Raw genomic sequence first — 72,089 nt, 5'->3', positions numbered from 1 at the left:
TTATTCCCTGAATTAAAGAATTGGCTTCCTTGTGAGGAGCGCACCAGTTCTACAAGTTTCAACTCAGTGCTTACTTAGACATACTTGCAAACCTTCCCTTCCCCGTTTTTCTTTTCTGTCTTTAATTTGGCAAAAGGCTGTTCATTGATATGGTAGCCCTGTACAAGAAGCAGAACAAAGAGGCTCTGAGTGACCTCTGTGAGCAGAGAGGAATAGAGACGGCTGACAACTCCAAGGAACTGCTGATATGCGCCTTGGTCGAGCAGGACATACAGCAAAATACTGAAGCTTCTGGGCAAGGAGGGAATCCACCTTAGAGAGACCCAGCAATGCCAGCTCTTGCACCAGAGATACCTGATAGGGAGAAATGCCCAACTACAACTTCAAAGCCGTCTGGGCCTCACCTTCTGTCCTGTTTGTGGCTGGCTCTGATGCGAGGACCAATGAGAACTGTCAATCTGTCACTGTAGGCAATAAAGTCACGATTGGTCCCAGAGACACTGGGGCAGAGGTGACTCTGGTGTGCCCAGCAATGGTAAACCCTGCCGATATCATACCAGGAAAGACCATGTCTATAACCGGGATTAGAAGTGTCAGCCCTGCCATGCCCATTGCCTGTGTGTACCTGGACTGGGGAGCAGGGAAAGGACTAAGAAGTGGGGGTATCAGAAACTATTCCCACCAATGTGCTGCTAGGCACAGACCTTGGGAGGATGGTGTCCCACTATGTCCTTCCATTGCAAGTAAATGCTACAGAGAAGGTGGAAGCAAGTGACCCACCTGAGATCCCGTGCGAGGAGGGAAAATTTACCAATGCATAGGAATGTACATATGTGGTCGCTGTGACCCGGAGGCAGGCTGCCGCTCAGACTCAACCCCAGAGATTAGTGGATGAGCCTCAAGTAGAACCGCCAAATAAGGAGGGCCATACTATGGCCCGGGAGCCTCCTCACATGGCAGACCCACCAAGGTCCCTGATAACCGACACTGAAGACTCAGCTTCAGGTCAGAGACTGGCACACTAGGCCAGAGAAAGCAGACGGACAGTCAGAGCTTCCAGGAGGCATTGCGGACAGATGTCAGTCTGGAGAAGCTCAGATGTCTTACAGACCAACCCCCTGCTGCTTCTGTTAAAGAGAGAATATGCTGGGATCAGGGCAGACTGTATAAAAGACTCTGCCTATGGATACTACAGAACCTTGGGACTGTGAAAAGCAACTGCACATTCCTTATCTTTTTAGGGAACAATTATTGAGAATTGCTCATGAGATTCCGCTGGCCGGACACCTTGGAATACAAGAGACTAAAGGTACCGTCACACTTAGCGACGCTGCAGCGATACCGACAACGATCCAGATCGCTGCAGCGTCGCTGTTTGGTCGCTGGAGAGCTGTCACACAGACCGCTCTCCAGTGACCAACAATGCCGGTAACCAGGGTAAACATCGGGTTACTAAGCGCAGGGCCGCGCTTAGTAACCCGATGTTTACCCTGGTTACCATCCTAAAAGTAAAAAAAAACAAACAACACATACTTACCTACAGCCGTCTGTCCTCCAGCGCTGTGCTCTGCACTCCTCCTGTACTGGCTGTGTGAGCACAGCGGCCGGAAAGCAGAGCGGTGAGGTCACCGCTCTGCTTTCCGGCTGACCGACGCTCACAGACAGTACAGGAGGAGAGCAGAGCGCAGCGCTGGAGGACAGACGGCTGTAGGTAAGTATGTAGTGTTTGTTTTTTTTTACTTTTAGGATGGTAACCAGGGTAAACATCGGGTTACTAAGCGCGGCCCTGCGCTTAGTTACCCGATGTTTACCCTGGTTACCAGCGAAGACATCGCTGAATCGGTGTCACACACGCCGATTCAGCGATGTCTACGGGGAGTCCAGCGACCAAATAAAGTTCTGGACTTTCTTCCCCGACCAGCGACAGCACAGCACGGGCCTGATCGCTGCTGTCTGTCACATTGAACGATATCGCTAGCGAGGACGCTGCAACGTCACGGATCGCTAGCGATATCGTCTAGTGTGACGGTACCTTAAAGCTCGCCTGACACATATCTTTTATTGGCCCAAGATGGGGACAGATATAGTCAATTACTGTCGCTCCTGTGTAGTTTGTGAGAGAGTTGGAAAGTCCGGGAATATACAGAAAGCCCCATTGATACCACAGCCAGTAATCGATAAGCCTTTCCAATGAGTAGCCATGGATATCATAGGGCCACTCGCAATACCTAGCAGCTCTGGCAAAAAGTTCATCTTCACAGTGGTGGACTATGCAACACGATATCCGGAAGCTATGGCACTCTCCTCCATCCGAGCAGACAAAGTGGCGGATGCTTTACTGACTATCATCCCCAAAACAACAGACTCTGCATGCATTTTAACAGGACATTAAAACAAATGCTCAAAATGCGGGTGGAGACAGAAGGAAGAGACTGGGAGCGGTACCTCCCCCATCTGTTGTTTGCATACAGAGAGGGACCCCAGGCGTCTACAGGATTCTCCCCCTTTGAACTGGTATATGGGAGGAGGGTCAGGTGGCCACTTGATTTGATTAAGGACTGTTGGGAGGGCGACCCCAAAACTACGGGAGCCTCGGTGGTTGAGTATGTACTGCGACTCAGAGAAAGAATGCAAAAACACAGCAATCTGGCCCATGAGAACGTGACCCAGGCCCAAATCAGGGTACAGGTTATTTGGGACAGTGGGAAATGGCTTAGATAGAGTCTGATATTACAGCAATATGATTTTACAATTCAGCATAAGAATGGAATCGATCACGGCAATGCTGATGGCTTATTTTGCCAAGGCGGGGGCAGAACCAGATACGCGCTTGGGAGCTCAGCTGTAAGTCAACCCCCATGCACGTTCATAAGAAGGGAGGTGTAATGAAATATGTATTGGTATGGATGTATGACCAGTAGTAAATTAACATCTGTTCTTAGACTTCAGCTCTCACAAAGGACATGACCTATGTTATTCTGAGCAGCAAATAATTGTAATTATTTATGGGTAACCTAATTCAAAGAATATGGTTATTAATCTAAACACAGCACCCATAGTAACAATATGTACCAAATCCAGACTAACTGTAATATATAAATTATAAGAAAGCAGAAGAAAAGCACAGTCATAAGGTCCAAAGTGATGTATGAAACTTACAAAAATCTTTATTAATATACAAAAAGGTAAAAGGGGCAAAAATGTGCACACAGAACCAGCATTCATGCAAGGAGCTGGTAGACCACATTTAGAATACCCTAGATAATACAGCCTGATAAGGTCCATCTAATGATGCACATGCATATGGTAAATAGCACTACAGGTAAGAGTCGCAGGTTCATAAGCAATATCCCAAAGTATCACAAATTCACATGAAAAACTTTCAATCTGCGGTGACAGGGACCCACGTGGGCTGGTGGGCCACGTGGGTTCCTGTCACCGCAGATTGTAATATATTCATTGGTAAAATAGCCAGAATCCAGTCACGTGCTGAGAAGCAAGTACCTGACATTGTGGATAAATCATTTCTTACCACTTTATGTAAATTGCCTCTTCCAGGCTCTGGGGAGGATGTTGCTTGGAAGATAACACTGCCACCAGAGCTTATTTTACATGAAGACGGAGTTACCAGTGATATCTAATGGCTACTCTCTGCTCCTCTGATCTCACTGCAGAGCTGTGTGTGATTATACCTGAATAGTGATATAAACAACAAAATGAAGGCAGGCACAACCGCCAGGGGATCACCTAAACCATGCTACAGAAAGACACAATGAGCAACCAAAGAGAAAGGGTAGCATGTATATGGAAGGGATCACCACAGAGATATATCCAAACTATAACAATTTTATTGCAAACCACACATGTAATGAACACTACACAATACAATTAAAAACAATTAAAAATGCATAGACAAAGCAGCATAATACGAACCAGACCGATGATAAGGTCAAACCTGAGCGTCACCCTAGAGACTACCTAAGGGATAAGGAAATGAAAAGATACACCGCCCCCCTATGGCTAGAAACAGCCAGATATGGGTGTCCTATATTACCTGACACAATGTACCAGGTTCCCCAGGTAGAGTCTCCATGTAAGAGGTATAAGCAATAGAAGGTGGTAAAATAAGAGGGTGACGCCAGGCAAAAATGCCCAACGCGTGTCGCCAGTAAACTGGCTTCCTAAGGGGCAATGTGGGTCTGTTGTGTGTACTTCCGGTCCAGTGATTGTGGCTCACCGTGCGGATCACGCCCGAACCCCTCCTGATCTCAGCTGTCTCTATTCTGCTAATCACTTCATAAGGTATTTAACCATCCGTTATGGACACTACTGGCATTGCCCCTGAGGAAGCCAGTTTACTGGCGACACGCGTTGGGCATTTTTGCCTGGCGTCACCCTCTTGCTTTGTCTATACATTTTTAATTGTTTTTAACTGTATTGTGTAGTGTTCATTACATGTGTGGTTTGCAATAAAATTGTTATAGTTTGGATATATCTCTGTGGTGATCCCTTCCATATACATGCTACCCTTTCTCTTTGGTTGCTCATTATACCTGAACAGTGATGGGCGAACCCGAATGGTAAAGTTCAGAGTCCGTATCGGACACCTAGTGTCCGAGCACAGACCCCAAACATGGACTTCTCCTTGAAGTCCGTGTTATTGTTTGGATTCGGCAACGTGAACAAAGCTTGTTGAAAGGCTGTAATGCAGAAAATCAACAAGCCTTTCCTGTGTGGGCACTTCCGGCCCCATCACAGCCATGTCAAGTAATGGCATGGCTGTGATTAGCTGCTGAACCATGTAAAAAAATAATAATAATAAAAAAAAGATATGGGGTCCTCTCTATTTTTTATAACCAGTGGAGTTTAGGCAGACAGCTGTGGACTGCAGCACTCAGCTATCTGCTTTATCATGGATGGTTATCAAAAATAGAGGGGCCCCATTCTGTTTTTTTTTTTTTTAATTATTTAAATAAATAAAAAACAAACGGCTTGTGGCTCCCCCCATTTTTGATTACCAGCCAAGCTAAAGCAGACAGTTGGGGGCTGATATTCTCAGACTGGGAAAGCCTACAGTTATTGGTCTCTTTCCTGCCTAAAAATAGGAGGTCACAGCCACCCAATAAAAGGCGCATCCTTTAGATGCCCCAATTCTGACTACTTGCACTGCTCTTCCCGCTTGCCCAGATGCGCTGGAAAGGGTAATTTTGTGAGTTGATGTGAGCTGTGTAATGTCTGCTGACATCAAGCCCAGAGGTTAGTAATGGTCCACATCTATCAGACATGAGAACCAGCTGTTGTCAACTGTGGTAACCTTAATGACATCACCGCAGTTCACAGCAGCTGGGTTCTCGCGGAGCAAAGCGTGAGATACGGCAGTAGCTTCTGCTCCAGTCTATGGAGCGGAGTTCTCTGAATGGCTCTTCATTGACTGGATGATTTTGTCATGTAACCTTCATTTCGGCTACAGTGGACTAGTGTTGGTGGTGAAATTTCTCATGCTACGAGTGCTTGCGTCAGTAAGGTTATCATAGTTCATAGCCGATGAACTGCAGTATCCTTACTGACTAATGATGTCACCACTTGCAATGTGAGAAATTTATCATGCTGTGAGTGGTGACATCAGGAAGGTTACCGCTGTTCATCGACTATGAACTGCGATAATCTTAGTGACATCAGCGCACTTTGTTGCAGCCAGATTCCCACGCTACTGTTATTGTTTTCTTGCTGCCATGCTGAGCGATCACATTACTGATGTCAACACTCAACACTGCATCTGGATGTGGCAGAGTTAGGGATTGTCGTGGGATTGATTTACAGCTAAGTACTTTGGATTATTTTATTTTTGAAAGGTAAAAAGTTAGTAAAACAGGGACGGGAGTGTTTTGTACATTTATAGGACATTTCTCTGTGTGTGTTTATTACATTTGACTCTGGGGTTAGTAATGGGGGTGTCTTATAAAGGCCTCTCCATTACTAACCCTTGAGCTTGATATCAGCGGACATTACACAGCTGACATCAACCCCAAAATCATTACCCCACTTGCCAATGCACTAGGGCAAATGGGAAGAGATGACACTAAGCGTTAGAATTGGAGCATCTAACAGATATGCCATTTCTGGGGCAACTGATTGCTGGTGTTATTAGTCTGTGAGGGGACCAATATCAATTGCCCCTTTACAGCCTATTAATATCAGCACACAACTGTCTGTTTGGCCTTCACTGGTTATTAATAATGGGGTCCCTCCTTTTTAATAACTAATAAAGGCTATGTAGACAGCTGTGAGCTCAATAGCCTGGGATATCAATAACCTGGGAAGCTCCATGCTTACTCTGCCCTTCCCAGAATAATAAAACCAGTTCCCAGCTGCCTGATGTCCCTCATCTGGTTATTAAATATAAGGGGGACCCCACAATATTTTTTGTTTTATTTCTTTATTAGCTAAATACATGTTGTTGTGCAGCGAGGTTCGTTTAGTATGACAGACAGTGAAAATCATGATGTAACCACAAGGCACTCCAGCAAGTCTAATATGCTTCTGAGGGCATCCTGGGGGACACATAGTGACCTTCACAAATAACACTGGTCGCTGCCTCACATACCCCCCTCTGTTCAAACTTGTGGGGGTGAACATTTGTCACCACTTAGGGGGCTCGTGACAGAGCATCTGCATTTCCCTGTGACTTCCCCACCCGATATTCCACGGTAAAATTGAAATTTTGCAAAGACAGGAACCATCAGGTACATATAAGAAAAACCTGTCACTCAACTTTATATAGGTGATATTTTATTATTCCAAGCGGAGGTGCAGTAACAGCAAACGCCCTTTAAGGGAAGGCTCTGGTTAGAATACTTGGGTATGGGCGCAGCCCTGCTGTGGGGCTGCAGACGCGGAGTAATTAGCACTATAGTCTGTTAAACAGAGCTAACACTTACTTCACCAGCAATCACTTTACGTAACTGATGAAGGTCATGTGTTTATGACCGAAACGTTTGCTGTTACAGCACCTCCGCTTGGAATAATAAAATATCACCTATATAAAGTTGAGTGCCAGGTTTTTCTTATATGTATCACTACGGTTTTGGAACCTACCTAGGCACCTTCATATAGAGCTGTGCACACGTTTTTTGTTGATACTGAGGAACCATCGGGTGACCCGCGCATTTCTCTTCTTGGCATTCCTCATCCAGACAAAGCAAAACAGTCGACTGAGCTAATAGCGTAGGGACATCGAGGCCAACTTAATGGCCAGGCACTCCTTTTCCACTACGCTATAATTTTTCTCAGCTGGGGTGAGTTTCCTACTTAGGTAGGTGACCAGATGCTTCTCTCAGTCCACCTCCGGTGACAGGACCGCTCTCAGGCCCACATTAGAGACATCTGTCTGCACAATGAAGCATTTCTGAAAGTTGGGGCTAATGAGGACAGGCTGTCCACACAGCGCCACCTTCATGGATTGGTACACTTTCTCAACCTAGGGGTTCCACCGAACCATGACTGACTTCTTTCCCTTGAGGAAATCGGTAAGGGGGTTGTTCTCCCCAAACAATTAGGTATAAACCTCCCGTAATACCCAATGATACCGAGAAACGCTCTCACCTGTTTGGTGGTCACAGGTTGGGGCCAGTTCGGAATGGCCTTGATTTTATTTATTAGGGGTTTGATAACCCCATGGCTGATCACATAACCCAAGTACCGGGCTTCCTTGAGCCCTACGCACATTTCTTGGCATTCGCCGTTAAGCCCGCGGCTCTGAGCGAATCTACTACCGTTTGTACTTGAGACAAGTGGGTATGCCATTCAGTAGTAAAGATGATAATGTCATCTAAGTACACTGACGCATACTTCCGATGGGGTTCCAGCACTATGTCCATTAGCCTCTGGAACATGACAGGAGCCCCATGTAGTCCATGGGGCAAGACTACATAGTCGTAAAGACCCTCTGGTGTTATGAAGGCGGTCTTTTCCTTTGCAGACTCCAAAAGATGCACCTGCCAATAACCCTTGTTCAGATCGAGCGTGGTAAAGTACTGGGTCTGACCTAGTCGCTTGATCAACTCAACTACCCGGGGCTTTGGGTACAGGTCAAACTTCGACACCTCATTTAATTTGTGGAAGTCATTACAGAATCATAATAATCCATCCGGCACCGGGATTAGCACAATTGGGCTAGCCCAGTCACTCGGGATTCCTCAATTACTCCCAGTTGGAGCATTTATTTTACCTCACTCATGATGGCTTGTCTCCGGCCGTCCGGCGCATGATGCGGTTTCATTCGTACCCTTACATGAGGCTCAGAGACAATTTCATGCTGAATGACAGGGGTGCGACCGGGTAATCCCGAGAATACATCCATTGTTCTGTCCTCACTAGCTGAGGCAGGCTCATACGTAGCTATACAGTCAGCTAAACCGCTATACCGGGGTCCAATAAGGAGACTGTGGTTGAGTCTGTGCTTTATTAAACGTAGTGGTATATTGATGCGGTGAAACTGTGAACAATGATATACATAGAATCAGTGCATGGCATAGAACAGATACATAATACACATGATATACATTATGCATAACATTTAGAAAGCTAGTGACTAAACTGGGAGTACAACTGGTTAAACTAAGCTAATATAGAGCAGGAATATCTATATGAAGCATAAAGACATACCGGCAATGCAATCGCAAGGGGGATGAAGTGAAGCGTCTTTCCTTGAAGGCAAACTGAAGAAAGTGAAAGGAAAAATGGAGGGAAATGGAGGCTGAGCTACTATAATGCATTGCAAAGGAGGAGGAGAATCAGACATGGATAATACAAAAACAAGATTGAACTGCCAACATAACTCTGACCGCTAGAGGGAGCCAAAGCATCACAGATGAATAAAGGCATGAATATATCAATACTGTATACTGAGGAAACTGCAATTATGCAAGCAAATAATCAGGGTAACAATATTAGATGGCGGAGACAGAACATCCATATTCTCCTGTACCAAGCTGGACAGAAAAATAGCAAACAAGAGAAAAACAAGCAGGAATTTAGCTTCTGCTGGGAAGACAGGTCACAAGAACGATCCAGGAGCAAACTAGACCAATACTGGAACATTGACAGGTGGCATGGAGCAATGATCTAAGTGGAGTTAAATAGAGCAGCCAGCTAACGAATTAACCTCGTCACCTGTGGAAGGAAACTCAGAAGCCGCAGCCCCACTCACAACCACCAGAGGAAGCCCATGGACAGAACCAGCCGAAGTACCATTCATGACCACAGGAGGGAGCTTGACAACAGAATTCACAACAGGAAAGCATAAAATTACACAGATCCCAGCCCATAGTAGAGCTAAACATATGGAAAAGGTATGGAAAAAATCAGAAAAAGAGCAGGATACATTACCGTAAGGTGCAAGCAAATGCTGGCTAGTGGAGGGCACCGGGACCCTCCACTAGCCAGCACTTGCTTGCACCTTACGGTAATGTATCCTGCTCTTTTTCTGAATTTTTCCATACCTTTTCCATATGTTTAGCTCTACTATGGGCTGGGATCTGTGTAATGTTATGCTTTCCCTCTAATTACATATCTATACTCATGCCAGGATGCCTCCCGCATATGTTTTTGGATCTGTGTACCTTTCCTATCCTCTGTCTGTTCAGTAAATCGTGCCTCTCTTTGCTATATCTATTTCATCTCTGTGTTTGTAATTTTCATCTTAACTCACAGTCATTATATGTGGGGGGCTGCCTTTTCCTTTGGGGAATTTCTCTGAGGCAAGGTAGGCTTTATTTTTCTATCTTTAGGGCTAGCTAGTTCCTTAGGCTGTGACGAGTTGCATAGGGAGCGTTAGGAGCAATCCATGGCTATTTCTAGTGTGTGTGATAGGATTAGGGATTGCGGTCAGCAGAGGTCCCACGTCCCAGAGCTTGTCCTGTATTATTAGTAACTATCAGGTCATTCCGTGTGCTCTTAACCACCAGGTCCATTATTGTCCTAACCACCAGGTCATAACACTTTCCCTCTAATTACATATCTATACTCATGCCAGGATGCCTCCCGCATATGTTTTTGGATCTGTTTATTTATGAGATACCCTATGTGGCTTGTGTGGGTACCGAGCGCCCCTTGTTTTCTTTTTTGGTGGCTATTCTCTGCTGCCACTATTTCTATATTTTCCTGAATAAAGCATTTTGTACTTTAACCCCTCTGTGACCTTAGACGTACTATCCCGTCCAGATGCCCTGGGCCTATCTGACCCTGGACGGGATAGTACATCATAGCGATCGGCAGCGCTCACGGGGGGAGCGCCGCCGATCGCGGCCGGGTGTCAGCTGCTTATCGCAGCTGACATCCGTTACTATGTGCCAGGAGCGGTCACGGACCGCCCCCGGCACATTAACCCCCGGCACACCGCGATCAAAGATGATCGCGATGTGCCGGCGGTGCAGGGAAGCTTCCCGCAGGGAGGGGGCTCCCTGCGGGCTTCCCTGAGCCCCCCGCAGCAACGCGATGTGATCGCGTTGCTGCGAGGGTCTTACCTCCCTCCCTCCCTGCTCGAGCCCCGGATCCAAGATGGCCGCGGATCCGGGTCCTGCAGGGAGGGAGGTGGCTTCACAGAGCTTGCTCAGAGCAGGCACTGTGAAGGCTGCAGCGCTGCATGTCAGATCAGTGATCTGACAGAGTGCTGTGCACACTGTCAGATCACTGATCTGTGATGTCCCCCCCTGGGACAAAGTAAAAAAGTTTAAAAAAAAAAAATTCCAAATGTGTAAAAAAAAATTAAAAAAAATATTCCTAAATAATGAAAAAAAAAAAAATATTATTCCCATAAATACATTTCTTCATCTAAATAAAAAAAACAAAACAATAAAAGTACACATATTTAGTATCGCCGCGTCCGTAACGACCCGACCTATAAAACTGGCCCACTAGTTAACCCCTTCAGTAAACACCATAAGAAAAAAAAAAAAAAAACGAGGCAAAAAACAACGCTTTATTATCATACCGCCGAACAAAAAGTGGAATAACACGCGATCAAAAAGACAGATATAAATAACCATGGTACCGCTGAAAACGTCATCTTGTCCCGCAAAAAACGAACTGCCATACAGCATCATCAGCAAAAAAATTAAAAAGTTATAGTCCTGAGAATAAAGCGATGCAAAAATAATTAGTTTTTCTGTAAAATAGTTTTTATCTTATAAAAGCGCCAAAACATAAAAAAATGATATAAATGAGGTGTCGCTGTAATCGTACTGACCCGAAGAATAAAACTGCTTCATCAATTTTACCAAACGCGGAACGGTATAAACGCCTCCCCCAAAAGAAATTCATGAATAGCTGGTTTTTGGTCATTCTTCCTCACAAAAATCGGAATAAAAAGCGATCAAAAAATGTCACGTGCCCGAAAATGTTACCAATAAAAATGTCAACTCGTCCCGCAAAAAACAAGACCTCATATGACTCTGTGGACCAAAATATGGAAAAATTATAGCTCTCAAAATTTGGTAACGCAAAAAATATTTTTTCTATAAAAAGCGTCTTTCAGTGTGTGACGGCTGCCAATCATAAAAATCCGCTAAAAACCCCACTATAAAAGTAAATCAAACCCCCCTTCATCACCCCCTTAGTTAGGGAAAAATTTACAAAAATGTATTTATTTCCATTTTCCCATTAGGGCTAGGGTTAGGGCTAGGGTTAGGGCTAGAGTTAGGGCTAGGATTAGGGCTAGGGTTAGGGCTAGAGTTAGGGCTAGGATTAGGGCTAGGGTTAGGGCTAGGGTTAGGGCTAGGGTTAGGGCTAGGATTAGGGCTAGGGCTAGGGTTAGGGCTAGGGTTAGGATTAGGGTTAGGGTTAGGGCTAGGGTTAGGGCTAGGGTTAGGGCTAGGGTTAGGGCTAGGGTTAGGGCTAGGATTAGGGCTAGGATTAGGGCTAGGGTTAGGGCTAGAGTTAGGGTTAGGGCTAGGGTTAGGGTTGGGGCTAAAGTTAGGGTTTAGATTGCATTTACAGTTGGGAATAGGGTTGGGATTAGGGTTAGGGGTGTGTCAGGGTTAGAGGTGTGGTTAGGGTTACCGTTGGAATTAGGGTTAGGGGTGTGTTTGGATTAGGGTTTCAGTTATAATTGTGGGGTTTCCACTGTTTAGGCACATCAGGGGCTCTCCAAACACGACATGGCGTCCGATCTCAATTCCAGCCAATTCTGCGTTGAAAATAGTAAAACAGTGCTCCTTCCCTTCCGAGCTCTCCCGTGTGCCCAAACAGGGGTTTACCCCAACATAGCGTACTGAGGACAAATTGGACAACAACTTTTGGGGTCCAATTTCTCCTGTTACCCTTGGGAAAATACAAAACTGGGGGCTAAAATATAATTTTTGTGGAAAAAAAATATTTTTTATTTGCACGGCTCTGCGTTATAAACTGTAGTGAAATACTTGGGGGTTCAAAGCTCTCACAACACATCTAGATAAGTTCCTTAGGGGGTCTACTTTCCAAAATGGTGTCACTTGTGGGGGGTTTCTACTGTTTAGGTACATTATGGGCTCTGCAAACGCAATGTGACGCCTGCAAACCATTCCATCTAAGTCTGCATTCCAAATGGCGCTCTTTCCCTTCCGAGCCCTCCCATGCGCCCAAACGGTGGTTCCCCCCCACATATGGGGTATCAGCGTACTCAGGACAAATTGGACAACTACTTTTGGGGTCCAGTTTCTCCTGTTACCCTAGGGAAAATACAAAACTGGGGGCTAAAAAATAATTTTTGTGGGAAAAAAATTTTGTTTTATTTTTATGGCTCTGCATTATAAACTTCTGTGAAGCCCTTGGTGGGTCAAAGTGCTCACCACACATCCAGATAAGTTCCTTAGGGGGTCTACTTTCCAAAATGGTGTCACTTGTGGGGGGTTTCAATGTTTAGGCACAGCAGTGGCTCCCCAAATGCAACATGGCGTCCCATCTCAATTCCTGTCTATTTTGGCATGAAAAGTCAAACGGCGCTCCTTCCCTTCCGAGCTCTCCCATGCGCCCAAACAGTGGTTTACCCCCACATATGGGGTATCAGCGTACTCAGGACAAATTGGACAACAACTTATGGGGTCCAATTTCTTCTCTTACCCTTCGGAAAATAAAAAATTGGGGGCGAAAAGATAATTTTTGTGAAAAAATATGATTTTTCATTTTTACGGTTCTGCATTATAAACTTCTGTGAAGCACTTGGTGGGTCAAATTGCTCACCACACCTCTAGATAAGTTCCTTAGGGGGTCTACTTTCCAAAATGGTATCACTTGTGGGGGGTTTCAATGTTTAGGCACATCAGTGGCTCTCCAAACGCAACATGTCGTCCCATCTCAATTCCTGTCAATTTTGCATTGAAAAGTCAAATTGCCCTCCTTCGCTTCCAAGCTCTGTCATGCGCCCAAACAGTGGTTTACCCCCACATATGGGGTAACAGCATACTCAGGACAAATTGTACAACAACTTTTGGGGTCCATTTTCTCCTGTTACCCTTGGTAAAATAAAACAAATTGGAGCTGAAGTAAATTTTTTGTGATAAAAAGTTAAATGTTCATTTTTATTTAAACATTCCAAAAATTCCTATTAAACACCTGAAGGGTTAATAAACTTCTGAATGTGGTTTTGAGCACCTTGAGGGGTGTAGTTTTTAGAATGGTGTCACACTTGGGTATTTTCTATCATATAGACCCCTCAAAATGACTTCAAATGAGATGTGGTCCCTAAAAAAAAAATGGTGTTGTAAAAATGAGAAATTGCTGGTCAACTTTTAACCCTTATAACTCCCTAACAAAAAAAAATTTTGGTTCCAAAATTATGCTGATGTAAAGTAGACATGTGGGAAATGTTACTTATTAAGTATTTTGTGTGACATATCTCTGTGATTTAATTGCATAAAAATTCAAAATTTGAAAATTGCGAAATTTTCAAAATTTTCGCCAAATTTCCGTTTTTTTCACTAATAAAAGCAGGTACTATCAAAGAAATTTTACCACTGTCATGAAGTACAATATGTCACGAGAAAACAATGTCAGAATCACCAGGATCCGTTGAAGCGTTCCAGAGTTATAACCTCATAAAGGGACAGTGGTCAGAATTGTAAAAAGTGGCCTGGTCATTGACGTGCAAACCACCCTTGGGGGTAAAGGGGTTAAGACCTAGATTGTTGATTGGAAGTTTTTCTTCCCCTCCCCCCTGTTTATATATATATTTCAACAATTGGTCTGATGCATACCCATGGCAGTTGTGGTCTATTTTGAATGATCTAATAGTTATTTACTTATAAATGTTGTGACCATGCACATTTACTATCTGCCACTTTTCAATGCCTTTTTCCTTTATTGTTTTAAGAGGGTGTATTTTATTTTTACCTCTCCCTCGGGCTCCATCTGGACCGACATCTGAGGGTCCCCAGATGACAAGTCGGGAGTCACCTCCGTAAGCATACACTCCCGGTCCTTCCAAGCTTTTAACAAATTAACGTGATGCAATTGTTCGGGTTTCCTTTTCCCGGGCTGGTAAACTCGGTAGTGTGATGTCTGGGATGGATGTGAAATGAGAGTGGACCCTCTGGGTCACGGTACTGATGAACCCACAAGCGAGCGGACCCAGGAGAGCCGAGGGATCATTAGGAGAAGGCCCGGGGGGGTCAAATACCGCAACAGCTGGCACCAAGAGGGACAGCTCTGGACAAGACAGGAGACAAAAGACTGGACTGGGGAGGGAAAACAAGCAGGACTGGTTGGAGAAAGGAAAATGGGATGACCAAGATGGACTACAGGAGTAAGGGCTAGGTAACAGGGTGAGACAGGGGGATAGGATGGAAAAGAAGCCTGAAGAGGCAGGTAGTCTGGAGCGGACAAGAGTCTGAATCGGATGGAAGACCAAAACAGGGCCAAAACTGAGCACAATTAGCACACAGTAATCAGGCGCCTCCAATATGGAGGAGCCGCCTGATATAGCCTGAGCTGTAACCTGGTAGGAGTGCCCAGAATCAGGAAGGACGCAGGAAGGGTTAAGAGGAGAGAGGAGCGCTCACCCACGACCTAAGGCGCATGAACGAAGCAGATACAGCGCAGAGAGAGGAAGAAGATCAAGCACCACGCCAGAACCCCTGGACAGCAGGAAGACAGAACGGGCAACCAGCGCGGTGCCCGGAGTGGCGGGCGGAGACCTACGGTGGAAGCAGCTGTGGCACCAGACGCCAGCACAACAGCAGAGGCCGGTATGTCAGCAAGCACCGGCATGACAGTACCCCCCTTTTATGACTCCCATGCCCGAGGTTGGCAAAAAATGTTTTCAGAATATGTGGAGCATTAACGTTCTCCCAAGGCTCCAAAGACCTCTCCTCAGGACCGAACCCCTTCCAATCAATAAGGAAGAAGATTTTTCCTCTAACTTTCTTCATGGCCAGAATATCTCTCACTTCAAAATAGTTGTCAGTCCCAATAGGTTGAGGGGTGCAAAACCGGTGCAGCGCAAAACCGATTAAGGATGAGCGGTTTCAGGAGCGAGACATGGAAGGCGTTAGGGACCTGAAGTGAAGCAGGCAATCTCAATTTATAAACCACGTTGTTAATACGTCCAAGAATCTCAAAGGGACCAATGTACCGAGGACCCAACTTGTATGAAGGAATCTTCAAGCGGATATGTTTAGTCGAAAGCCAGACTTTGTCACCAGGATGGTATGGTGGAAGATTACTCCTCCTTTTGTCAGTATGCTTTTTCATCCGTGCTGCGGCCCTTATGAGAGCCTCCTTGGTCTCCCTCTAAACCTGGGAAAACTCCAGAGAGAGAGCATCTGCTGCAGGTACACCAGAAGAAGAAGATATAGGAAGAGGTACTCCCGAATTCTGACCATAGACCACAAAGAATGGAGATTTGGAAGTAGCTTCACTAGAATGATTGCTATGAGCAAACTTTGCCCAAGGAAGAAGAGCTACCCAATCATCGAAAAGTTACGTAGATAAGAAGTCAAAACTTGATTAATTCGTTCTACTTGCCCGTTGGTCTGTGGATGATAGGCGGAGGAAAAATCCAGAGATATGCCGAAGAGCTTACAGAGTGCTCTCCAGGAACAGGAGGTAAACTGGACCCCTCGATCAGACACGATTCGCTGGGGGAGGCCATGAAATCTGAAGATCTGATGGATGAAGATTTTTGCCAATTCAGGAGCCGAGGGTAATCCAGGCAACGGGATGAAATGAGCCATCTTGGAGAACCGATCTACCACCACTAAGATGGTTGTGCACCCAGAGGAGCGAGGCAAATCTGTAACGAAATCCATAGCGATATGTTGCCAAGGGGCCTCGGGGACAGGTAAAGGGTGTAAGAGACCAGAGGGCAACTCTCTCGGTACTTTATTCCTTGCACAGGTCGTGCAGGAGGCTACAAAGTCTGAAACATCTTGCCGAAGAGATGGCCACCAGTAATAACAGGAGAGAAGAGCTAGAGTCTTCTTGGTACCGACGTGTCTAGCAATCTTGGAAGAATGTCCCCAAAGTAACACCTCCATTCTTTTATCTTGCGGGACGAAAGTTCTGCCAGGTGGAATGGAAAGGAGATTGCAAGGACCCGGAAAGTGCATCCGCTTTGGAATTTTTGTCTCCGGGTCGAAAATGAAGCTTAAAGTCGAAACGAGAAAATAACAAAGACCATCTGGCTTGTCTGAAATTGAATCTTTGAGTAGATTGAATACAGGCTAAGTTCTTGTGATCACTAAAAATTATAAAGGGGTGAACGGCCCCCTCCAAGAGATATCGCCACTCCTGTAGAGCCATCTTTATAGCCAGCAATTCTCGGTCTCCAATAGTGTAATTGCATTCTGCGGGAGAAAACGATTTTGAGAAGAACCCACAAGGAACCAGGCACCCTGAGAGTGACTTCTGGGAGAGAATCGCCCCGACCCCAAGGATGAGGCGTCCACCTCAAGGACGAAAGTCCTGCTAGCCAAAGGCCAATGTAGAACAGGAGCAATAGCAAAGGCCCGTTTCAGAGCGAGAAAGGCATCTTCAGACTCCGGAGGCCAAATGTTAGGTCTCGCTCCTTTCCAGGTAAGAGCGACGAGAGGCTTGGTCACTGAAGAAAAATGAGGAACGAATTGTCTGTAATAATTTGCAAAGCCCAAAAATCGTTGGATGGCCTTAACTCCAACTGGACGCGGCCATTTGAGCACAGCAGACAATTTCTCTGGATCCATCTTCAGCCCCATGTCTGAAATAATATACCCCAAGAAGGGCAAAGAGGTCTGTTCAAACAGGCACTTCTCTATTTTAGCATAGAGACGATTCTCCCGAAGACGTTGCAGAACCAGTCGAACACTCTTCCTGTGAGAGGATAGATCGAGAGAAAAAATAAGGCTGTCATCCAGGTATACCACCAGGCAAGAATATAGTAGGTCACGGAAGACTTAATTAACAAACTCCTGGAAGACCGCTGGAGTGTTACAGAGACCAAAGGACATGACCAAGTATTCATAATGACAATCCCGTGTGTTAAACGCGATCTTCCACTCGTCTCCAGCACATATTCAAACCAAATTATAGGCCCCTCGCAGATCCAGCTTGGAAAAGATTTGGGCTCCTCTCAGACGGTCGAAAAACTCGGGGATCAGCGGTAGAGGATACCTATTCTTGACCGAGATGGAGTTCAGGCCTCGGTAGTCAATACAAGGCCGAAGGGATCCATCCTTCCGGACAAAGAAAAAAATGGCCCCAGCCGGAGAAGAGGATTTCCAGATGAAACCCTTGGCTTGATTCTCTCCGATCTACTCAGACATGGCTAAAGTGTCTGCCAGAGACAACGGATAGGTTCTCTCTCTGGGAAGGGTTGCTCCAGGAATTAGCTTGATAGGGCAATCGTAGGTTTGATGTGGAGGAAGAGTCTCTGCCTCCTTTTTTATCAAAGACATCAGCAAATGAATGATAGGCCGATGGAAGACTTGGAAGATCGACGGGTGCTTGAGGAAGACCAGAACGAAAGACAGGCAGCAGACAACGTTCATGACAACCATGACCCCAGCGAAGTACTTCTCCAGAGCGCTGGCACCAAGAGGGACGGCTCAGGACAAGACAAGAGACAAAAGACTGGACCGGGGGGGGGGGGGAACTGTTATGAACAGGTAATTCAGAACCACAACGGATCTTGAAGTTCAGAGCACACAAGGTGACCTGACATTTACCAAAAACATAGGACAAGCCCTGAGACGTGGAAACTCTGCTGACCGCAATCCCTAATCCTAACACACCACACTAGAGGTAGCCGTGGATTGCGCCTAACGCTCCCTATGCAACTCGGCACAGCCTGAGAAACTAACTAGCCCTGAAGATAGAAAAATAAGCCTACCTTGCCTCAGAGAAATTCCCCAAAGGAAAAGGCAGCCCCCCACATATAATGACTGTGCGTAAAGATGAAATACAAACACAGAGATGAAATAGATTTAGCAAAGTGAGGCCCGACTTACTGAATAGACCGAGGATAGGAAAGATAGCTTTGCGGTCAACACAAAAACCTACAAACAACCACGCAGAGGGGCAAAAAGACCCTCCGCACCGACTAACGGTACGGAGGTGCTCCCTCTGCGTCTCAGAGCTTCCAGCAAGCAAGAAAAAACCAATATAGCAAGCTGGACAGAAAATATAGCAAACAAAAATAACACAAGCAGAACTTAGCTTATGCAGGATAGAGAGGCCACAGGAACGATCCAGGAGGAAGCAAGACCAATACTAGAACATTGACTGGAGGCCAGGATCAAAGCACCAGGTGGAGTTAAATAGAGCAGCACCTAACGACTTAACCTCATCACCTGAGGAAGGAAACTCAGAAGCCGCAGTACCACTCTCATCCACCAAAGGAAGCTTATAGACAGAACCAGCCGCAGTACCACTCACGACCACAGGAGGGAGCTTGGCCACAGAATTCACAACAGTACCCCCCCCTTGAGGAGGGGTCACCGAACCCTCACCAGAGCCCCCAGGCCGACCAGGATGAGCCACATGAAAGGCACGAACCAGATCGGCAGCATGGACATCAGAGGCAAAGACCCAGGAATTATCTTCCTGACCATAACCTTTCCACTTAACCAGATACTAGAGTTTCCGTCTCGAAACACGAGAATCCAAAATCTTCTCCACAATATACTCCAATTCCCCTTCAACCAAAACCGGAGCAGGAGGATCAATAGATGGAACCACAGGTGCCACGTATCTCCGCAACAATGACCTATGGAACACGTTATGGATGGAAAAAGAAGCCGGAAGAGTCAAACGAAAAGACACAGGATTAAGAACCTCAGAAATCCTATATGGACCAATGAAACGAGGCTTAAATTTAGGAGAGGAAACCTTCATAGGAATATAACGAGATGACAACCAAACCAAATCCCCAACACGAAGTCGGGGACCCACACAGCGCCTGCGGTTAGCGAAACGTTGAGCCTTCTCCTGGGACAAAATCAAATTGTCCACTACATAAGTCCAAATCTGCTGCAACCTCTCCACCACAGTATCTACACCAGGACAGTCCGAAGACTCAACCTGCCCTGAAGAGAAACGAGGGTGGAACCCAGAATTGCAGAAAAACGGCGAAACCAAAGTAGCCGAGCTGGCCCGATTATTAAGGGCGAACTCAGCCAAAGGCAAAAAGGACACCCAATCATCCTGATCAGCAGAAACAAAACATCTCAGATATGTTTCCAAGATCTGATTGGTTCGTTCAGTCTGGCCATTTGTCTGAGGATGGAAAGCCGAGGAAAAAGACAAATCAATGCCCATCCTAGCACAAAAGGCTCGCCAAAAGATCGAAACAAACTGGGAACCTCTGTCAGAAACGATGTTCTCTGGAATGCCATGTAAACGAACCACATGCTGAAAAAACAATGGCACCAAATCAGAGGAGGAAGGCAATTTAGACAAGGGCACCAAATGGACCATCTTAGAGAAGCGATCACAAACCACCCAAATGACCGACATTCTTTGAGAGACGGGGAGATCCGAAATAAAATCCATAGAGATATGTGTCCAAGGCCTCTTCGGGACCGGCAAGGGCAAAAGCAACCCACTGGCACGAGAACAGCAGGGCTTAGCCCGAGCACAAATCCCACAGGACTGCACAAAAGAACGCACATCCCGCGACAGAGACGGCCACCAAAAGGATCTAGCCACCAAATCTCTGGTACCAAAGATTCCAGGATGACCAGCCAACACCGAACAATGAACCTCAGAGATAACTTTATTCGTCCACCTATCAGGGACAAACAGTTTCTCCGCTGGGCAACGGTCAGGTCTATTAGCCTGAAATTTTTGCAGCACCAGCCGCAAATCAGGGGAGATGGCAGACAAAATTACCCCCTCTTTGAGAATACCCGCCGGCTCAGACAAACCCGGAGAATTGGGCACAAAACTCCTAGACAGGGCATCCGCCTTCACATTTTTAGAGCCCGGAAGGTACGAAACCACAAAGTCAAAACGGGAGAAAAACAGCGACCAACGAGCCTGTCTAGGATTCAACCGTTTGGCAGACTCGAGATAAGTCAAGTTTTTGTGATCAATCAAGACCACCACGCGATGCTTAGCTCCTTCAAGCCAATGACGCCACTCCTCGAATGCCCACTTCATGGCTAGCAACTCTCGATTGCCAACATCATAATTTCGCTCAGCAGGCGAAAATTTCCTGGAAAAGAAGGCGCATGGTCTCATCACCGAGCAATCAGAACTTCTCTGCGACAAAACAGCCCCTGCTCCAATTTCGGAAGCATCAACCTCGACCTGGAACGGAAGCGAAACATCTGGTTGGCACAACACAGGGGCAGAAGAAAAACGACGCTTCAACTCCTGAAAAGCTTCCACAGCAGCAGAAGACCAATTGACCACATCAGCACCCTTCTTGGTCAAATCAGTCAATGGTTTAGCAATGCTAGAAAAATTAGCGATGAAGCGACGATAAAAATTAGCAAAGCCCAGGAACTTCTGCAGACTCTTCAGAGATGTAGGCTGAGTCCAATCATAAATGGCCTGAACTTTAACAGGGTCCATCTCGATAGTAGAAGGAGAAAAAATGAACCCCAAAAATGAAATCTTCTGAACACCAAAGAGACACTTTGACCCCTTCACAAACAAAGAATTAGCACGCAGGACCTGGAACACCATTCTGACCTGCTTCACATGAGACTCCCAATCATCCGAGAAGACCAAAATATCATCCAAGTATACAATCAGGAATTTATCCAGGTACTCTCGGAAGATGTCATGCATAAAGGACTGAAACACTGATGGAGCATTAGAAAGTCCGAATGGCATAACCAGGTACTCAAAATGGCCTTTGGGCGTATTAAATGCTGTTTTCCATTCATCGCCCCGTTTGATACGCACAAGATTATACGCACCACGAAGATCTATCTTGGTGAACCAACTAGCCCCCTGAATCCGAGCAAACAAGTCAGACAGCAGCGGCAAGGGGTACTGAAATTTGACCGTCATTTTATTTAGAAGGCGGTAATCAATACAAGGTCTCAGCGAACCATCCTTCTTGGCCACAAAAAAGAAACCCGCTCCCAATGGCGACGATGACGGGCGAATATGACCCTTCTCCAAAGACTCCTTCACGTAACTCCGCATAGCGGCGTGCTCAGGTACAGATAAATTAAACAGTCGACCCTTAGGAAACTTACTACCAGGAATCAAATAGATAGCACAATCACAATCCCTATGTGGAGGTAGGGCATTGGACTTGGGCTCATCGAATACATCCCGGTAATCAGACAAGAACTCTGGGACCTCAGAAGGGGTGGATGATGAGATAGACAGAAATGGAACATCACCATGTACCCCCTGACAACCCCAGCTGGAAACAGACATTGATTTCCAATCTAATACTGGGTTATGGACTTGTAGCCATGGCAACCCCAACACGACCACATCATGCAGATTATGCAACACCAGAAAGAGAATATCCTCCTGGTGCGCAGGAGCCATGCACATGGTCAGCTGGGTCCAATACTGAGGCTTATTCTTGGCCAAAGGCGTAGCATCAATTCCTCTCAATGGAATAGGACACTGCAAGGGCTCCAAGACAAACCCACAGCGCCTAGCATACTCCAAGTCCATCAAATTCAGGGCAGCGCCTGAATCCACAAATGCCATGACAGAATAGGAAGACAAAGAGCAGATCAAAGTAACGGACAAAAGAAATTTCGACTGTACCGTACCAATGGTGGCAGACCTAGCGAACCGCTTAGTGCGCTTAGGACAATCGGAGATAGCATGAGTGGAATCACCACAGTAGAAACACAGCCCATTCTGACGTCTGTGTTCTTGACTTTCAGCTCTGGTCAAAGTCCTATCGCACTGCATAGGCTCAGGTTTATGCTCAGATAATACCGCCAAATGGTGCACAGATTTACGCTCGCGCAAACGTCGACCGATCTGAATGGCCAAAGACATAGACTCATTCAGACCAGCAGGCATAGGAAATCCCACCATGACATCCTTAAGGGCTTCAGAGAGACCCTTTCTGAAAATAGCTGCCAGGGCACATTCATTCCATTGAGTGAGCACGGACTACTTTCTAAACTTCTGACAATAAATCTCTATCTCATCCTGACCCTGACACAGAGCCAGTAAATTTTTCTCTGCCTGATCCACTGAATTTGGTTCGTCGTACAGCAATCCGAGCGCCAGAAAAAACGCATCAATATTACATAATGCAGGATCTCCTGGCGCAAGGGAAAATGCCCAGTCTTGAGGGTCGCTACGTAATAAAGAAATAATGATTTTAACTTGTTGAACTGGGTCACCAGAGGAGCGGGGTTTCAAAGCCAGAAACAGTTTACAAATATTTTTAAAATTCAAAAACTTAGCTCTATCTCCAGAAAATAACTCAGGAATAGGAATTTTAGGTTCTAACATAGGATTCTGAACCACTAAATCTTGAATGTTCTGTACTCTTATAGTGAGATTATCCATCAAAGAACACAGACCCGGAATATCCATGTCCACACCTGTGTTCTGAACCACCCTGATGTAAAGGGGAAAAGAAAGACAGAACACAGTGCAAAGAAAAAAAAATGGTCTCAGAACTTCTCTTTTCCCTCTATTGAGAAGCATTAGTACTTTTGGCCTCCAGTACTGTTATGAACAGGTAATTCAGAACCACAATGGATTTTGAAGTTCAGAGCACACAAGGTGACCTGACATTTACCAAAAACATAGGACAAGCTCTGAGACGTGGAAACTCTGCTGACCGCAATCCCTAATCCTAACACACCACACTAGAGGTAGCCGTGGATTGCGCCTAACGCTCCCTATGCAACTCGGCACAGCCTGAGAAACTAACTAGCCCTGAAGATAGAAAAATAAGCCTACCTTGCCTCAGAGAAATTCCCCAAAGGAAAAGGCAGCCCCCCACATATAATGACTGTGCGTAAAGATGAAATACAAACACAGAGATGAAATAGATTTAGCAAAGTGAGGCCCGACTTACTGAATAGACCGAGGATAGGAAAGATAGCTTTGCGGTCAACACAAAAACCTACAAACAACCACGCAGAGGGGCAAAAAGACCCTCCGCACCGACTAACGGTACGGAGGTGCTCCCTCTGCGTCTCAGAGCTTCCAGCAAGCAAGAAAAAACCAATATAGCAAGCTGGACAGAAAATATAGCAAACAAAAATAACACAAGCAGAACTTAGCTTATGCAGGATAGAGAGGCCACAGGAACGATCCAGGAGGAAGCAAGACCAATACTAGAACATTGACTGGAGGCCAGGATCAAAGCACCAGGTGGAGTTAAATAGAGCAGCACCTAACGACTTAACCTCATCACCTGAGGAAGGAAACTCAGAAGCCGCAGTACCACTCTCATCCACCAAAGGAAGCTTATAGACAGAACCAACCGCAGTACCACTCACGACCACAGGAGGGAGCTTGGCCACAGAATTCACAACAGGAAACAACCAGGACTGGCTGGAGAAAGGGAAACGGGATCACCAAGACAGACTACAGGCATAAGGGCTAGGTGACGGGGCGAGACAGGAGGATACGATGGAAAAGAAGCCTGAAGAGGCAGGTAGTCTGGAGCGGACAAGAGTCTGAACCGGATGGAAGACAAAAACAGGGCCAAAACTAAGCACAATTAGCACACGGTAATCAGCCTGAGCTGTAACCTGATAGGAGCGCCAAGAATCAGGAAGGACGCAGAGGAGAGATGAGCGCGTGCCCGTGTCCTAAGGCGCATGCACGGAGCAGACACAGCACGGAGAGGAAGAAGAACGAGCACCACGCCAGAACCCCCAGACAGCAGAAAGACAGACCGGGGAACCAGCGCGGTGCCTGGAGCAGCGGGCGGAGACCGGGCGAGAGGACCCAATGGTGGAATTAGCCGTGGCATCAGACACCAGCACAAGAGCAGAGGCTGGTATGTTAGCAAGTGCCGGTATGACAGGTAGTTTACTTCCCCCACTTTTTCTCGAACTTCGTATGGCCTCTGCCACTGGGCCATAAGCTTGCTTTCAGTGGTGGGCACCAAAACCAACACCCAATCTCCTGCTTTTAAGGAGTGTGCCATGGCCTTTTTATTACATAAGCATCCCTGCACTGCCTGAGCATCCACCAAATGCTCTTGTACAATAGGCATGACCGCTGCAATTCGGTCCTGCATATTGGCCACATGCTCAATGTCACTCTTATGTGGCGTAGGTTCCTGCTCCCACGTCTCTTTGGGTCCGTCCAGAAGACCTCTAGGATGCCTGCCATACAGTAGCTCAAAGGGTAAAAATCCCATGGAAGCCTGTGGTACACCACAAATGGTGAACATCAAGTAGGGCAACAACATGTCCCAATCCCTTCTATCCTTGGAGACTTCCTTCTTCAACATGGATTTGAGCGTTATGTTGATGCGCTCGACTAGTCCGTTGGTCTGAGGGTGGTACACCGATGTGCACAACTGTTTTATCTTGAAGAGCTTGCACAGTTCCTTTGTCACCTTGGACATGAAAGGAGTTCCTTGATCAGTGAGGATTTTCTTTGGTAGCCAAAGGCAGCAAAACATGGCAAACAACTCCCAGGCAATAAGATTAGCCAAGGTGTGCCGAAGTGGAATGGCCTCCGGGTAACGTAGTGTACGACTACTAATATGTATTGGTGGCTCCAGGAAGATTTTACTATTGGCCCTACCAGATCTATCGCAATCTGCTCAAAAGATACCTCTATAATGGGCAGAGACACCAATGGACTCCGGTAGTTCACAGTGGGTGAGGTTAGTTGGCACTCTGGACACATATCTCAGTGCCTCTGGACTTCAGCGTAGACCCAGGCGAACAAAAAAGCCACAGTATGCGCTCCTCCATCTTTTTGGCCCCCAAACGCCCTCCCAGCTTGTGGGTGTGAGCCATGTCTGTCCCTAGGTTGGCGACCCCTATGGCAGGTATCCTTGACTTTGGATCTTTGGGTTCCGTACCCGGAATAACAATTACCCTGGGAGGGGTCATTCTGGTCTCCCAGAGGGACCAGAACAGGGGTAAGTCCCTTCCCAATACAGTCCCATACGGAAGAGTCTTTACCATTCCTACATGTCTTATCTCTCCACACAGGGTGGAAAACATAACCGCTGCAGTTGGGTACTCTCGGAGTTCCCCATGTGTGCATATCACCCCCACCTTCCATCCATTGGGGTTGTCCCCAGCAACAAGGGACCCCTATACCAAAGTCACTAAGCTCCCCCAGTCCAAGAAAGCGTCTGTCCGGTGCCCATTAATGAGTACCTTGCACAGCTGGGGTTCGGTATTGGCAGTGCCTGTAGAGGCATGCAGACTGGCTGGGCATACATGGACACTCGGCGAGTATACCATGGGTTCAGCTGTCAAGGGGCAGTTGGCAGCCACATGTCCAGGGCCCTGGCACATCAACACTTGATAGCTGCGGGATGACTGGACCTTGGGGCCGACTTAGTGGACATGGGTCTGCTGCCACTCTCCCTTTGGGATACCCCCTCGGTGCGGGCTCAGTCCTGATTGTCCTCAGTAGAGGGACGTAGATTTTTCCCAGGCTCCTGGGTCCCAATGTGACAGCCGTAATGGAGCTGTGTCCTGTATAAAGTCTTGAGTGGCCGTGTACAGCTCAATCAGTCTCACCACCTAGTCCAGAGTGCCCAGGTCCAATTGCCCCACCCAACGCTGTATGGCTGCTGGCAGAGCCATCACCAGCCGGTCGACCACCACCCTCTCCACCATCTAGGCCCGAGTCAAAGTTTCAGGTTGGAGCCACCTTTTCACAAGCTGCAGCAAGTCATAAACCTGAGACAGGGCAGGCTGGGCTTCCAAAAAAGTCCATGAAAACACCCATTAGGCTCTCCAATAGGTATTAACCCCCAGTCGGGCAAGGATCTCACCTTTTAGCTTGGCGTAGTCTTGGCCATCCTTCTGACTGAGGTCAAAGTAGGCCTTTAGCGGGTCACCCATCAGGAATGGAGCCACCAATTCAGCCCACTGGGACATTGGCAGGTTCTCCAGCTCTGCCGTGCGCTCATAGATGGTGAGGAAAGCTTCCATGTCATCTTACGGACTCAGTTTCCTCAAAGCGGAGTGGACCTCGATTCTGGCCTGGAATCGTTCTGGAGTCGGAGCTGGCGGTACCTCACGCAGTGCTGCAATTTGCTTGACGTTGGTGGATGGGATCACATTTTTTGGCCAATTTTTGTGCTAAGCATCTCATGTGTTTTTTCATAGATTTCGCAAGCCATTATGCTATTCACATTTCATGTATTACACATTCATTTGCTTTAGTACAATTGAGTGCAGCCATTTATCTATTTGCTATGTAAGTTTATTTTGGTTATGCACCAGTTCAGACTAGTTCTCTGTTCAGTCAGTTTACCATTACTTGCTATGTAGTATTTTTTCTTACTTGAACACCCCGCCCTTCACCATGCTGTGATTTTAATTACATCCAAACACATTTGTTTCTAACCTTCCTATAAATACAGGCTTTACCATGACATTAGCCAGAGGTAAGTGTTCACACTAGGCAGTTAGGTCAGGGACCCATCCGATTCATGAGATTACCTAGATATTGGTGGATGGGCTCACATTTTTTGGCCAATTTTTGTGCCAAGCATCTCATGTGTTTTTTCATAGATTTCACAAGCCATTATGCTGTTCACATTTCATATATCACACATTCATTTGCCTTAGTACAACTGAGTGCAGCCATTTATCTATTTGCTATGTAAGTTTCTTTTGGTTATGCACCAGTTCAGACTAGTTCTCTGTCAGTTTATCATTACTTGCTATGTACTATTTTTTCTGACTTGAACACCCCACCCTTCACCATGCTGTGATTTTAATTTCTCCAAACACATTTGGTTCCGACCTTCCTATAAATACAGGCTATACCATGACATTAGCCAGAGGTAAGTGTTCACACTAGGCATATAGGTCAGGGACCCATCCGATTTGTGAGATTACCTTGATGTTAGTGGATGGGCTCACATTTTTTGGCCAATTTTTGTTCTAAGCATCTCATGTGTTTTCTCATAGATTTCACAAGCCATTATGCTATTCACATTTCATGTATCACACATTCATTTGCTTTAGTACAATTGAGTGTAGCCATTTATCTATTTGCTACTCACATAATGCAGTTTAGCAAATTTCGTGGCGAAGAGACCGATATCAATGACCTGGATGATGCATTTAGCTTTTATCTTTTTATAAAAGTGGTTTATCTTTTTTAGAAATCTTCGTGACTGCTGCTCGATTCAAACCAGTGACTTTTTGCTTGGGAATCAACCTAATAACACACTGAGCTATTAGGAAATGTGAGAATATTTGCAGTGTACATGAAGGAAAATATTTTTCCACCACCTGGAGCAAAACAGTAACAATGCAATGACATGACAAGAGTTTGCATAATTAATCATATGCTAAATAGTTGCAAGTCATATTGTTGTATGAACTAGCCAAGAAGATTGTCCATAAAATGATGGTAGTCTCAAGTTCAAATCAGTATTGGATGATGAGATATTGAGCATGAAACTCATAAGTTAAAAACATTGTAACCATTTTGCTTGTCAGTGTAACTAGCTTATACAAGAAGAAGTACGCCTGCGTCTGAGCAAATTGACAAAGCCCCTGGGCCAGATGGCACTCATGCACAGATATTGAAGAAATTGATCTCAGTAATTGTCAGACCGATGTATCTCATCTTCTTACACTCTCTTGGAACAGGGTTGGGGCCACAGGATTGGGGGATGACGTGGTACCAATATTTAAAAAAGGTATTAAGGTGGATTCAGGCAATAACTGTCTGGTAAGTTTGAAGTCAGTAGTGTGCACAGTTTTTGAAGGAAAACCAACATGTTGAATTTCTACGATGAGGTATGTGCAAATTTGGATGTTGGTAATGTGGCTAGTGTGATTTATTTGGACTTTGCAAAGGCATTTGAAATTGTACTACATAGCCTTACATTGAAGCTCCAGAAGCAGGGACTAGGGAAAACTGCAGATGGGTAAGGAATCAGCTAAAAGACAGGAAACAAAAAGTCTTTATAAATGGTACATTCTCTAAGTGGGATAGTCAGCAGTGGGGTACTGCTTCAGTGACCGCGGGTGACGTCAAAGAGTTTACCTCCGGTCACTAAGGCTTTGTTCCCAGCCGGGCTGAACTGCAGTGACTTCGGTGAGCTCCCCGCTAGCACCGTGAGCCCTCACGGTGCTAGCAGGGATCTCACCGCAGCTACAACCCCTGGCACAAATTATGGAATCATCGGCCTTGGAGAATGTTCATTCAGTTGTTTAACTTTGTAGAAAAAAAGCAGATTACAGACATGGCACAAAACTAAAGCCATTTCAAATGGCAACGTTCTGGCTTTAAGAAACACTAAAAGAAATCAAGAACAAAAAATGTGGCAGTCAGTAATGGTTACTTTTTTTAATCAAGCATATGGGAAAAATTATGGAATCACTCAATTCTGAGGGAAAAAATAATGGAATCATGAAAAACAAACAAAAAAAACTCCAAAACATCACTAGTATTTTGTTGCACCACCTCTAGCTTTTATAACAGCTTGCAGTCACTGAGGCATGGACTTAAGGTACCGTCACACTAAGCGACGCTGCAGCGATACCGACAACGATCCGGATCGCTGCAGCGTCGCTGTTTGGTCGCTGGAGAGCTGTCACACAGACAGCTCTCCAGCGACCAACGATGCCGGTAATCAGGGTAAACATCGGGTTACTAAGCGCAGGGCCGCGCTTAGTAACCCGATGTTTACCCTGGTTACCATCGTTAAAGTAAAAAAAACAAACGCTACATACTTACCTACCGCTGTCTGTCCTCCGGCGCTGTGCTTCTCTGCTCTGACTGTGAGCACAGCTGCCGGAAAGCAGAGCGGTGACGTCACCGCTCTGCTTTCCGGCTGCCCGGCGCTCACAGCCAGAGCAGAGAAGCAGAGCGCCGGGGACAGACAGCGGTAGGTAAGTATGTAGCATTTGTTTTTTTTACTTTAACGATGGTAACCAGAGTAAACATCGGGTTACTAAGTGCGGCCCTGCGCTTAGTAACCCAATGTTTACCCTGGTTACCAGCGAAGACATCGCTGAATCGGTGTCACACACGCCGATTCAGCGATGTCAGCGGGAGAGCCAGCGACGAAACAAAGTTCTGGCCTTTCTTCCCCGACCAGCGACATCACAGCAGGGGCCTGATCGCTGCTGTGTGTCACACTGGACGATATCGCTAGCCAGGACGCTGCAACGTCACGGGTCGCTAGCGATATCGTCTAGTGTGACGGTACCTTTAGTGAGTGTCAAACAGTACTCTTCATCCATCTAGCTCCAACTTTCTCTGATTGCTGTTGCCAGATCAGCTTTGCAGATTGAAGAATTTCAATTGGATTGAGATCCAGACTAGCTGCAGGCTATGACATTGACCTTATGTGTCTTTTCTCAAGGAATGTTTTCACAGTTTTTGCTCTATGGCAGGATGCATTATCATCTTGAAAAATGATTACATCATCCCCAAATATCCTTTCAATTGATGGGATAAGAAAAGTGTCTAAAATATCAACATAAAAGTCATAGTTACTCACCGATAAACGGTGTTTCTCAGAGCCCATGACAGCACTACGGAGAGAGGGGATCCGCCCTTCAGGGACAGGAAACCTACAGATAAAAGGGTGGTACCTCTCCCTCGCATCAGTTGGTTTACAGAGCATCGGAGGACCTCCAGGTTAGTTTACAACAGAGAAAAAATCATATTACAATATTTCTTAATAGAGGAACCCCGTGCCTAGACTATACTATATAAATTATATAAATTATATGTAATTAAAGGTGCTCACCGCACTCGTGATGGGAGGTAATAAGCGGGTGCTGTCATGGGCTCCGAGAAACACCGTTATCGATGAGTAACTATGACTTTCTCGGTCTCCCATGACAGAACTACGGAGAGAATTGCAGAGACTAAGCTTAGGGAGGGACCAACGCCTCGAGAACCCTTCGTCCGAAGGTTAAGTCAGACACAGAGGCTAGATTTAATCTATAGTGTCTAAAGAAGGTTGATGGTGATGACCAGGTGGCCGCCTTACAGATTTGCTATACCTCTGACCTCTCAGCCCATGAGGTAGCTACTGCTCTTGTGGAATGCGCTCTTATACCATCCGGGATCGTGTTCCCCGAGGATGAATATGCCAAGGCTATCGCCTCCTTTATCCACCTTGCCAAAGTACCTTTGGATGCCCGGAATCCTTTTCTGGGACCCTGAAAACAGACAAACAAAGAGCCTTCCTTCCTATACTCCTTGGTGGAATCTAAGTATTGGACTAGGCATCTTCTGATGTCTAGATTATGGAAGTTCTGCTCTTTCTCATTTTTTGGGTTTGGGCAAAAGGATGGCAGGGATACTTCTTGTGACCTATGGAATTTTGATGCCACTTTTGGCAAATAGGCCGGGTCTAAGAGTGACTCTATCATCCAATATTTTAGTGAAAGGTGGATTAGAGGATAGGGCTTGTATGTCACTTATTCTGCGCGCAGATGTTAATGCTACCAAGAGAATGGTCTTAAGTGATAATGTTTTTATGGGAATGGTCTCTATGGGTCGAATGGAGGACCTGTTAACGCCGAGAGGACTAAATTTAGGTCCCATGAGGGCATCTTTTGAGTAATTAAGGGCTTTGATCTTATTACTGCCTTAATAAACCTTATTATCCATGGGTTGGCCGCAATATTTTGATTATAGAGTGCTCCTAGAGCTGCTATCTGTACATTAAGAGTACTGACCACCAACCCCTGTTCCAGACCTTTATGTAGGAACTCAAGTGTTTTAGGAATTGAAGGCCCATCCTGGACTTTTACCTTGGAGACAGACAGGAATTTTCTCCATGTTTTCCCATATATTTTAGTAGTGATAGGTTTTCTACTTTTTAATAGCTTAGCAACTAAGTTGTCTGAGAAACCCCTTTCTCTTAATAGTCTCCGTCCACCGAAGAGAGGTTCCCTGTCAGGGACAGGAAACCAACTGATGCGAGGGAGAGGTACCGCCCTTTGGATGGGCTCCTGGTAGGGGGCCCAGGCTAGAATGGATGGGCTCCTGGTAGGGGGCCCAGGCTAGAATGGATGGGCTCCTGGTAGGGAGACAAGGCAAGAATGGATGGGCTCCTGGTAGGGGGCTCAGGCTAGAATGGATGGGCTCCTGGTAGGGGGCCCAGGATAGAATGGATGGGCTCCTAGTAGGGGGCCCAGGCTGGAATGGATGGGCTCCTGTTTGGGGGCCCAGGTAGAATGTATGGGCTCCTTTTAAGGGGCCCAGGCTAGAATGGATGGGCTCCTGGTAGGGGGCTCAGTCTAGAATGGATGGGCTCCTGGTAGGGGGCCCAGGCTAGAATGGATGGGCTCCTGGTAGGGGGCCCAGGCTAGAATGGATGGGCTCCTGGTAGGGGGCCCAGGCTAGAATGGATGGGCTCCTGGTAGGGGGCCTAGGCTAGAATGGATGGGCTCCTGGTAGGGGACCCAGGCTAGAATGGATGGGCTCCTGGTAGGGGACCCAGGCTAGAATGGATGGGCTCCTGGTAGGGGGCCCAGGCTAGAATGGATGGGCTCCTGGTAGGGGGCCCAGGCTAGAATGGATGGGCTCCTGGTAGGGGGCCCAGGCTAGAATGGATGGGCTCCTGGTAGGGGGCCTAGGCTAGAATGGATGGGCTCCTGGTAGGGGGCCCAGGCTAGAATGGATGGGCTCCTGGTAGGGGGCCCAGGCTAGAATGGATGGGCTCCTGGTAGGGGACCCAGGCTGGAATGGATGGGCTCCTGGTAGGGGGCCCAGGCTAGAATGGATGGGCTCCTGGTAGGGTACATTAAGACTACTGACCACCAACCCCTGTTCCAGACCTTTATGTAGGAACTCAAGTGTTTTAGGAATTGAAGGCCTATCCTGGACTTTTACCTTGGAGACAGACAGGAATTTTCTCCATGTTTTCCCATATATTTTAGTAGTGATAGGTTTTCTACTTTTTAATAGCTTAGCAACTAAGTTGTCTGAGAAACCCCTTTCTCTTAATAGTCTCGGTCCACCGAAGAGAGGTTCCCTGTCAGGGACAGGAAACCAACTGATGCGAGGGAGAGGTACCGCCCTTTGGATGGGCTCCTGGTAGGGGGCCCAGGCTAGAATGGATGGGCTCCTGGTAGGGGGCCCAGGCTAGAATGGATGGGCTCCTGGTAGGGAGCCAAGGCTAGAATGGATGGGCTCCTGGTAAGGGGCCCAGGCTAGAATGGATGGGCTCCTGGTAGGGGGCCCAGGCTATAGTGGATGGGCTCCTGGCAGGGGGCCAAGCCTAGAATGGATGGGCTCCTGGTAGCGACCCAGGCTAGAATGGATGGGCTCCTGGAAGGGGCCCAGGCTAGAATGGATGGGCTCCTGGTAGGGGACCCAGGATAGAATGGATGGGCTCCTGGTAGGGGGCCCAGGCTAGAATGGATGGGCTCCTGGTAGGGGGCCCAGGCTAGAATGGATGGGCTCCAGGTAAGGGGCCCAGGCTAGAATGGATGGGCTCCTGGTAGGGGGCCCAGGCTATAGTGGATGGGCTCCTGGTAGGCGGCCAAGCCTAGAATGGATGGGCTCCTGGTAGGGGACCCAGGCTAGAATGGATGGGCTCCTGGTAGGGGACCCAGGTTAGAATGGATAGGCTCCTGGCAGGGGACCAAGGCTAGAATGGATGGGCTCCTGGCAGGGGGCCCAGACTAGAATGGATGGGCTCCTGGTAGGGGGCCCAGGCTAGAATGGATGGGCTCCTGGTAGGGGGCCTAGGCTAGAATGGATGGGCTCCTGGTAGGGGGCCCATGCTAGAATGAATGGGCTCCTGGTAGGGGGCCCATGCTAGAATGAATGGGCTCCTGGCAGGGGGCCCTGGCTAGAATGGATGGCTTCCTGGTAGGGGGCCCAGGCTAGAATGGATGGGCTCCTGGTAGGGGGCCCAGGCTAGAATGGATGGGCTCCTGGTAGTGGGCCCAGGCTAGAATGGATGGGCTCCTGGTAGATGACCCAGGCTAGAATGGATGGGCTCCTGGTAGGGGACCCAGGCTAGAATGGATGGGCTCCTGGTAGGGGACCCAGGCTAGAATGGATGGGCTCCTGGTAGGGGACCCAGGCTAGAATGGGTGGGCTCCTGGTAGGGGACCCAGGCTAGAATGGATGGGCTCCTGGTAGGGGACCCAGGCTAGAATGGATGGGCTCCTGGTAGGGGGCCTAGGCTAAAATGGATGGGCTCCTGGTAGGAAACCCAGGCTAGAATGGATGGGCTCCTGGTAGGGGGCCCAGGCTAGAATGGATGGACTCCTGGTAGGGGGCCCAGCCTATAATGGATGGGCCCCTGGTAGGGACGCAGGCTAGAATGGATGGGCTCCTGGTAGTGGGCCGAGGCTAGAATGGATGTGCTCCGACCCAGGCTAGAATGGATGGGCTCCTGGTAGGGGACCCAGGCTAAAATGGATGGGCTCCTGGTAGGGGTCCCAGGCTAGAATGGATGGGCTCCTGGTAGGGGACCCAGGATAGAATGGATGGGCTCCTGGTAGGGGGCCCAGGCTAGAATGGATGGGCTCCTGGTAGGGGGCCCAGGCTAGAATGGATGGGCTCCTGGTAAGGGGCCCAGGCTAGAATGGATGGGCTCCTGGTAGGGGGCCCCAGGCTATAGTGGATGGGCTCCTGGTAGGGGGCCAAGCCTAGAATGGATGGGCTCCTGGTAGCGACCCAGGCTAGAATGGATGGGCTCCTGGAAGGGGGCCCAGGCTAGAATGGATGGGCTCCTGGTAGGGGACCCAGGATAGAATGGATGGGCTCCTGGTAGGGGGCCCAGGCTAGAATGGATGGGCTCCTGGTAGGGGGCCGAGGCTAGAATGGATGGGCTCCTGGTAAGGGGCCCAGGCTAGAATGGATGGGCTCCTGGTAGGGGGCCCAGGCTATAGTGGATGGGCTCCTGGTAGGGGGCCAAGCCTAGAATGGATGGGCTCCTGGTAGGGGACCCAGGCTAGAATGGATGGGCTCCTGGTAGGGGACCCATGTTAGAATGGATAGGCTCCTGGCAGGGGACCAAGGCTAGAATGGATGGGCTCCTGGCAGGGGGCCCAGACTAGAATGGATGGGCTCCTGGTAGGGGGCCCAGGCTAGAATGGATGGGCTCCTGGTAGGGGGCCTAGGCTAGAATGGATGGGCTCCTGGTAGGGGGCCCATGCTAGAATGAATGGGCTCCTGGTAGGGGGCCCATGCTAGAATGAATGGGCTCCTGGCAGGGGGCCCTGGCTAGAATGGATGGCTTCCTGGTAGGGGGCCCTGGCTAGAATGGATGGCTTCCTGGTAGGGGGCCCAGGCTAGAATGGATGGGCTGCTGGTAGGGGACCCAGGCTAGAATGGATGGGCTCCTGGTAGAGGACCCAGGCTAGAATGGATGGGCTCCTGGTAGGGGACCCAGGCTAGAATGGATGGGCTCCTGGTAGGGGACCCAGGCTAGAATGGATGGGCTCCTGGTAGGGGACCCAGGCTAGAATGGATGGGCTCCTGGTAGGGGGCTCAGTCTAGAATGGATGAGCTCCTGGTAGGGGGCCCAGGCTAGAATAGATGGGCTCCTGGTAGGGGACCCAGGCTGGAATGGACGGGCTCCTGGTAGGGGACCCAGGCTAGAATGGATGGGCTCCTGGTAGGGGACCCAGGCTAGAATGGATGGGCTCCTGGTAGGCGGCCTAGGCTAGAATGGATGGGATTCTGGTAGGAAACCCAGACTAGAATGGATGGGCTCCTGATAGGGGGCCCAGGCTAGAATGGATGGGCTCCTGGCAGGGGGCCCAGCCTAGAATGGATGGGCTCCTGGTAGGGACGCAGGCTAGAATGGATGGGCTCCTGGTAGTGGGCCGAGGCTAGAATGGATGGGCTCCTGGTAGGTGACCCAGGCTAGAATGGATGGGCTCCTGGTAGGGGTCCCAGGCCAGAATGGATGGGCTCCTGGTAGGGGACCCAGGATAGAATGGATGGGCTCCTGGTAGGGGACACAGGCTAGAATGGATGGGCTCCTGGTAGGGGACCCAGACTAGAATGGATGGGCTCCTGGTAGGGGATCCAGGCTAAAATGGATGGGCTCCTGGTAGGGGAACCAGGCTAGAATGGTTAGGCTCCTGGTAGGGGGCCAAGGCTTCAATGGATGGGCTCCTGGTAGGGGACCCAGGCTAGAATGGATGGGCTCCTGGTAGGGGGCCCAGGCTAGAATAGATGGGCTCCTGGTAGGGGACCCAGGCTGGAATGGATGGGCTCCTGGTAGGGGACCCAGGCTAGAATGGATGGGCTCCTGGTAGGGGACCCAGGCTAGAATGGATGGGCTCCTGGTAGGCGGCCTAGGCTAGAATGGATGGGCTCCTGGTAGGAAACCCAGACTAGAATGGATGGGCTCCTGATAGGGGGCCCAGGCTAGAATGGATGGGCTCCTGGCAGGGGGCCCAGCCTAGAATGGATGGGCTCCTGGTAGGGACGCAGGCTAGAATGGATGGGCTCCTGGTAGTGGGCCGAGGCTAGAATGGATGGGCTCCTGGTAGGTGACCCAGGCTAGAATGGATGGGCTCCTGGTAGGGGTCCCAGGCCAGAATGGATGGGCTCCTGGTAGGGGACCCAGGATAGAATGGATGGGCTCCTGGTAGGGGACACAGGCTAGAATGGATGGGCTCCTGGTAGGGGACCCAGACTAGAATGGATGGGCTCCTGGTAGGGGATCCAGGCTAAAATGGATGGGCTCCTGGTAGGGGAACCAGGCTAGAATGGTTGGGCTCCTGGTAGGGGGCCAAGGCTTCAATGGATGGGCTCCTGGTAGGGGACCCAGGCTAGAATGGATGGGCTCCTGGTAGGGGGCCCAGGCTAGAATGGATGGGCTCCTGGTAGCGACCCAGGCTAGAATGGATGGGCTCCTGGTAGGGGCCCCAGGCAAGAATGGATGGGCTCCGGGTAGGGGGCCCAGGCTAGAATGGATGGGCTCCTGGTAGGGGGCCCAGGCTAGAATGGATGGGCTCCTGGTAGGGGGCCAAGGCTAGAATGGATGTGCTCCTGGTAGGGGGCCCAGGCTAGAATGGATGGGCTTCTGGTAGGGGGACCAGGCTAGAATGGATGGGCTCCTGGTAGGGGTCCCAGGCTAGAATGGATGGGCTCCTGGTAGGGGGCCCAGGCTAGAATGGATTGGCTCCTGTTAGGGGGCCCAGGCTAGAATGGATGGGCTCCTGGTAGGGGGCCCAGGTTAGAATGGATGGTCTCCTGGTAGGGGGCCCATGCTGGACTGGATGGGCTACGGTTAGGGGGCCCATGCTGGACTGGATGGGCTACGGTTAGGGGGCCCAGGTAGAATGTATGGTCTCCTTTTAGGGGTCCCAGGCAAGAATGGATGGGCTCCTGGTAGGGGTCCCAGGCTAGAATGGATGGGATCCTGGTAGGGGTCCCAGGCTAGATTGGATGGGCTCCTGGTAGGGGTCCCAGGCTAGAATGGATGAGCTCCTGGTAGGGGGCCCAGGCTAGAATGGATTGGCTCCTGTTAGGGGCCCAGGCTAGAATGGATGGGCTCCTGGTAGGGGGCCCAGGTTAGAATGGATGGGCTCCTGGTAGGGGGCCCAGGCTATAGTGGATGGGCTCCTGGTAGGGGGCCAAGCCTAGAATGGATGGGCTCCTGGTAGCGACCCAGGCTAGAATGGATGGGCTCCTGGAAGGGGGCCCAGGCTAGAATGGATGGGCTCCTGGTAGGGGACCCAGGATAGAATGGATGGGCTCCTGGTAGGGGGCCCAGGCTAGAATGGATGGGCTCCTGGTAGGGGGCCGAGGCTAGAATGGATGGGCTCCTGGTAAGGGGCCCAGGCTAGAATGGATGGGCTCCTGGTAGGGGGCCCAGGCTATAGTGGATGGGCTCCTGGTAGGGGGCCAAGCCTAGAATGGATGGGCTCCTGGTAGGGGACCCAGGCTAGAATGGATGGGCTCCTGGTAGGGGACCCATGTTAGAATGGATAGGCTCCTGGCAGGGGACCAAGGCTAGAATGGATGGGCTCCTGGCAGGGGGCCCAGACTAGAATGGATGGGCTCCTGGTAGGGGGCCCAGGCTAGAATGGATGGGCTCCTGGTAGGGGGCCTAGGCTAGAATGGATGGGCTCCTGGTAGGGGGCCCATGCTAGAATGAATGGGCTCCTGGTAGGGGGCCCATGCTAGAATGAATGGGCTCCTGGCAGGGGGCCCTGGCTAGAATGGATGGCTTCCTGGTAGGGGGCCCTGGCTAGAATGGATGGCTTCCTGGTAGGCGGCCCAGGCTAGAATGGATGGGCTGCTGGTAGGGGACCCAGGCTAGAATGGATGGGCTCCTGGTAGAGGACCCAGGCTAGAATGGATGGGCTCCTGGTAGGGGACCCAGGCTAGAATGGATGGGCTCCTGGTAGGGGACCCAGGCTAGAATGGATGGGCTCCTGGTAGGGGACCCAGGCTAGAATGGATGGGCTCCTGGTAGGGGGCTCAGTCTAGAATGGATGAGCTCCTGGTAGGGGGCCCAGGCTAGAATAGATGGGCTCCTGGTAGGGGACCCAGGCTGGAATGGATGGGCTCCTGGTAGGGGACCCAGGCTAGAATGGATGGGCTCCTGGTAGGGGACCCAGGCTAGAATGGATGGGCTCCTGGTAGGCGGCCTAGGCTAGAATGGATGGGCTTCTGGTAGGAAACCCAGACTAGAATGGATGGGCTCCTGATAGGGGGCCCAGGCTAGAATGGATGGGCTCCTGGCAGGGGGCCCAGCCTAGAATGGATGGGCTCCTGGTAGGGACGCAGGCTAGAATGGATGGGCTCCTGGTAGTGGGCCGAGGCTAGAATGGATGGGCTCCTGGTAGGTGACCCAGGCTAGAATGGATGGGCTCCTGGTAGGGGTCCCAGGCCAGAATGGATGGGCTCCTGGTAGGGGACCCAGGATAGAATGGATGGGCTCCTGGTAGGGGACACAGGCTAGAATGGATGGGCTCCTGGTAGGGGACCCAGACTAGAATGGATGGGCTCCTGGTAGGGGATCCAGGCTAAAATGGATGGGCTCCTGGTAGGGGAACCAGGCTAGAATGGTTAGGCTCCTGGTAGGGGGCCAAGGCTTCAATGGATGGGCTCCTGGTAGGGGACCCAGGCTAGAATGGATGGGCTCCTGGTAGGGGGCCCAGGCTAGAATAGATGGGCTCCTGGTAGGGGACCCAGGCTGGAATGGATGGGCTCCTGGTAGGGGACCCAGGCTAGAATGGATGGGCTCCTGGTAGGGGACCCAGGCTAGAATGGATGGGCTCCTGGTAGGCGGCCTAGGCTAGAATGGATGGGCTCCTGGTAGGAAACCCAGACTAGAATGGATGGGCTCCTGATAGGGGGCCCAGGCTAGAATGGATGGGCTCCTGGCAGGGGGCCCAGCCTAGAATGGATGGGCTCCTGGTAGGGACGCAGGCTAGAATGGATGGGCTCCTGGTAGTGGGCCGAGGCTAGAATGGATGGGCTCCTGGTAGGTGACCCAGGCTAGAATGGATGGGCTCCTGGTAGGGGTCCCAGGCCAGAATGGATGGGCTCCTGGTAGGGGACCCAGGATAGAATGGATGGGCTCCTGGTAGGGGACACAGGCTAGAATGGATGGGCTCCTGGTAGGGGACCCAGACTAGAATGGATGGGCTCCTGGTAGGGGATCCAGGCTAAAATGGATGGGCTCCTGGTAGGGGAACCAGGCTAGAATGGTTGGGCTCCTGGTAGGGGGCCAAGGCTTCAATGGATGGGCTCCTGGTAGGGGACCCAGGCTAAAATGGATGGGCTCCTGGTAGGGGTCCCAGGCTAGAATGGATGGGCTCCTGGTAGGGGACCCAGGATAGAATGGATGGGCTCCTGGTAGGGGGCCCAGGCTAGAATGGATGGGCTCCTGGTAGGGGGCCCAGGCTAGAATGGATGGGCTCCTGGTAAGGGGCCCAGGCTAGAATGGATGGGCTCCTGGTAGGGGGCCCCAGGCTATAGTGGATGGGCTCCTGGTAGGGGGCCAAGCCTAGAATGGATGGGCTCCTGGTAGCGACCCAGGCTAGAATGGATGGGCTCCTGGAAGGGGGCCCAGGCTAGAATGGATGGGCTCCTGGTAGGGGACCCAGGATAGAATGGATGGGCTCCTGGTAGGGGGCCCAGGCTAGAATGGATGGGCTCCTGGTAGGGGGCCGAGGCTAGAATGGATGGGCTCCTGGTAAGGGGCCCAGGCTAGAATGGATGGGCTCCTGGTAGGGGGCCCAGGCTATAGTGGATGGGCTCCTGGTAGGGGGCCAAGCCTAGAATGGATGGGCTCCTGGTAGGGGACCCAGGCTAGAATGGATGGGCTCCTGGTAGGGGACCCATGTTAGAATGGATAGGCTCCTGGCAGGGGACCAAGGCTAGAATGGATGGGCTCCTGGCAGGGGGCCCAGACTAGAATGGATGGGCTCCTGGTAGGGGGCCCAGGCTAGAATGGATGGGCTCCTGGTAGGGGGCCTAGGCTAGAATGGATGGGCTCCTGGTAGGGGGCCCATGCTAGAATGAATGGGCTCCTGGTAGGGGGCCCATGCTAGAATGAATGGGCTCCTGGCAGGGGGCCCTGGCTAGAATGGATGGCTTCCTGGTAGGGGGCCCTGGCTAGAATGGATGGCTTCCTGGTAGGGGGCCCAGGCTAGAATGGATGGGCTGCTGGTAGGGGACCCAGGCTAGAATGGATGGGCTCCTGGTAGGGGGCCCAGGCTAGAATGGATGGGCTGCTGGTAGGGGACCCAGGCTAGAATGGATGGGCTCCTGGTAGAGGACCCAGGCTAGAATGGATGGGCTCCTGGTAGGGGACCCAGGCTAGAATGGATGGGCTCCTGGTAGGGGACCCAGGCTAGAATGGATGGGCTCCTGGTAGGGGACCCAGGCTAGAATGGATGGGCTCCTGGTAGGGGGCTCAGTCTAGAATGGATGAGCTCCTGGTAGGGGGCCAGGCTAGAATAGATGGGCTCCTGGTAGGGGACCCAGGCTGGAATGGATGGGCTCCTGGTAGGGGACCCAGGCTAGAATGGATGGGCTCCTGGTAGGGGACCCAGGCTAGAATGGATGGGCTCCTGGTAGGCGGCCTAGGCTAGAATGGATGGGATTCTGGTAGGAAACCCAGACTAGAATGGATGGGCTCCTGATAGGGGGCCCAGGCTAGAATGGATGGGCTCCTGGCAGGGGGCCCAGCCTAGAATGGATGGGCTCCTGGTAGGGACGCAGGCTAGAATGGATGGGCTCCTGGTAGTGGGCCGAGGCTAGAATGGATGGGCTCCTGGTAGGTGACCCAGGCTAGAATGGATGGGCTCCTGGTAGGGGTCCCAGGCCAGAATGGATGGGCTCCTGGTAGGGGACCCAGGATAGAATGGATGGGCTCCTGGTAGGGGACACAGGCTAGAATGGATGGGCTCCTGGTAGGGGACCCAGACTAGAATGGATGGGCTCCTGGTAGGGGATCCAGGCTAAAATGGATGGGCTCCTGGTAGGGGAACCAGGCTAGAATGGTTAGGCTCCTGGTAGGGGGCCAAGGCTTCAATGGATGGGCTCCTGGTAGGGGACCCAGGCTAGAATGGATGGGCTCCTGGTAGGGGGCCCAGGCTAGAATAGATGGGCTCCTGGTAGGGGACCCAGGCTGGAATGGATGGGCTCCTGGTAGGGGACCCAGGCTAGAATGGATGGGCTCCTGGTAGGGGACCCAGGCTAGAATGGATGGGCTCCTGGTAGGCGGCCTAGGCTAGAATGGATGGGCTCCTGGTAGGAAACCCAGACTAGAATGGATGGGCTCCTGATAGGGGGCCCAGGCTAGAATGGATGGGCTCCTGGCAGGGGGCCCAGCCTAGAATGGATGGGCTCCTGGTAGGGACGCAGGCTAGAATGGATGGGCTCCTGGTAGTGGGCCGAGGCTAGAATGGATGGGCTCCTGGTAGGTGACCCAGGCTAGAATGGATGGGCTCCTGGTAGGGGTCCCAAGCCAGAATGGATGGGCTCCTGGTAGGGGACCCAGGATAGAATGGATGGGCTCCTGGTAGGGGACACAGGCTAGAATGGATGGGCTCCTGGTAGGGGACCCAGACTAGAATGGATGGGCTCCTGGTAGGGGATCCAGGCTAAAATGGATGGGCTCCTGGTAGGGGAACCAGGCTAGAATGGTTGGGCTCCTGGTAGAGGGCCAAGGCTTCAATGGATGGGCTCCTGGTAGGGGACCCAGGCTAGAATGGATGGGCTCCTGGTAGGGGGCCCAGGCTAGAATGGATGGGCTCCTGGTAGCGACCCAGGCTAGAATGGATGGGCTCCTGGTAGGGGCCCCAGGCAAGAATGGATGGGCTCCGGGTAGGGGGCCCAGGCTAGAATGGATGGGCTCCTGGTAGGGGGCCCAGGCTAGAATGGATGGGCTCCTGGTAGGGGGCCAAGGCTAGAATGGATGTGCTCCTGGTAGGGGGCCCAGGCTAGAATGGATGGGCTTCTGGTAGGGGGACCAGGCTAGAATGGATGGGCTCCTGGTAGGGGTCCCAGGCTAGAATGGATGGGCTCCTGGTAGGGGGCCCAGGCTAGAATGGATTGGCTCCTGTTAGGGGGCCCAGGCTAGAATGGATGGGCTCCTGGTAGGGGGCCCAGGTTAGAATGGATGGTCTCCTGGTAGGGGGCCCATGCTGGACTGGATGGGCTACGGTTAGGGGGCCCATGCTGGACTGGATGGGCTACGGTTAGGGGGCCCAGGTAGAATGTATGGTCTCCTTTTAGGGGTCCCAGGCAAGAATGGATGGGCTCCTGGTAGGGGTCCCAGGCTAGAATGGATGGGATCCTGGTAGGGGTCCCAGGCTAGATTGGATGGGCTCCTGGTAGGGGTCCCAGGCTAGAATGGATGAGCTCCTGGTAGGGGGCCCAGGCTAGAATGGATTGGCTCCTGTTAGGGGCCCAGGCTAGAATGGATGGGCTCCTGGTAGGGGGCCCAGGTTAGAATGGATGGGCTCCTGGTAGGGGGCCCAGGCTATAGTGGATGGGCTCCTGGTAGGGGGCCAAGCCTAGAATGGATGGGCTCCTGGTAGCGACCCAGGCTAGAATGGATGGGCTCCTGGAAGGGGGCCCAGGCTAGAATGGATGGGCTCCTGGTAGGGGACCCAGGATAGAATGGATGGGCTCCTGGTAGGGGGCCCAGGCTAGAATGGATGGGCTCCTGGTAGGGGGCCGAGGCTAGAATGGATGGGCTCCTGGTAAGGGGCCCAGGCTAGAATGGATGGGCTCCTGGTAGGGGGCCCAGGCTATAGTGGATGGGCTCCTGGTAGGGGGCCAAGCCTAGAATGGATGGGCTCCTGGTAGGGGACCCAGGCTAGAATGGATGGGCTCCTGGTAGGGGACCCATGTTAGAATGGATAGGCTCCTGGCAGGGGACCAAGGCTAGAATGGATGGGCTCCTGGCAGGGGGCCCAGACTAGAATGGATGGGCTCCTGGTAGGGGGCCCAGGCTAGAATGGATGGGCTCCTGGTAGGGGGCCTAGGCTAGAATGGATGGGCTCCTGGTAGGGGGCCCATGCTAGAATGAATGGGCTCCTGGTAGGGGGCCCATGCTAGAATGAATGGGCTCCTGGCAGGGGGCCCTGGCTAGAATGGATGGCTTCCTGGTAGGGGGCCCTGGCTAGAATGGATGGCTTCCTGGTAGGGGGCCCAGGCTAGAATGGATGGGCTGCTGGTAGGGGACCCAGGCTAGAATGGATGGGCTCCTGGTAGAGGACCCAGGCTAGAATGGATGGGCTCCTGGTAGGGGACCCAGGCTAAAATGGATGGGCTCCTGGTAGGGGACCCAGGCTAGAATGGATGGGCTCCTGGTAGGGGACCCAGGCTAGAATGGATGGGCTCCTGGTAGGGGGCTCAGTCTAGAATGGATGAGCTCCTGGTAGGGGGCCCAGGCTAGAATAGATGGGCTCCTGGTAGGGGACCCAGGCTGGAATGGATGGGCTCCTGGTAGGGGACCCAGGCTAGAATGGATGGGCTCCTGGTAGGGGACCCAGGCTAGAATGGATGGGCTCCTGGTAGGCGGCCTAGGCTAGAATGGATGGGCTTCTGGTAGGAAACCCAGACTAGAATGGATGGGCTCCTGATAGGGGGCCCAGGCTAGAATGGATGGGCTCCTGGCAGGGGGCCCAGCCTAGAATGGATGGGCTCCTGGTAGGGACGCAGGCTAGAATGGATGGGCTCCTGGTAGTGGGCCGAGGCTAGAATGGATGGGCTCCTGGTAGGTGACCCAGGCTAGAATGGATGGGCTCCTGGTAGGGGTCCCAGGCCAGAATGGATGGGCTCCTGGTAGGGGACCCAGGATAGAATGGATGGGCTCCTGGTAGGGGACACAGGCTAGAATGGATGGGCTCCTGGTAGGGGACCCAGACTAGAATGGATGGGCTCCTGGTAGGGGATCCAGGCTAAAATGGATGGGCTCCTGGTAGGGGAACCAGGCTAGAATGGTTAGGCTCCTGGTAGGGGGCCAAGGCTTCAATGGATGGGCTCCTGGTAGGGGACCCAGGCTAGAATGGATGGGCTCCTGGTAGGGGGCCCAGGCTAGAATAGATGGGCTCCTGGTAGGGGACCCAGGCTGGAATGGATGGGCTCCTGGTAGGGGACCCAGGCTAGAATGGATGGGCTCCTGGTAGGGGACCCAGGCTAGAATGGATGGGCTCCTGGTAGGCGGCCTAGGCTAGAATGGATGGGCTCCTGGTAGGAAACCCAGACTAGAATGGATGGGCTCCTGATAGGGGGCCCAGGCTAGAATGGATGGGCTCCTGGCAGGGGGCCCAGCCTAGAATGGATGGGCTCCTGGTAGGGACGCAGGCTAGAATGGATGGGCTCCTGGTAGTGGGCCGAGGCTAGAATGGATGGGCTCCTGGTAGGTGACCCAGGCTAGAATGGATGGGCTCCTGGTAGGGGTCCCAGGCCAGAATGGATGGGCTCCTGGTAGGGGACCCAGGATAGAATGGATGGGCTCCTGGTAGGGGACACAGGCTAGAATGGATGGGCTCCTGGTAGGGGACCCAGACTAGAATGGATGGGCTCCTGGTAGGGGATCCAGGCTAAAATGGATGGGCTCCTGGTAGGGGAACCAGGCTAGAATGGTTGGGCTCCTGGTAGGGGGCCAAGGCTTCAATGGATGGGCTCCTGGTAGGGGACCCAGGCTAGAATGGATGGGCTCCTGGTAGGGGGCCCAGGCTAGAATGGATGGGCTCCTGGTAGCGACCCAGGCTAGAATGGATGGGCTCCTGGTAGGGGCCCCAGGCAAGAATGGATGGGCTCCGGGTAGGGGGCCCAGGCTAGAATGGATGGGCTCCTGGTAGGGGGCCCAGGCTAGAATGGATGGGCTCCTGGTAGGGGGCCAAGGCTAGAATGGATGTGCTCCTGGTAGGGGGCCCAGGCTAGAATGGATGGGCTTCTGGTAGGGGGACCAGGCTAGAATGGATGGGCTCCTGGTAGGGGTCCCAGGCTAGAATGGATGGGCTCCTGGTAGGGGGCCCAGGCTAGAATGGATTGGCTCCTGTTAGGGGGCCCAGGCTAGAATGGATGGGCTCCTGGTAGGGGGCCCAGGTTAGAATGGATGGTCTCCTGGTAGGGGGCCCATGCTGGACTGGATGGGCTACGGTTAGGGGGCCCATGCTGGACTGGATGGGCTACGGTTAGGGGGCCCAGGTAGAATGTATGGTCTCCTTTTAGGGGTCCCAGGCAAGAATGGATGGGCTCCTGGTAGGGGTCCCAGGCTAGAATGGATGGGATCCTGGTAGGGGTCCCAGGCTAGATTGGATGGGCTCCTGGTAGGGGTCCCAGGCTAGAATGGATGAGCTCCTGGTAGGGGGCCCAGGCTAGAATGGATTGGCTCCTGTTAGGGGCCCAGGCTAGAATGGATGGGCTCCTGGTAGGGGGCCCAGGTTAGAATGGATGGGCTCCTGGTAGGGGGCCCAGGTTAGAATGGATGGGATCCTGGTAGGGGACCCAAGCTAGAATGGATGGGCTCCTGGTAGGGGACCCAGGCTAGAATGGATGGGCTCCTGGTAGGGGGCCCAGGCTAGAATGGATGGGCTCCTGGTAGGGCACCCAGGCTAGAATGGATGGGCTCCTGGTAGGGCACCCAGGCTAGAATGGATGGGCTCCTGGTAGGGAACCCAGGCTTGAATGGATGGGCTTCTGGCAGGGGGCCCAGGCTAGAATGGATGGGCTCCTGGTAGGGGGCCCAGGCTAGAATGGATGGGCTCCTGGTAGGGGGCCCAGACTAGAATGGATGGGCTCCTGGTAGGAGGCCTAGGCTAGAATGGATGGGCTCCTGGTAGGGGGCCCAGGCTAGAATGGATGGGCTCCTGGTAGGGGGCCCAGGCTAGAATGGATGGCTTCCTGGTAGGGGACCCAGGCTAGAATGGATGGGCTGCTGGTAGGGGACCCAGGCTAGAATGGATGGGCTCCTGATAGGGGACCCAGGCTAGAATGGATGGGCTCCTGGTAGGGGACCCAGTTTAGAATGGATGGGCTCCTGGTAGGGGGCCCAGGCAAAAATGGATGGGGTCCTGGTAGGGGGCCCAGGCTAGAATGGATGGCTTCCTGGTAGGGGGCCCAGGCTAGAATGGATGGGCTGCTGGTAGGGGACCCAGGCTAGAATGGATGGGCTCCTGGTAGTGGACCCAGGCTAGAATGGATGGGCTCCTGGTAGGGGACACAGGCTAGAATGGATGGGCTCCTGGTAGGGGGCCCTGGCTAGAATTGATGGGCTCCTGGTAGGGGGCCCCGGCTAGAATGGATGGACTCCTGGTAGGGAGCCCAGGCTAGAATGGATGGGCTCCTGGTAGGGGGCCCAGGCTAGAATGGATGGGCTCCTGGTAGGGGGCCCAGGCTAGAATGGATGGGCTCCTGGTAGGGGGCCCAGGCTAGAATGGATGGGCTCCTGGTAGGGGGCCCAGGCTAGAATGGATGGGCTCCTGGTAGGGGGCCAAGGCTAGAATGGATGTGCTCCTGGTAGGGGGCCCAGGCTAGAATGGATGTGCTCCTGGTAGGGGGACCAGGCTAGAATTGATGGGCTCCTGGTAGGGGGCCCATGCTGGACTGGATGGGCTCCGGTTAGGGGGCCCATGCTGGACTGGATGGGCTACGGTTAGGGGGCCCAGGTAGAATGTATGGTCTCCTTTTAGGGGTCCCAGGCAAGAATGGATGGGCTCCTGGTAGGGGTCCCAGGCTAGAATGGATGGGATCCTGGTAGGGGTCCCAGGCTAGATTGGATGGGCTCCTAGTAGGGGGCCCAGGATAGAATGGATGGGCTCCTAGTAGGGGGCTCAGTCTAGAATGGATGGGCTCCTGGTAGGGGGCCCAGGCTAGAATGGATAGGCTCCTGGTAGGGGACCCAGGCTAGAATGGATGGGCTCCTGGTATGGGACCCAGGGTAGAATGGATGGGCTCCTGGTAGGGGACCCAGGCTAGAATGGATGGGCTCCTGGTAGGGGGCACAGGCTAGAATGGATGGGCTCCTGGTAGGGGGCCCAGGCTAGAATGGATGGGCTCCTGGTAGGGGGCCCAGGCTAGAATGGATGGGCTCCTGGTAGGGGGCCCAGGCTAGAATGGATGGGCTCCTGGTAGATGACCCAGGCTAGAATGGATGGGCTCCTGGTAGATGACCCAGGCTAGAATGGATGGGCTCCTGGTAGGGGACCCAGGCTAGAATGGATGGGCTCCTGGTAGGGGACCCAGGCTAGAATGGATGAGCTCCTGGTAGGGGGCCCAGGCTAGAATGGATGGGCTCCTGGTAGGGGGCCCAGGCTAGAATGGATGGGCTCCTGGTAGGGGCCCAGGCTGGAATGGATGGGCTCCTGGTAGGGGGCCCAGGCTGGAATGGATGGGCTCCTGGTAGGGGGCCCAGGCTAGAATGGATGGGCTCCTGGTAGGGGGCCCAGGCTAGAATGGATGGGCTCCTGGTAGGGGGCCCAGGCTAGAATGGATGGGCTCCTGGTAGGGGGCCCAGGCTAGAATGGATGGGCTCCTGGTAGTGGGCCCAGGCTAGAATGTATGGGCTCCTGGTAGATGACCCAGGCTAGAATGGATGGGCTCCTGGTAGGGGACCCAGGCTGGAATGGATGGGCTCCTGGTAGGGGACCCAGGCTGGAATGGATGGGCTCCTGGTAGGGGACCCAGGCTGGAATGGATGGGCTCCTGGTAGGGGGCCCAGGCTAGAATGGATTGGCTCCTGGTAGGGGGCCCAGGCTAGAATGGATGGGCTCCTGGTAGGGGGCCCAGGCTAGAATGGATGGGCTCCTGGTAGGGGGCCCAGGCTAGAATGGATGGGCTCCTGGTAGTGGGCCCAGGCTACAATGGATGGGCTCCTGGTAGATGACCCAGGCTAGAATGGATGGGCTCCTGGTTGGGGACCCAGGCTAGAATGGATGGGCTCCTGGTAGGGGACCCAGGGTAGAATGGATGGGCTCCTGGTAGGGGGCCCAGGCTAGAATGGATGGGCTCCTGGTAGGGGGCCCAGGCTAGAATGGATGGGCTCCTGGTAGGGGCCCAGGCTGGAATGGATGGGCTCCTGGTAGGGGGCCCAGGCTGGAATGGATGGGCTCCTGGTAGGGGGCCCAGGCTAGAATGGATGGGCTCCTGGTAGGGGGCCCAGGCTAGAATGGATGGGCTCCTGGTAGGGGGCCCAGGCTAGAATGGATGGGCTCCTGGTAGGGGGCCCAGGCTAGAATGGATGGGCTCCTGGTAGTGGGCCCAGGCTAGAATGGATGGGCTCCTGGTAGATGACCCAGGCTAGAATGGATGGGCTCCTGGTAGGGGACCCAGGCTAGAATGGATGGGCTCCTGGTAGGGGACCCAGGCTGGAATGGATGGGCTCCTGGTAGGGGACCCAGGCTGGAATGGATGGGCTCCTGGTAGGGGGCCCAGGCTAGAATGGATTGGCTCCTGGTAGGGGGCCCAGGCTAGAATGGATGGGCTCCTGGTAGGGGGCCCAGGCTAGAATGGATGGGCTCCTGGTAGGGGGCCCAGGCTAGAATGGATGGGCTCCTGGTAGTGGGCCCAGGCTACAATGGATAGGCTCCTGGTAGATGACCCAGGCTAGAATGGATGGGCTCCTGGTTGGGGACCCAGGCTAGAATGGATGGGCTCCTGGTAGGGGACCCAGGCTAGAATGGATGGGCTCCTGGTAGGGGACCCAGGCTAGAATGGATGGGCTCCTGGTAGGGGACCCAGGCTAGAATGGATGGGCTCCTGGTAGGGGGCCCAGGCTAGAATGGATGGGCTCCTGGTAGGGGACCCAGGCTGGAATGGATGGGCTCCTGGTAGGGGGCCTAGGCTAGAATGGATGGGCTCCTGGTAGGGGGCCCAGGCTAGAATGGATGGGCTCCTGGTAGGGGGCCCAGGCTAGAATGGATGGGCTCCTGGTAGGGGGCCAGGCTAGAATGGATGGGCTCCTGGTAGTGGGCCCAGGCTAGAATGGATGGGCTCCTGGTAGATGACCCAGGCTAGAATGGATGGGCTCCTGGTAGGGGACCCAGGCTAGAATGGATGGGCTCCTGGTAGGGGACCCAGGCTAGAATGGATGGGCTCCTGGTAGGGGACCCAGGCTAGAATGGATGGGCTCCTGGTAGGGGACCCAGGCTAGAATGGATGGGCTCCTGGTAGGGGACCCAGGCTAGAATGGATGGGCTCCTGGTAGGGGGCCCAGGCTAGAATGGATGGGCTCCTGGTAGGGGGCCCAGGCTAGAATGGATGGGCTCCTGGTAGGGGCCCAGGCTAGAATGGATGGGCTCCTGGTAGGGGGCCCAGGCTAGAATGGATGGGCTCCTGGTAGGGGGCCTAGGCTAGAATGGATGGGCTCCTGGTAGGGGTCCCAGGCTAGAATGGATGGGCTCCTGGTAGGGGGCCCAGGCTAGAATGGATGGGCTCCTGGTAGGGGACCCAGGCTAGAATGGATGGGCTCCTGGTAGGGGGCCCAGGCTAGAATGGATGGGCTCCTGGTAGGGGGCCTGCTGTGAATTCTGCTCTTGGGTTCCCTCCAGTGGTTATAGGTGGGAATGCAGTTGTCTCTGAGTCACAGACCTGGCCAGGTGTATTGGATGATTACAATTCTGACTGGGATATTTAAGTGGGCAGGATCCTTTAGCCCTTGCCAGTAGTCAATGTTCCTTGTGAAGTGTTGGATCACTTTTTTGGCTTCTCCTGCTCGCTGCCTATTTCAGCAAAGATAAGTGTTTGGTTTTTGTTTCTGTGGCACACTGCCAGTGTGCTTGTTTCAGTTTTATTCCTGCTCTGATTGTAGGATTCACTGGAGTTGCAGATTTACGCTCCTAAATCTTTTAGTAAAGATGTAGGAAGTTTTTGTATATTCTGCTGTGGATGTTTTGAAGGGTTTTAATACTGACCGCACAGAACTCTGTCCTATCCTGTCCTATCTAGCTAGAGTGGCCTCCTGTGCTAATCCTGTTTTTCTGCCTGTGTATGTTTTTTTTCTCTCCGACTCACCGCCAATATTTGTGGGGGGCTGTCTATCCTTTGGGGATTTTCTCTGACGCAAGATAGTATTCCTATTTCCATCTTTAGGGGTATTTAGTTCTCCGGCTGTGATGAGGTGTCTAGGTGTGTTAGATACATTCCACAGCTACTTCTACAGTACAGTGGCCACTTTATCCAGTGAAAGTTCTTATGCAGCTCCTAGGTCACCGTATCACAACAGTACTACTGGCCAACAATGAGTTAAATGCATCTCAGAAGAAGGGAAGGAAGCTCTTGAGCCATTTTTTTTCTCCAGTCTGTTTTGTCTTCTCCTCCCTCTTTATCTCTGGGTGCCTGAGGAGCCTGGTGCAAGCATGAATGTTCAGGAATTAGTTTCTCGTGTAGACCAGCTTGCTGCTAGGGTGCAAGGTATTTCTGATTATATTGTACCCAAAGATTCCTATTCCTGATTTGCTTTCTGGTGACAGGTCTAAATTTTTGAGTTTTAAAAACAACTGTAAACTGTTTTTAAACAGTGGGCTCCTGGTAGGGGGCCCAGGCTAGAATGGATGGGCTCCTGTTAGGGGGCCCAGGCTAGAATGGATGGGCTCCTGGTGGGGGGCCCAGGCTAGAATGGATGGGCTCCTGATAGGGGTCTCAGTCTAGAATGGATGGGATTCTGGTAGGGGACCCAAGCTAGAATGGATGGGCTCCTGGTAGGGGACCCAGGCTAGAATGGATGGGCTCCTGGTAGGGGGCCCATGCTAGAATGGATGGGCTCCTGGTAGGGGACCCAGGCTAGAATGGATGAGCTCCTAGTAGGGGGCCCAGGCTAGAATGGATGGCTTCCTGGTAGGGGGCCCAGGCTCGAATGGATGGGCTGCTGGTAGGGGACCCAGGCTTGAATGGATGGGCTCCTGGTAGGGGACCCAGGCTAGAATGGATAGGCTCCTGGTAGGGGGCCCATTCTAGAATAGATGGGCTCCTGGTAGCGACCCAGGCGATAATGGATGGGCTCCTGGTAGGTGACCCAGGCTAGAATGGATGGGCTCCTGGTAGGGGACCCAGGCTAGAATGGATGGGCTCCTGGTAGGGGGCTCAGTCTAAAATGGACGAGCTCCTGGTAGGGGGCCCAGGCTAGAATGGATGGGCTCCTGGTAGGGGACCCAGGCTGGAATGGATGGGCTCCTGGTAGGGGACCCAGGCTAGAATGGATGGGCTCCTGGTAGGGGACCCAGGCTAGAATGGATGGGCTGCTGGTAGGGGGCCTAGGCTAAAATGGATGGGCTCCAGGTAGGAAACCCAGGCTAGAATGGATGGGCTCCTGGTAGGGGGCCCAGGCTAGAATGGATGGACTCCTGGTAGGGGGCCCAGCCTAAAATGGATGGGCCCCTGGTAGGGACGCAGGCTAGAATGGATGGGCTCCTGGTAGTGGGCTGAGGCTAGAATGGATGGGCTCCGACCCAGGCTAGAATGGATGGGCTCCTGGTAGGGGACCCAGGCTAAAATAGATGGGCTCCTGGTAGGGGTCCCAGGCTAGAATGGATGGGCTCCTGGTAGGGGACCCAGGATAGAATGGATGGGCTCCTGGTAGGGGGCCCAGGCTAGAATGGATGGGCTCCTGGTAGGGGGCCCAGGCTAGAATGGATGGGCTCCTGGTAGGGGGCCCAGGCTAGAATGGATGGGCTCCTGGTAAGGGGCCCAGGCTAGAATGGATGGGCTCCTGGTAGGGGGCCCAGGCTATAGTGGATGGGCTCCTGGTAGGGGGCCAAGCCTAGAATGGATGGGCTCCTGGTAGCGACCCAGGCTAGAATGGATGGGCTCCTGGAAGGGGGCCCAGGCTAGAATGGATGGGCTCCTGGTAGGGGGCCCAGGCAAGAATGGATGGGCTCCTGGTAGGGGGCCCAGGCTAGAATTGGTGGGCTCCTGGTAGGGGGCCCAGGCTAGAATGGATGGGCTCCTGGTAGGGGGCCAAGGCTAGAATGGATGGGCTCCTGGTAGGGGGCCCAGGCTAGAATGGATGGGCTCCTGGTAGGGGGACCAGGCTAGAATGGATGGGCTCCTGGTAGGGGGCCCATGCTGGACTGGATGGGCTCCTGGTAGGGGACCCAGGCTAGAATGGATGGGCTCCTGGTAGGGGACCAAGGTAAGAATGGATGGGCTCCTGGCAGGGGACCCAGGCTAGAATGGATGGGCTCCTGGCAGGGGGGCCCAGACTAGAATGGATGGGCTCCTGGTAGGGGGCCCAGGCTAGAATGGATGGGCTCCTGGTAGGGGGCCCAGGCTAGAATGGATGGGCTCCTGGTAGGGGGCCTAGGCTAGAATGGATGGGCTCCTGGTAGGGGGCCCAGGCTAGAATGGATGGGCTCCTGGTAGGGGGCCCATGCTAGAATGAATGGGCTCCTGGTAGGGGACCCAGGCTAGAATGGATGGGCTCCTGGAAGGGGGCCCTGGCTAGAATGGATGGCTTCCTGGTAGGGGGCCCAGGCTATAATGGATGGGCTGCTGGTAGGGGAGCCAGGCTAGAATGGATGGGCTCCTGGTAGAGGACCCAGGCTAGAATGGATGGGCTCCTGGTAGGGGGCCCATTCTAGAATGGATGGGCTTCTGGTAGCGACCCAGGCAATAATGGATGGGCTCCTGGTAGGGGACCCAGGCTAGAATGGATGGGCTCCTGGTAGGGGACCCAGGCTAGAATGGATGGGCTCCTGGTAGGGGGCTCAGTCTAGAATGGATGAGCTCCTGGTAGGGGGCCCAGGCTAGAATAGATGGGCTCCTGGTAGGGGACCCAGGCTGGAATGGATGGGCTCCTGGTAGGGGACCCAGGCTAGAATGGATGGGCTCCTGGTAGGGGACCCAGGCTAGAATGGATGGGCTCCTGGTAGGCGGCCTAGGCTAGAATGGATGGGCTCCTGGTAGGAAACCCAGACTAGAATGGATGGGCTCATGATAGGGGGCCCAGGCTAGAATGGATGGGCTCCTGGCAGGAGGCCCAGCCTAGAATGGATGGGCTCCTGGTAGGGACGCAGGCTAGAATGGATGGGCTCCTGGTAGTGGGCCGAGGCTACAATGGATGGGCTCCTGGTAGGTGACCCAGGCTAGAATGGATGGGCTCCTGGTAGGGGACCAAGGCTAAAATGGATGGGCTCCTGGTAGGGGTCCCAGGCCAGAATGGATGGGCTCCTGGTAGGGGACCCAGGATAGAATGGATGGGCTCCTGGTAGGGGACACAGGCTAGAATGGATGGGCTCCTGGTAGGGGACCCAGACTAGAATGGATGGGCTCCTGGTAGGGGACCCAAGCTAAAATGGATGGGCTCCTGGTAGGGGAACCAGGCTAGAATGGTTGGGCTCCTGGTAGGGGGCCAAGGCTAGAATGGATGGGCTCCTGGTAGGGGGCCCAGGCTAGAATGGATGGGCTCCTGGTAGGGGGCCCAGGCTAGAATGGATGGGCTCCTGGTAGGGGGCCCAGGCTAGAATGGATGGGCTCCTGGTAGCGACCCAGGCTAGAATGGATGTGCTCCTGGTAGGGGGCCCAGGCTAGAATGGATGGGCTCCTGGTAGGGGGACCAGGCTAGAATGGATGGGCTCCTGGTAGGGGGACCAGACTGGACTGGATGGGCTCCGGTTAGGGGGCCCATGCTGGACTGGATGGGCTACGGTTAGGGGGCCCAGGTAGAATGTATGGTCTCCTTTTAGGGGTCCCAGGCAAGAATGGATGGGCTCCTGGTAGGGGTCCCAGGCTAGAATGGATGGGATCCTGGTAGGGGGCCCAGGCTAGAATGGATTGGCTCCTGTTAGGGGGCCCAGGCTAGAATGGAAGGGCTCCTGGTAGGGGGCCCAGGTTAGAATGGATGGGCTCCTGGTAGGGGGCCCAGGTTCGAATGGATGGGATCCTGGAAGGGGACCCAAGCTAGAATGGATGGGCTCCTGGTAGGGGACCCAGGCTAGAATGGATGGGCTCCTGGTAGGGGGCCCAGACTAGAATGGATGGGCTCCTGGTAAGGCACCCAGGCTAGAATGGATGGGCTCCTGGTAGGGCACCCAGGCTAGAATGGATGGGCTCCTGGTAGGGGACCCAGGCTTGAATGGATGGGCTCCTGGTAGGGGACCCAGACTAGAATGGATGGGCTTCTGGTAGGGGACCCAGGCTAAAATGGATGGGCTCCTGGTAGGGGAACCAGGCTAGAATGGTTGGGCTCCTGGTAGGGGGCCAAGGCTAGAATGGATGGGCTCCTAGTAGGGGGCCCAGGCTAGAATGGATGGGCTCCTGGTAGGGGGCCCAGGCTAGAATGGATGGGCTCCTGGTAGGGGGCCCAGGCTAGAATGGATGGGCTCCTGGTAGCGACCCAGGCTAGAATGGATGGGCTCCTGGTAGGGGGCCCAGGCTAGGATGGATGGGCTCCAGGTAGGGGGCCCAGGCAAGAATGGATGGGCTCCGGGTAGGGGGCCCAGGCTAGAATGGATGGGCTCCTGGTAGGGGGCCCAGGCTAGAATGGATGTTCTCCTGGTAGGGGGCCAAGGCTAGAATGGATGTGCTCCTGGTAGGGGGCCCAGGCTAGAATGGATGGGCTCCTGGTAGGGGGACCAGGCTAGAATGGATGGGCTCCTGGTAGGGGGCCCATGCTGGACTGGATGGGCTCCGGTTAGGGGGCCCATGCTGGACTGGATGGGCTACGGTTAGGAGGCCCAGGTAGAATGTATGGTCTCCTTTTAGGGGTCCCAGGCAAGAATGGATGGGCTCCAGGTAGGGGTCCCAGGCTAGAATGGATGGGATCCAGGTAGGGGTCCCAGGCTAGATTGGATGGGCTCCTGGTAGGGGTCCCAGGCTAGAATGGATGGGCTCCTGGTAGGGGGCCCAGGCTAGAATGGATTGGCTCCTGTTACGGGGCCCAGGCTAGAATGGATGGGCTCCTGGTAGGGGCCCAGGTTAGAATGGATGGGCTCCTGGTAGGGGGCCCAGGTTAGAATGGATGGGATCCTGGAAGGGGACCCAAGCTAGAATGGATGGGCTCCTGGTAGGGGACCCAGGCTAGAATGGATGGGCTCCTGGTAGGGGGCCCAGGCTAGAATGGATGGGTTCCTGGTAGGGCACCCAGGCTAGAATGGATGGGCTCCTGGTAGGGCACCCAGGCTAGAATGGATGGGCTCCTGGTAGGGGACCCAGGCTTCAATGGATGGGCTTCTGGCAGGGGGCCCAGGCTAGAATGGATGGGCTCCTGGTAGGGGGCCCAGGCTAGAATGGAAGGGCTCCTGGTAGGGGGCCCAGGTTAGAATGGATGGGCTCCTGGTAGGGGGCCCAGGTTCGAATGGATGGGATCCTGGAAGGGGACCCAAGCTAGAATGGATGGGCTCCTGGTAGGGGACCCAGGCTAGAATGGATGGGCTCCTGGTAGGGGGCCCAGACTAGAATGGATGGGCTCCTGGTAGGGCACCCAGGCTAGAATGGATGGGCTCCTGGTAGGGCACCCAGGCTAGAATGGATGGGCTCCTGGTAGGGGACCCAGGCTTGAATGGATGGGCTCCTGGTAGGGGACCCAGACTAGAATGGATGGGCTCCTGGTAGGGGACCCAGGCTAAAATGGATGGGCTCCTGGTAGGGGAACCAGGCTAGAATGGTTGGGCTCCTGGTAGGGGGCCAAGGCTAGAATGGATGGGCTCCTAGTAGGGGGCCCAGGCTAGAATGGATGGGCTCCTAGTAGGGGGCCCAGGCTAGAATGGATGGGCTCCTGGTAGGGGGCCCAGGCTAGAATGGATGGGCTCCTGGTAGGGGGCCCAGGCTAGAATGGATGGGCTCCTGGTAGCGACCCAGGCTAGAATGGATGGGCTCCTGGTAGAGGGCCCAGGCTAGGATGGATGGGCTCCAGGTAGGGGGCCCAGGCAAGAATGGATGGGCTCCGGGTAGGGGGCCCAGGCTAGAATGGATGGGCTCCTGCTAGGGGGCCCAGGCTAGAATGGATGTTCTCCTGGTAGGGGGCCAAGGCTAGAATGGATGTGCTCCTGGTAGGGGGCCCAGGCTAGAATGGATGGGCTCCTGGTAGGGGGACCAGGCTAGAATGGATGGGCTCCTGGTAGGGGGCCCATGCTGGACTGGATGGGCTCCGGTTAGGGGGCCCATGCTGGACTGGATGGGCTACGGTTAGGGGGCCCAGGTAGAATGTATGGTCTCCTTTTAGGGGTCCCAGGCAAGAATGGATGGGCTCCTGGTAGGGGTCCCAGGCTAGAATGGATGGGATCCAGGTAGGGGTCCCAGGCTAGATTGGATGGGCTCCTGGTAGGGGTCCCAGGCTAGAATGGATGGGCTCCTGGTAGGGGGCCCAGGCTAGAATGGATTGGCTCCTGTTACGGGGCCCAGGCTAGAATGGATGGGCTCCTGGTAGGGGCCCAGGTTAGAATGGATGGGCTCCTGGTAGGGGGCCCAGGTTAGAATGGATGGGATCCTGGAAGGGGACCCAAGCTAGAATGGATGGGCTCCTGGTAGGGGACCCAGGCTAGAATGGATGGGCTCCTGGTAGGGGGCCCAGGCTAGAATGGATGGGTTCCTGGTAGGGCACCCAGGCTAGAATGGATGGGCTCCTGGTAGGGCACCCAGGCTAGAATGGATGGGCTCCTGGTAGGGGACCCAGGCTTCAATGGATGGGCTTCTGGCAGGGGGCCCAGGCTAGAATGGATGGGCTCCTGGTAGGGGGCCCAGGCTAGAATGGATGGGCTCCTGGTAGGGGGCCCAGGCTAGAATGGATGGGCTCCTGGTAGGAGGCCTAGGCTAGAATGGATGGGCTCCTGGTAGGAGGCCTAGGCTAGAATGGATGGGCTCCTGGTAGGGGGCCCAGGCTAGAATGGATGGGCTCCTGGTAGGGGGCCCAGGCTAGAATGGATGGCTTCCTGGTAGGGGACCCAGGCTAGAATGGATGGGCTGCTGGTAGGGGACCCAGGCTAGAATGGATGGGCTCCTGATAGGGGACCAAGGCTAGAATGGATGGGCTCCTGGTAGGGGACCCAGTTTAGAATGGATGGGCTCCTGGTAGGGGGCCCAGGCAAGAATGGATGGGGTCCTGGTAGGGGGCCCAGGCTAGAATGGATGGCTTCCTGGTAGGGGACCCAGGCTAGAATGGATGGGCTGCTGGTAGGGGACCCAGGCTAGAATGGATGGGCTCCTGGTAGTGGACCCAGGCTAGAATGGATGGGCTCCTGGTAGGGGACACAGGCTAGAATGAATGGGTTCCTGGTAGGGGGCCCTTGCTAGAATTGATGGGCTCCTGGTAGGGGGCCCCGGCTAGAATGGATGGACTCCTGGTAGGGAGCCCAGGCTAGAATGGATGTGCTCCTGGTAGGGGGCCCAGGCTAGAATGGATGGGCTCCTGGTAGGGGGCCCAGGCTAGAATGGATGGGCTCCTGGTAGGGGGCCCAGGCTAGAATGGATGGGCTCCTGGTAGGGGGCCCAGGCTAGAATGGATGGGCTCATGGTAGGGGGCCCAGGCTAGAATGGATGGGCTCCTGATAGGGGGCCAAGGCTAGAATGGATGTGCTCCTGGTAGGGGGCCCAGGCTAGAATGGATGTGCTCCTGGTAGGGGGCCCAGGCTAGAATGGATGGGCTCCTGGTAGGGGGACCAGGCTAGAATGGATGGGCTCCTGGTAGGGGGCCCATGCTGGACTGGATGGGCTCCGGTTAGGGGGCCCATGCTGGACTGGATGGGCTACGGTTAGGGGGCCCAGGTAGAATGTATGGTCTCCTTTTAGGGGTCCCAGGCAAGAATGGATGCGCTCCTGGTAGGGGTCCCAGGCTAGAATGGATGGGATCCTGGTAGGGGTCCCAGGCTAGATTGGATGGGCTCCTGGTAGGGGTCCCAGGCTAGAATGGATGGGCTCCTGGTAGGGGGCCCAGGCTAGAATGGATTGGCTCCTGTTAGGGGGCCCAGGCTAGAATGGATGGGCTCCTGGTAGGGGGCCCAGGTTAGAATGGATGGGCTCCTGGTAGGGGGCCCAGGTTAGAATGGATGGGATCCTGGTAGGGGACCCAAGCTAGAATGGATGGGCTCCTGGTAGGGGACCCAGGCTAGAATGGATGGGCTCCTGGTAGGGGGCCCAGGCTAGAATGGATGGGCTCCTGGTAGGGCACCCAGGCTAGAATGGATGGGCTCCTGGTAGGGCACCCAGGCTAGAATGGATGGGCTCATGGTAGGGGACCCAGGCTAGATTGGATGGGCTTCTGGCAGGGGGCCCAGGCTAGAATGGATGGGCTCCTGGTAGGGGGCCCAGGCTAGAATGGATGGGCTCCTGGTAGGGGGCCCAGGCGAGAATGGATGGGCTCCTGGTAGGAGGCCTAGGCTAGAATGGATGGGCTCCTGGTAGGGGGCCCAGGCTAGAATGGATGGGCTCTTGGTAGGGGGCCCAGGCTAGAATGGATGGCTTCCTGATAGGGCACCCAGGCTAGAATGGATGGGCTCCTGGTAGGGGACCCAGGCTTCAATGGATGGGCTTCTGGCAGGGGGCCCAGGCTAGAATGGATGGGCTCCTGGTAGGGGGCCCAGGCTAGAATGGATGGGCTCCTGGTAGGGGGCCCAGGCTAGAATGGATGGGCTCCTGGTAGGAGGCCTAGGCTAGAATGGATGGGCTCCTGGTAGGAGGCCTAGGCTAGAATGGATGGGCTCCTGGTAGGGGGCCCAGGCTAGAATGGATGGGCTCCTGGTAGGGGGCCCAGGCTAGAATGGATGGCTTCCTGGTAGGGGACCCAGGCTAGAATGGATGGGCTGCTGGTAGGGGACCCAGGCTAGAATGGATGGGCTCCTGATAGGGGACCAAGGCTAGAATGGATGGGCTCCTGGTAGGGGACCCAGTTTAGAATGGATGGGCTCCTGGTAGGGGGCCCAGGCAAGAATGGATGGGGTCCTGGTAGGGGGCCCAGGCTAGAATGGATGGCTTCCTGGTAGGGGGCCCAGGCTAGAATGGATGGGCTGCTGGTAGGGGACCCAGGCTAGAATGGATGGGCTCCTGGTAGTGGACCCAGGCTAGAATGGATGGGCTCCTGGTAGGGGACACAGGCTAGAATGAATGGGTTCCTGGTAGGGGGCCCTTGCTAGAATTGATGGGCTCCTGGTAGGGGGCCCCGGCTAGAATGGATGTGCTCCTGGTAGGGAGCCCAGGCTAGAATGGATGTGCTCCTGGTAGGGGGCCCAGGCTAGAATGGATGGGCTCCTGGTAGGGGGCCCAGGCTAGAATGGATGGGCTCCTGGTAGGGGGCCCAGGCTAGAATGGATGGGCTCCTGGTAGGGGGCCCAGGCTAGAATGGATGGGCTCATGGTAGGGGGCCCAGGCTAGAATGGATGGGCTCCTGATAGGGGGCCAAGGCTAGAATGGATGTGCTCCTGGTAGGGGGCCCAGGCTAGAATGGATGTGCTCCTGGTAGGGGGCCCAGGCTAGAATGGATGGGCTCCTGGTAGGGGGACCAGGCTAGAATGGATGGGCTCCTGGTAGGGGGCCCATGCTGGACTGGATGGGCTCCGGTTAGGGGGCCCATGCTGGACTGGATGGGCTACGGTTAGGGGGCCCAGGTAGAATGTATGGTCTCCTTTTAGGGGTCCCAGGCAAGAATGGATGCGCTCCTGGTAGGGGTCCCAGGCTAGAATGGATGGGATCCTGGTAGGGGTCCCAGGCTAGATTGGATGGGCTCCTGGTAGGGGTCCCAGGCTAGAATGGATGGGCTCCTGGTAGGGGGCCCAGGCTAGAATGGATTGGCTCCTGTTAGGGGGCCCAGGCTAGAATGGATGGGCTCCTGGTAGGGGGCCCAGGTTAGAATGGATGGGCTCCTGGTAGGGGGCCCAGGTTAGAATGGATGGGATCCTGGTAGGGGACCCAAGCTAGAATGGATGGGCTCCTGGTAGGGGACCCAGGCTAGAATGGATGGGCTCCTGGTAGGGGGCCCAGGCTAGAATGGATGGGCTCCTGGTAGGGCACCCAGGCTAGAATGGATGGGCTCCTGGTAGGGCACCCAGGCTAGAATGGATGGGCTCATGGTAGGGGACCCAGGCTAGATTGGATGGGCTTCTGGCAGGGGGCCCAGGCTAGAATGGATGGGCTCCTGGTAGGGGGCCCAGGCGAGAATGGATGGGCTCCTGGTAGGAGGCCTAGGCTAGAATGGATGGGCTCCTGGTAGGGGGCCCAGGCTAGAATGGATGGGCTCTTGGTAGGGGGCCCAGGCTAGAATGGATGGCTTCCTGATAGGGGACCCAGGCTAGAATGGATGGGCTGCTGGTAGGGGACCCAGGCTAGAATGGATGGGCTCCTGATAGGGGACCCAGGCTAGAATGGATGGGCTCCTGGTAGGGGAACCAGTTTAGAATGGATGGGCTCCTGGTAGGGGGCCCAGGCAAGAATGGATGGGGTCCTGGTAGGGGGCCCAGGCTAGAATGGATGGTTTCCTGGTAGGGGGCCCAGGCTAGAATGGATGGGCTGCTGGTAGGGGACCCAGGCTAGAATGGATGGGCTCCTGGTAGTGGACCCAGGCTAGAATGGATGGGCTCCTGGTAGGGGACACAGGCTAGAATGGATGGGCCCCTGGTAGGGGGCCCTGGCTAGAATTGATGGGCTCCTGGTAGAGGGCCCAGGCTAGAATGGATGGCTTCCTGGTAGGGGACCCAGGCTAGAATGGATGGGCTGCTGGTAGGGGACCCAGGCTAGAATGGATGGGCTCCTGATAGGGGACCTAGGCTAGAATGGATGGGCTCCTGGTAGGGGACCCAGTTTAGAATGGATGGGCTCCTGGTAGGGGGCCCAGGCAAGAATGGATGGGGTCCTGGTAGGGGGCCCAGGCTAGAATGGATGGCTTCCTGGTAGGGGGCCCAGGCTAGAATGGATGGGCTGCTGGTAGGGGACCCAGGCTAGAATGGATGGGCTCCTGGTAGTGGACCCAGGCTAGAATGGATGGGCTCCTGGTAGGGGGCCCTGGCTAGAATTGATGGGCTCCTGGTAGGGGACCCCGGCTAGAATGGATGGACTCCTGGTAGGGAGCCCAGGCTAGATTGGATGGGCTCCTGGTAGGGGGCCCAGGCTAGAATGAATGGGCTCCTGGTAGGGGGCCCAGGCTAGAATGGATGGGCTCCTGGTAGGGGTCCCAGGCTAGAATGGATGGGCTCCTGGTAGGGGGCCCAGGCTAGAATGGATGGGCTCCTGGTAGGGGACCCAGGCTAGAATGGGTGGGCTCCTGGTAGGGGACCCAGGTTAGAATGGATGGGCTCCTGGTAGGGGACCCAGGCTAGAATGGATGGGCTCCTGGTAGGGGGCCCAGGCTAGAATGGATGGGCTCCTGGTAGGGGGCCCAGCCTAGAATGGATTGGTTCCTGGTAGAAGACCCAAGCTAGAATGGATGGGCTCCTGGTAGGTGGCCTAGGCTAGAATGGATGGGCTCCTGGTAGGGTGCCCAGGCTAGAATGGATGGGCTCCTAGTAGGGGGACCAGGCTAGAATGGATGAGCTCCTAGTAGGTGGCCTAGGCTAGAATGGATGGGCTCCTGGTAGGGGGCCCAGGCTAGAATGGATGGGCTCCTGGTAGGGGGACCAGGCTAGAATGGATGGGCTCCTGGTAGGGGGCCCAGGCTAGAATCAATGGGCTCCTGGGTTTTAGGAAGTTCACCTCCAGCATTTCACCCCCAGGTACACTTCGCCCCCCGCACATTTCGCCCCTAGCAGTTCGCCCCCGGATGTTTCGCCCCCAGCAGTTCGCCCCCGGATATTTCGCCCCGAGCAGTTCGCCCCCGCACATTTCGCCCCTGGATGTTTTGCATCCAGCAGTTCGCCCCCGGATGTTTTGCCCCCAGCAGTTCGCCCCTGGATGTTTCGCGCCCGGATGTTTCGCCCCTAGCAGTTCACCCCTGCACATTTTGCCTCCGGATGTTTTGCACCCAGCAGTTCGCCCCCGGATGTTTCGCACCCAGCAGTTCGCCCCTGGATGTTTCGCCCGCGGATGTTTTGCCCCCAGCAGTTCGCCCCCCAGATGTTTCACCCCCAGCAGTTCGCCCCCGGATGTTTTGCCCCCAGCAGTTTGCACCCAGCAGTTCGCCCCTGGGTACATTTTGCCCCAGAACATTTCATCCCCAGCATTTGGCCCCCTGGATACATTTCGCCCCCGCACATTTTGTCCCCAGCAGTTCACTGTTGTGAATTCTGTTGTCAAGCTCCCTCCTGTGGTCGTGAATGGTACTTCGGCGAGTTCTGTCTATGGGCTCCCTCTGGTGGCTATGAGTGAAGGTGCGGCTTCTGAGTTCCTTACACAGGTGACGTGGTTTATCCTTTGGTTGGCTGCTCTATTTAACTCCTCTCAGATCGTTACTCCATGCCAGCTGTCAATGTTTTTGCATTTGTTCAGTTCGCTCCTGGATCTCTCTGGTGACCTGCCTTCTCCTGCAGAAGCTAAGTTCCTGATAGTCATTATTTGTTCTTTGTTTTCTTGTCCAGCTGGTTATCATGATTTTGTCTTGCTAGCTGGAAGCTCTGGGATGCAGAGTGGTCCCTCCGCACCGCGAGTCGGTGCGGAGGTCTTTTTTGCACACTCTGCGTGGTCTTTTGTAGGTTTTTGTGCTGATCGCAAAGTTACCTTTCCTATCCTCTGTCTATTTAGTAAGTCTGGCCTCCCTTTGCTGAAACCTGTTTCATTTCTGCGTTTGTGACTTTCATCTTTACTCACAGTCAATATATGTGGGGGGCTTCCTTTACCTTTGGGGAATTTCTCTGAGGCAAGGTAGGCTTTATTTTCCAATTCTAGGGCTAGATAGTTCTTAGGCTGTGACGAGGCGCCTAGGTCTGGTCAGGAGCGCTCCACGGCTATTTCTAGTGTGTGTGATAGGATTAGGGCTTGCGGTCAGCAGAGTTCCCACATCCCAGAGCTCATCCTGTATGAGGTTTAACTATCAGGTTATTCCGGGTGCTCCTAACCACCAGGTCATAACAGTTCACCCCCAACAGTTTGCCCCTGGGTACATTTCACCCCTGCACATTTCGCCTCCAGCAGTTCACCCCTGGGTACATTTCGCCCCCGCACATTTTATCCCCAGCATTTGGCCCCCGGATGTTTCGCACCCAGCAGTTCACCCCGTTTGTACCCTTGTGGTTCATGAATTCCTGTCAGTCATCAATGTTTCGCCCCCAGCAATTCGCCCCCAGATGTTTGTACCCTTGTGGTTCATGAATTCCTGTCCATCAATTTTTCGCCCCCAGGTGTTTGTACCCTTCTGATTCATGAATTCACATCCATCATCAATGTTTCACCCCCAGCAATTCGCCCCCGGATGTTTGTACCCTTGTGGTTCATGAATTCCTGTCCGTCATCAATGTTTCACCCCCAGATATTTGTACCCTTGTGGTTCATGAATTCCTGTCCATCATCAATTGTTAACCCCCAGCAGTTTGCCCATGGTAGTTCGCCCCCGGATGTTTGTACCTGTCATGGATCGCACCATGACTGTCACCAATATGTCATGATCGGACTTATCTTTGGCCAGCCCACGGCTATGACACGTGGTGGGGGTCATATCTTCATTATCACTCCACTGCTCAAATGTGATGAAAACACACACAAGGCTATTGACCTCTTAGTTTACCGCAGGGGCTTATTTTAGTTATCCCACTGCTCCTACAATATAACACGAACTGCAGGGATTTATGTATATCCCGCTTTACAGTTCCGTGTGAGGACTTGCAGCTCTCTGGTGCCCCCTTGCCCTCAGGTCAGATTAGGTACTGCACCTGGGGTAATTAGTCGCCAGAAAGCCTGCCTGCTAGGTACTGGCTATTGGGTACGCTTCAGTGAGGCGATATAACTACTTCCACTCAGGCAGGAACAATAAATATCAACGCCGCCATCGCTACAACGACTCCCAAAAGCACAGGACATGGTGTGCCGCCACCAGCTTCGATTAATGGGTCTGAAGATAACCCAAAACAGTAGCGTAATTCCCTTCCAGAGACTGAGGGTACGTTTTATTGCAGGAGAACAAAACTAGTAATTTAAATATTTTACTCCGAAAGATTAGGCAGTGTTTATAAAAAGATTACAAGGATGTTACAATAAGAGACAATTGAAAGTATGTACAAAGCAATTAAAAAATAACATGGATTAAAGAAGAAAGATAAAACTCACATGTTCTCAGATCATTTCAGGCAAAACCACGCTGGTAGGCAGAGCCCCAAATGTCCCAGTGCATCAAGTAGTCTGGATAGGAACAGCTCCTCGGGCATAACTGAAGGCTGGGTTAAGTGGAGTCCCTTATACCTGCAGCCTGGTGACATCACTAAAGGGGCTGGTTTCCTGGGACCCTCCCCTTTCCTCAGACATACAGATTTCAACAGCAATTCTTATAATTGTCATATCTTTGCTGGAGAATCTGGCAGAGTCATAACACACCTCATCCATCTTGTATTAAAATTGGCTTTTTATTGGTACCAAATTCGGGCTAGTTGGGACACACGGTTCCGGAGAAATCCGCACTTTGTACCCGTTGGGATTAGAGGCTCGTGCTTACAGTGTTTGGCAGATCTACCGATGGATGTTAGCAGTATGCACTTATTATTTTCCTAGCCTAAATCGGTGGCCCAATATCTTACTATATTAGAACAAAGAACCTCCTGTCTTAAGAGAGATATCAGACCAGTTTTAGCTGGTACAATTGTTTATTTACAGAGGTCGTAAAAATTATTTTGGTGGGAGGGAATGAGGGATTTGGGATCCATACACACACACATTTCAGCAAGCAGAAACACAGACAGAAGGGGGTTCAGAGCCCACGGTATGCTAACAGGGAAAACTAATAATCATATTACATTTTATACATTATCGTGACTCTCCACACGGGTCGGGACCTCAGCAAAAGGGAAAATAAGTAATTTCCAGATCGGGTTTGCTCATCACTAGGTACAGTATGATATGTAATGGATGACAAAAAGAAGCCATTAAGTGTAACACCACTAGTACATGACAGTAAAATGATGGTCACTTGTCTTAGATCAGGGGTGTCAAACTCATATTCACCAAGGGCCACACCAATTTAATGGTTGTCCCCAAAGGGCCATTTGTTGCTGAAAGACCGAATGCACACAACTGAGTCCCATCCAGAACATGCATTTCTCTGCACAGAGCAGTGCATACCCCTGCATAAGGCATGGCACGGTGGATCAGCTCTTTGCCAAGCACATCTTCCCTGGATCTCACTGAAATCATGGAGAGCTATGGCTGCAGCTTACAGTTATTGTCGTTGGTGCTGAAAGTTGCTGATAAACAACTGGTTCAATGCAGAATACAACTACACCCTATTCTTGGCCTAATCTGAGGAATGGGTATCTATAGAAAAACGGATCCTGAAGTGAGAATACCACTTTAATCTGCTGCTCCATTCTTTTGTATACTGGCAGAGTGTTCTGTGAGGGCTAATCCCAAAACCCCCATCTGAAGACCTGATAAAGAGGTTCTGTAGAAGCTGGTTAACCACCACTTTAGTTCAGCAAAGCCAATATCTCAGTTCTGCAGAGATGGTTGGTGGGATTAACCCTGTACTCAGTCAACAATCCCCCTGCTTCCTTACATAGCCTGCATTAAAGGGGTATTCTCATGCCGGATTGCAAAATCAAAATAAGGCAGCATGATTCAGCAATCATGTTGCAGTAAGCATGCTGCCGATCTTCCCCTCCTGGTACTTACCTAGAGGTCTTCTGCTCATCTTTGCCTAATCTTCTCCTGGTTGTGTGGGCTGGCGATGGCCATCTTGGATCCGGAGGCCACCATGAGTCTAGGTGACAGGAGATAGAAGAAAAAGCTGGTCCTAGGAGTGCAGAAAAAAGGACTCTGACACCAGGTTGAGTTGAGCCACAACAAGTTTCAACGGCATACACCATCTTCTTCAGGTGGACCACTTGAAGAAGACGGTGTATGCCAATGAAACGCATTGTGGCTCAACTCAACCTGGTGTCAGAGTCCTTTATTTCTGCGCTCCTAGGACCGGCTTTTAATTCTATAACCTGTTATTATATCCTCTATTGGGGGTGCCCGGCTGGAGCTGCAGGGACTCAGCTGTCTATCTTCCCCTGCCTGGGACTACTGCCAGCGCTCTACTTACAAACCGCCAACTATTGATCTATATATGCAATTCCATGGTGACAGGAGAGGCATCATGCCCCCTGGATTGACTGATGAATGGGGCAGCAGTAACATCATGTCAGTGAGCGGACTGGAGACATTCGGCCTCACTGCTGCGGCATTCATCATGCTTCATGGATCAGTGATCCAGGGAAGATGAAAAGACAGCCAGAAGCAGGAGAAGACATCACGGGGGAACTGCTAGACTGCACTCCGTGACCCAAGGAGCTGCAGCTGCGACTGATAAGTATGTCCATTTTTTTGTTCTAGGGAGATACTACTCCTTTAAGGCCAACCAGGAGAGGCACTGAGTGAGCTGCTGAAAAGGCAGCCACAGGAATCTCCAGCAATTGGGGTCCTGTATATTTTACCCCTAGGTATGTTCAGCCCTAGATGTTTTGATCCCTGCATGTTGACCCCAAAATTTGAGGGTGAAACATCTGGGGTCAAAATGTTAGGTGCAAAACATAAGATGGCGACACATCCAGGGACAAAATGCTGTAGGAGAAACATTCGGGGGTGAAACATCCGGGGGCGAACTGCTGGGGGCAAACTGCTGGGGGCGAAACATTGATGACGGACGGGAATTCATGAACCACAAAAGTACAAACATCTGGGGGCGAACTACCGGGGGCAAACTGCTGGGGGTGAAACTGATGACGGACAGGAATTCATGAACCACAAGGGTACAAGCATCCGGGGCAAACTGCTGGGGGAGAAACATTGATGATGGATGGGAATTCATGAACCACAAGGGTACAAACATCCAGGGGCGAACTGCTGGGGGCAAACTTCTTGGGGCTAAACATTGATGATGGAAAGGAATTCATGAACCACAAGGGTACAAACGTTTGGGGGCGAACTGCCGGGGGCAAAACATCCAGGGGCCAAATGCTGGGGACGAAATGTACCCAGTGGCAAACTGCTGGGGGTGAAATGTGCGGGGGTGAAATGTGTGGGGGCAAAACATCCTGGAGGCCAAATGCTGGGGACGAAATGTGCGGGTGCGAAACATCCGGGGGTGAACTGCTGGGTGCGAAACAACCGGTGGCGAAATGTGCGGGGGCGAACTGCTGGGTGCGAAACATCCGGGGGTGAACTGCTGGGGGCGAAACATCCAGGAGCGAACTGCTGGGAGCGAAACATCCGGGGGCAAACTGCTGGGTGCGAAACATCCGGGGCAAACTGCTGGGTGCAAAACATCCGGGGGCGAAATGTGCGGGGGCGAACTGCTGGGAGTGAAACATCCGGGGGCGAAACTTCCGGGGATGAACTGCTGGGGGGAGAAACATCCAGGGGCAAACTGCTGTGTTATGATCTGGTGACCTTGGAGCAGCATGAAAACTTTCACTGTAGTAGGTGGTAACTATACTGACCGCAAACCCTGATCTTAACACCGCAACTAGAAGTAGCTGTGGGATGCGCCTAACAAATCCTAGATACCTCGACACAGCCGGAGGACTAAATACCCCTATAGATGGAAATAGGAATTCTACCTTGCCTCAGAGCAGAACCCCAAAGGATAGGCAGCCTGTTGTGAATTCTGTGGCTGAATTCACTCCTGTGGTCACAAGTGGTACTGCAGCTTCTGGGCTTCCTCCCTCAGGTGTTCTGGTGAGCTCGTTGGCTGCCTTATTATTTAACTCCACCTGATTCTGTCTTCCTTGCTCCTTGTCAATGTTCCAGTGTTGGATCTGAGCTTCTGGATCTTTCCTGTGGCCTGCTGCTCTGCTTAGATAAGTGCTTCTTGTTTTTGTTGCTGTTTTTTCTGTCCAGCTTGTCTATTTGTTTTTGCTGGAAGCTCTGAGACGCAAAGGGTGTACCGCCGTGCCGTTAGTTCGGCACGGTGGGTCTTTTTGCCCCCTTTGCGTGGTTTTTTGCTTTAGGGTTTTTTGTAGACTGCAAAGTTCTCTTTGCTATCCTCGCTCTATCTAGAATATCGGGCCTCACTTTGCTGAATCTATTTCATCCCTACGTTTTGTCTTTTCATCTTGCTAACAGTCATTATATGTGGGGGGCTGCCTTTTCCTTTGGGGTATTTCTTTGAGGCAAGTCAGGCTTGTATTTCTATCTTCAGGCTAGTCAGTTCCTCAGGCTGTGCCGAGTTGCATAGGTAGTGTCAGGCGCAATCCACAGCTGCCTTTAGTTGTGTTTAGGATAGGTTCAGGTATTGCGGTCTACAGAGATTCCACGTCTCAGAGCTCGTTCTATTGTTTTTGAGTTATTGTCAGATCACTGTATGTGCTCTGATTACTGGCACACTGTGTTACTGGATTGCCATCATAACAGTACAAGGAGCCCAACTAATGATTCTCAATAGAGGGAAAAAAGAAGTTCTGACATCATTTTTTTTTCTCAGCTCTGTGTTCAGTCTTTTTTTTCCCCTAGACATTAGGGTGCTTCAGGACACAGCTGTGGACATGGATATTCAGGCTCTGTGCTCTTCAATGGATAATCTCGTTATAAATGTACAAAAGATTCAAGATACAATTGATCAGAAATCTATGCTAGAACCAAGAATTCCTATTCCTGATTTGTTTTTTGGTGATAGAACTAAGTTTCTGAGCTTCAAAAATAATTGTAAGCTATTTCTGGCCTTGAAACCTCATTCTTCTGGTAATTCAGTTCAACAGGTTTTGATTATTATTTCTTTTTTGCGCGGCGACCCTCAGGACTGGGCATTTTCTCTTGCGCCAGGAGACCCTGCATTGAGTGGTGTCGATGCGTTTTTCCTGGCGCTCGGATTGCTGTACGATGAGCCTAATTCAGTGGATCAGGCTGAGAAAAATTTGCTGGCTTTGTGCCAGGGTCAGGATGATATAGAAGTATATTGTCAGAAATTTAGGAAGTGGTCAGTACTCACTCTGTGGAATGAATCTGCGCTGGCAGCTTTGTTCAGAAAGGGTCTCTCTGAGGCTCTTAAGGATGTCATGGTGGGTTTTCCTATGACTGCTGGTTTGAATGAGTCTATGTCTTTGGCCATTCAGATCGGTCGTCGCTTGCGCGAGCGTAAATCTGTGCACCATTTGGCGGTATTACCTGAGATTAAACCTGAGCCTATGCAGTGCGATAGGACTATGACCAGAGTTGAACGGCAAGAACACAGACGTCTGAATGGGCTGTGTTTCTACTGTGGTGATTCCACTCATGCTATTTCTGATTGTCCTAAGCGCACTAAGCGGTTCGATAGGTCTGCCGTCATTGGTACTGTACAGTCCAAATTCCTTCTGTCCATTACCTTGATATGCTCTTTGTCATTGTATTCTGTCGTGGCGTTTGTGGATTCAGGCGCTGCCCTGAATCTGATGGATTTGGATTATGCTAAACGTTGTGGGTTTTTCTTGGAGCCTTTGCGGTGTCCTATTCCGTTGAGAGGAATTGATGCTACACCTTTGGCCAAGAATAAACCTCAGTACTGGGCTCAGCTGACCATGTGCATGGCTCCTGCACATCAGGAAGTTATTCGCTTTCTGGTGCTACATAATCTGCATGATGTGGTCGTGTTGGGGTTGCCATGGCTACAAACCCATAATCCAGTATTGGATTGGAACTCTATGTCGGTATCCAGCTGGGGTTGTCAGGGGGTACATGGTGATGTTCCATTTTTGTCTATTTCTTCATCCACTGCTTCTGAGGTCCCAGAGTTCTTGTCTGATTATCAGGATGTATTTGAAGAGCCCAAGTCCGATGCCCTACCTCCGCATAGGGATTGTGATTGTGCTATCAATTTGATTCCTGGTAGTAAATTCCCTAAAGGTCGTTTATTTAATTTATCCGTGCCTGAACACACCGCTATGCGCAGTTATGTGAAGGAATCCCTGGAGAAGGGACATATTCGCCCATCATCATCACCACTGGGAGCAGGGTTCTTTTAAGTTTCAGTATCCCTTGCCATTGTTATCTGACTTGTTTGCTCGGATTAAGGGGGCTAGTTGGTTCACTAAGATAGATCTTCGTGGTGCGTATAATCTGGTGAGAATCAGGCAAGGAGATGAATGGAAAACGGCATTTAATACGCCCGAGGGTCATTTTGAGTATCTAGTGATGCCGTTCGGACTTGCCAATGCTCCATCTGTGTTTCAGTCTTTTATGCATGACATCTTCCGTGAGTATCTGGATAAATTCCTGATTGTTTACTTGGATGACATTTTGATCTTCTCAGATGATTGGGAGTCTCATGTGAAGCAGGTCAGAATGGTTTTCCAGGTCCTGCGTGCTAATTATTTGTTCGTGAAGGGATCAAAGTGTCTCTTCGGTGTGCAGAAAGTTTCATTTTTGGGGTTCATCTTTTCCCCTTCTACTATCGAGATGGATCCGGTTAAGGTCCAAGCCATCCAGGATTGGACTCAGCCAACATCTCTGAAAAGTCTGCAAAAGTTCCTGGGCTTTGCTAATTTTTATGGTCGCTTCATCTGTAATTTTTCTAGCATTGCCAAACCATTGACCGATTTGACCAAGAAGGGTGCTGATTTGGTTAATTGGTCTTCTGCTGCCGTGGAAGCTTTTCAGGAGTTGAAGCGTTGTTTTTGTTCTGCCCCTGTGTTGTGTCAACCAGATGTTTCTCTTCCATTCCAGGTCGAGGTTGATGCTTCTGAGATTGGAGCAGGGGCGGTTTTGTCACAGAGAGCTTCTGGTTGCTCAGTGTTGAAACCATGTGCTTTCTTTTCCAGGAAGTTTTCTGCTGCTGAGCGTAATTATGATGTGGGCAACCGAGAGTTGCTGGCCATGAGGTGGGCATTCGAGGAGTGGCGTCATTGGCTTGAAGGAGCTAAGCATCGCGTGGTGGTATTGACTGATCATAAGAACCTTACTTATCTCGAGTCTGCCAAGCGCTTGAATCCTAGACAGGCCCGTTGGTCGTTATTTTTTGCTCGCTTCGATTTTGTGATTTCGTACCTTCCGGGCTCTAAAAATGTGAAGGCGGATGCTCTGTCTAGCAGTTTTGTGCCCGACTCTCCGGGTTTATCTGAGCCGGCGGGTATCCTCAAGGAAGGAGTCATTGTGTCTGCCATCTCCCCTGATTTGCGGCGAGTGTTGCAAAAATTTCAGGCGAATAAACCTGATCGTTGTCCGGCGGAGAAACTGTTCGTCCCTGATAGGTGGACTAGTAAAGTTATCTCTGAACTTCATTGTTCGGTCTTGGCTGGTCATCCTGGAATCTTTGGTACCAGAGAGTTAGTGGCTAGATCCTTCTGGTGGCCATCTCTGTCACGGGATGTACGTACTTTTGTGCAGTCCTGTGGGATTTGTGCTAGGGCTAAGCCCTGCTGTTCACGTGCCAGTGGGTTGCTTTTGCCCTTGCCGGTCCCAAAGAGGCCTTGGACACATATTTCGATGGATTTCATTTCTGACCTTCCCGTTTCTCAAAAGATGTCAGTCATTTGGGTGGTCTGTGATCGCTTTTCTAAAATGGTCCATCTGGTGCCCTTGGTTAAATTGCCTTCCTCCTCTGATTTGGTGCCTTTGTTCTTCCAGCATGTGGTTCGTTTGCATGGCATTCCTGAGAATATTGTTTCTGACAGAGGTTCCCAGTTTGTTTCGAGGTTCTGGCGAGCCTTTTGTGGTAGGATGGGCATTGACCTATCTTTTTCCTCGGCTTTCCATCCTCAGACTAATGGCCAGACCGAACGAACCAATCAGACCTTGGAAACATATCTGAGATGTTTTGTTTCTGCAGACCAGGATGATTGGGTGTCCTTTTTGCCGTTGGCTGAGTTCGCCCTTAATAATCGGGCCAGCTCGGCTACCTTGGTCTCTCCATTTTTCTGCAATTCTGGGTTCCATCCTCGTTTCTCTTCAGGACAGGTTGAGTCTTCGTACTGTCCTGGTGTGGATTCTGTGGTGGACAGGTTGCAGCAGATCTGGACTCAGGTAGTGGACAATTTGACCTTGTCCCAGGAGAAGGCTCAACTTTTCGCTAATCGCAGACGCCGTGTGGGTCCCCGACTTAGTGTTGGGGATCTGGTTTGGTTATCTTCTCGTCATATTCCTATTAAGGTTTCCTCTCC

This window comes from Ranitomeya imitator, chromosome 2 (assembly GCF_032444005.1).
Source record: "Ranitomeya imitator isolate aRanImi1 chromosome 2, aRanImi1.pri, whole genome shotgun sequence".
NCBI classification, from domain to species: Eukaryota; Metazoa; Chordata; class Amphibia; order Anura; family Dendrobatidae; genus Ranitomeya; species Ranitomeya imitator.
This window is presented reverse-complemented; position numbering follows the sequence as displayed.